The sequence below is a fragment of the Chiloscyllium plagiosum genome, unplaced genomic scaffold, assembly GCF_037043375.1.
Source record: "Chiloscyllium plagiosum isolate Xiang-an unplaced genomic scaffold, Cpla_swu_hap1 HiC_scaffold_2, whole genome shotgun sequence".
Lineage (NCBI taxonomy): Eukaryota > Metazoa > Chordata > Chondrichthyes > Orectolobiformes > Hemiscylliidae > Chiloscyllium > Chiloscyllium plagiosum.
In genome coordinates, this window is record NW_028270140.1 from 144,430,698 (window position 1) to 144,502,786 (window position 72,089).

General features: G+C 43.8%; 1 protein-coding gene across 2 annotated transcripts; it reads right to left on the bottom strand.

The window, feature by feature from the left end:
- Positions 1-7,028: 7,028 nt before the first annotated feature.
- Positions 7,029-53,159, bottom strand: LOC122565260 (microfibrillar-associated protein 3-like). Of its 2 annotated transcripts, none has more exons than XM_087973973.1 (3): positions 52,815-53,159; positions 50,890-51,235; positions 7,029-23,949 (listed from the first exon to the last, which is right to left on the bottom strand). In XM_087973973.1, exons 2-3 carry the CDS (start codon positions 50,963-50,965, stop codon positions 22,997-22,999), a joined length of 1,029 nt encoding a protein of 342 aa, XP_087830099.1. In that variant the 5' UTR covers positions 50,966-51,235; positions 52,815-53,159; the 3' UTR covers positions 7,029-22,996. The 2 variants fall into 2 exon arrangements, with proteins under 2 accessions (XP_087830099.1, XP_043576972.1); XM_043721037.2 differs by having other exon boundaries at positions 50,820-51,235.
- Positions 53,160-72,089: the final 18,930 nt, after the last annotated feature.

Genomic DNA, 72,089 nt, shown 5'->3' on the forward strand with positions numbered 1-72,089 from the left:
ATTGGAACCAACGACATTGGAAGGGAAAAGGTTGAGACTCTGAAGGGAGATTACAGAGAGTTAGGCACAAATTAAAAAGGAGGTCCTCACGGGTAGTAATATCTGGATTACTCCTGGTGCTACCAGCTAGTGAGGGCAGGAATAGGAGGATAGAGCAGATGAATGCATGGCTGAGGAGCTGGTGTATGGGAGAAGGATTCACATTTTTGGATCATTGGAATCTCTTTTGGGATAGAAGTGACCTCTACAAGAAGGATAGATCGAAGGGGACTAATATACTGGCAGGGAAATTTGCTAGAACTGCTTGGGGGGATTTAAACTAGTAAGGGGGGGGGGGGTGGGACCCAGGGAGAGACTGAGGAAAGAGATCGATCTGAGACTGGTACAGCTGAGAACAGATGTGAGTCAAACAGTCAGGGCAGGCAGGGACAAGGTAGGACTAATAAATTAAACTGCATTTATTTCAATGCAAGGGGCCTAACAGGGAAGGCAGATGAACTCATGGCATGGTTAGGAACATGAGACTGGGATATTATAGCAGTTACAGAAGCATGGCTCAGGGATGGGCAGGACTGGCAGCTTAATGTTCCAGGATACAAATGCTACAGGAAGGATAGAAAGGGAGGCAAGTGAGGAGGGGGAGTGACATTTTTGATAAGGGATAGCATTACAGCTGTGCTGAGGGAGGATATTCCTGGAAACACATCCAGGGAAGTTATTTGAGTGGAACTGAGAAATAAGAAAGGGATGATCACATTATTGGGATTGTATTATAGACCCCCCCCCCCAATAGTCAGAGGGAAATTGAGAAACAAACTTGTCAGGAGATCTCAGCTATCTGTAAGAATAATAGGGTAGTTATGGTTGGGGATTTTAACTTTCCAAACATCAACTGGGACTGTCATAGTGTTAAAGGTTTAGATGGAGAGGAATTTCTTAAGTGTATACAAGACAATTTTCTGACTCAGTATGTGGATGTACCTACTAGAGAAGGTGCAAAACTTGACCTACTCTTGGGAAATAAGGCAGGGCAGGTGACTGAGGTGTCAGTGGGGGGGCACTTTGGGGCCAGCGACCATAATTCCATTTGTTTTAAAATAGTGATGGAAAAGGATAGACCAGATCTAAAAGTTGAAGTTCTAAATTGGAGAAAGGCCAATTTTGACTGTATTAGGCAAGAACTTTCAAAAGCTGATTGGAGGCAGATGTTCGCAGGTAAAGGGATGGCTGGAAAATGGGAAGCCTTCAGAAATGAGATAACAAGAATCCAGAGAAAGTATATTCTTGTCAGGGTGAAAGGGAAGGCTGGTAGGTATAGGGAATGCTGGATGACTAAAGAAATTGAGGGTTTGGCTAAGAAAAAGAAGGAAGCATATGTCAGGTATAGACAGGATAGATCGAGTGAATCCTTAGAAGAGTATAAAGAAAGTACGAGTATACTTAAGAGGGAAATCAGGAGGGCAAAACGGGGACATGAGATAGCTTTGGCAAATAGAATTAAGGAGAATCCAAAGGGTTTTTACAAATATATTAAGGACAAAAGGGTAACTAGGGAGAGAATAGAGCCCCTCAAAGATCAGCAAGGCAGCCTTTGTGTGGAGCCACAGAAAATGGGGGAGATACTAAATGAATATTTTGCATCAGTATTTACTGTGGAAAAGGATATGGAAGATATAGACTGTAGGGAAATCGATGGTGACATCTTGCAAAACGTCCAGATTACAGAGGAGGAAGTGCTGGATGTCTTGAAACGGCTAAAGGTGGATAAATCCCCAGGACCTGATCAGGTGTACCCAAGAACTCTGTGGGAAGCTAGAGAAGTGATTGCTGGGCCTCTTGCTGAGAGATTTGTATCATCGATAGTCACAGGTGAGGTGCCGGAAGACTGGAGGTTGGCAAACATGGTGCCACTGTTTAAGAAGGGCGGTAAAGACAAGCCAGAGAACTATAGACCGGTGAGCCTGACCTCAGTGGTGGGCAAGTTGTTGGAGGGAATCCTGAGGGACAGGATGTACATGTATTTGGAAAGGCAAGGACTGATTAGGGATAGTCAACATGGCTTTGTGCGTGGGAAATCATGTCTCACAAACTTGATTGAGTTTTTTGAAGAAGTAACAAAGAAGATTGATGAGGGCAGAGCAGTAGATGTGATCTATATGGACTTCAGTAAGGTGTTCGACAAGGTTCCCCATGGGAGACTGATTAGCAAGGTTAGATCTCATGGAATACAGGGAGAACTAGCCATTTGGTTACAGAACTGGCTCAAAGGTAGAAGACAGAGGGTGGTGGTGGTGGAGGGTTGTTTTTCAGACTGGAGGCCTGTGATCAGTGGAGTGCCACAAAGATTGGTGCTGGGTCCTCTACCTTTTGTCATTTACATAAATGATTTGGATGCGAGCATAAGAAGTACAATTAGTAAGTTTGCAGATGACACCAAAATTGGAGGCGTAGTGAACAGCGAAGAGGGTTACCTCAGATTACAGCAGGATCTGGACCAGATGGGCCAATGAGCTGAGAAGTGGCAGATGGAGTTTAGATTAGATTAGATTACTTTTAGATTACTTACACTGTGGAAACAGGCCCTTTGGCCCAACAAGTCCACACCGACCCGCCAATTCAGATAAATGCGAGGTGCTGCATTTTGGGAAAGCAAATCTTCGCAGGACTTATACACTTAATGGTAAGGTCCTAGGAAGTGTTGCTGAACAAAGAGACCTTGGAGTGCAGGTTAATAACTCCTTGAAAGTGGAGTCGCAGGTAGATAGGATAGTGAAGAAGGCGTTTGGTATGCTTTCCTTTATTAGAGTATTGAGTACAGGAGTTAGGAGGTCATGTTGCGGCTGTACAGGACATTGGTTAGGCCACTGTTGGAATATTGCATGCAATTCTGGTCTCCTTCCTATCGGAAAGATGTTGTGAAACTTGAAAGAGTTCAGAAAAGATTTACAAGGATGTTGCCAGGGTTGGAGGATTTGAGCTATAGGGAGAGGCTGGGGCAGTTTTCCCTGGAGCATCGGAGGCTGAGGGGTGAGATTATAGAGGTTTACAAAATTATGAGGGGCATGGATAGGATAAATAGACAAAGTCTTTTCCCTGGGATCGGGGAGTCCAGAACTAGAGGGCATAGGTTTAGGGTGAAGGGGAAAGATATAAAAGAGACCTCAGGGGCAACTTTTTCATGCAGAGGGTGGTACGTGTATGTAATGAGCTGCCAGAGGAAGTGGTGGAGGCTGGTATAATTGCAACATTTAAAAGGCATTTGGATGGGTATATGAATAGGAAGGGTTTGGAGGGATATGGGCCGGGTACTGGCAGGTGGGACTAGATTGGGTTGGGATATCTGGTCGGCATGGACAGGTTGGACCAAAGGGTCTGTTTCCATGCTGTACATGTCTATGACTCTATGACTCTACGAACAAGGTGCAAATTTAAGACTGAGATGAGCAGCTTTGTGGCTCAGTGGCTAGCACTGCTACCTGACAGCGCCAGGGACCTGGGTTTGATTCCAGCCTCGGGCGACTGTCTGTGTGAAGTTTGCACATTCTCCCTATGTTTGTTCCAGTTTCTTCCCACAGTCCAAAGATGTGCAGGTTTGATAGAGTGTCCAGGATGTGAAAACTAGGTGGAGTAGCCAGGAGGAATATGGAGATACGGTAGGGAATGTGGGTCTGGTTGGGATGATCTTCAGAGGGTCAGTATGATCTTGATGGGCCAAATGGCCTGCTTCCACACTATAAGGATTCTACGAGGAGGATTTCTTTTCTCTCAGAGAGTAATTACAGACAAACCATAAACATTGGTCTTTCCAGAGATGACCACATCCCATGAATAAACAAAACCGACTGGGCTGGTGCAGCCTTGGTACAGAATCATACCTAAAGGAGAACATGAGCAGCAATCTCTTACTACTGAGCTAGCATGTTCACCAAGGCCCAATTGTCTACAATGTTCTGCCCAATAGACATGACATCTACCAAGTTAAGTCAAGCTGAGACAATAGCAATTTGGCTTGATTCATGGGATGTGGACCTAGCTGACTGGGCCAGTAATTATTGTCCATCCTTCATTGCCTGGCAGAAGATGGTGGTGAGCTGTCTCCTTGGAAAGCTGAAGTCCTTGGGATGTGGGAACACCTCCAATGCCATTGAGGAGTTCCAACTACACTGAAGGAACAGTTCCAAGACCAGATAACGTGTAGCTTTGAGGTGAATATGCAATTAGTGCAGGTGCCTGCTGCCTTTGCTCTTCTATGTGACAGAGTTTGCAAGGTTCTATCAAAGTAATCTTAACCAGATGCTATGGTGCATCTTTTGAATGGTACACATTGTGCATCAATGGTGAAGGGAGTTAATGTTTAAGATAGTGGATGTGGTGCCAATCAACCTGGCTGCTTTGTCCTGGATGGGGTCAAGCTTCTTGAGCGTTGTTGGAGCTGCACCCATCCAGGCAATTAGTGGTGCACTCTGTCACACTCCTGACTTGTCTCTCCCAGACAGGTTTTGGAGAGTCAGGAGGTGAAATATTTGCCTCATAATTCCTAGTTTCAGGCCTGTTCTTGTACTGACAGGAATTATATAGCTGGTCTAGTTTATTCAAACTTATGAATAAACATAGAAAACGGGACCAGAAGTAGGCCATTCAGCCCATTGAGCCTGCTCCACCATTCATTATGTTCCTGCATTTCCCCCATATCCTTTGCTCCCTTGAGCCCGAAGAGCTATATCCAACTCCTTCTTGGAATAATGCAAAGAGACAACAGTAGGCCACTCGGCCCTTCAGGCCTGCTTCTCCATTCAATAAGATTTAATAAGGCGCATTGAGTACAAGAGTCAGAAAGTAACATTGCAATTTTATGAAACTTTGATTAGGTCGCACTTAAAGTAAGGGGGGTAGATCTGGCTGGGAAGTCCTTCAGAGGGTCACTGTGGAGTCGATGGACTGCATTCAGTTCTGGTCCCACATTACAAGGAAGGATGTGGAAACTTCAGAGAGGATGCAGAAGAGGTTTACCAGGATGCTGCCTGAATTAGAAGGTGTGAGCTATAGGGAGAGGCCAGAAAAACTCAGGCTGTTTTCTCTGGAGTAGCAGAAGCTGAGGGGAGACTTGATAAAATTATGAGATGCACAGATAAGGTTGTCAGTCAGAGTCTTGTTCCCAGAGTTGAAATGTCTAATATGGGGGCACGCTTTAAGGTAAAAGGAGAAAAGTTCAAAGGAAATATGAGGTGCAAGTCTTTCACATAGAGAGTGGTAGGTGCCTGAAGAATGCTGTCAGGAGTGGTGGAGGTAGATACAACAGGGAGGATTAGGAGGCTTTTAGATAAGCACATGAATATGTAAGAATGGAGGGATATGGACCAAGCATAGGTAAGGGGATTTGTTTAATTTCGGCACACCATTGTGTTCCAAGATCATGACTGATCTGATTTTAACCAAAGGTAAAAACAATGACTGCAGATGCTGGAAACCAGATTCTGGATTAGTGGTGCTGGAAGAGCACAGCAGTTCAGGCAGCATCCGAGGAGCAGTAAAATCGACATTTCGGGCAAAAGCCCTTCATCAGGAATAAAGGTAGAGAGCCTGAAGCGTGGAGAGATAAGCTAGAGGAGGGTGGGGGTGGGGAGAAAGTAGCATAGAGTACAATAGGTGAGTGGGGGAGGGGATGAAGGTGATAGGTCAGTGGCGGGGGGAGGGTGGAGTGGATAGGTGGAAAAGAAGATAGGCAGGTAGGACAAGTCATGGGGACAGTGCTGAGCTGGAAGTTTGGAACTAGGGTGAAGTGGGGGAAGGGGAAATGAGGAAATTGTTGAAGTCCACATTGATGCCCTGGAGTTGAAGTGTTCCAAGGCGGAAGATGAGGCGTTCTTCCTCCAGGCATCTGGCAGTGAGGGAGCAGCGGTGAAGGAGGCCCAGGACCTCCATGTCCTCGGCAGAGTGGGAGGAGGAGTTGAAATGTTGGGCCACGGGGCGGTGTGGCTGATTGGTGCGGGTGTCCCGGAGATGTTCCCTAAAGCGCTCTGCTCGGAGGCGTCCAGTCTCCCCAAAGTAGAAGAGACCGCATCGGGAACAACGGATACAATAAATGATATTAGTGGATTGTGCAGGTAAAACTTTGATGGATGTGGAAGGCTTCTTTAGGGCCTTGGATGGAGGTGAGGGAGGAGGTGTGGGCGCAGGTTTTACAGTTCCTGTGGTGGCAGGGGAAGGTGCCAGGATGGGAGGGTGGGTTGTAGGGGGGCGTGGACCTGACCAGATAGTCATGGAGGGAACGGTCTTTGCGGAAGGCGGAAAGGGGTGGGGAGGGAAATATATTCCTGGTGGTGGGGTCTTTTTGGAGGTGGCAGAAATGTCGGCAGATGATTTGGCTTATGCGAAGGTTGGTAGGGTGGAAGGTGAGCACCAGGAGCGTTCTGTCCTTGTTACGGTTGGAGGGGTGGGGTCTGAGGGCAGAGGTGCGGGATTTTAACCTAAACCCTACAGCTGAGGTTCAGTTTCTCACAATGTTGATAGTGGGGGATTTAGTGATGGTAATGCTGATGGAGATGGTTAATGATCAGTGAATATCACTTTCTAATGATCAGCAACTGTGTGCAGGTGTGTCTGGCTTTGGGATCAAAGGAGTTACAAAGAAATCGGAGCACAATGGTAATTCATAATTATACAACTTTCTTAATGTCATAAGTGACTGAAAGTGGTTCACAGGAGCATTATAAATATTTACATTCATGTATGAAGAAATGGCTTTTAGCAGTGCCTTTAGAAAGGTAGAGAGGTGGAGGAAGGGTATTGTCGAACGTAGCACCTAGATAACTGAAGGTGCAGCCACCCAATAGTGAAACGATAAAAACTGGAGATGCTCAAGAGGCCAGGAATAGAGATGGTAAATCTCTCTGAGAATTGTGGGCTGGAGGATCCCACAGGGATCGGGTAGGATGAAAGTATGGAGGGATTTGAAGTAAGGAGGCGAATTTTATAACCAGGATAATGCTGAGTAAGACTGAAGACAAATGAACAAAACCCACAAGGAGCACAGGGTAAATAGTGTTTATTTCAATACAAGTTGATTCTTTTCCAGTACACCTCAGCTGTCAGCCAACTCTCGGTCACACCAGTATATAGACTGCAGTCAATTTTTGCACCCCATCTGGCATATTAGCACAGCTATTTGTATGTCAGATAACAATTAGCGTGTCTGATAGAACAAATTACATTCATATCAAGTTGCATAGGTATTTGGTCAATCTTTTCTCGGGTGAGAATAACTTAGAGCAAGGCCAGCTTGCTATAGCTTCAACAAATAAAACTAGACATTTGTAGCCTGAAGCAGAAGGCCAGCAGAGATTAGAATTGCTCCAAATTGATATGACCCTGAAATGACACCAAGGGACAGTAAGGTACAAACACTTAATACCTTCCTTGGAAATAACTCTCTCTGCCAGAACAGCAAGCAGTGTTGCCAACCTTTTTACACTATTATTCCAGCCTGTTTTTGACCCTCTCAATTCTGATGTGGAGGCGTTCAGAACATGGGTGATGGAGCAGCCATGCATTAGTCATTTCTCTCCATTGAAAATAAAAGTCAACAGAAATTCATGATCATAAGATGTACCACCTCCTTGATGAGTGATCAGGAGATCATGAGTTGTATTCCCACCTTTTCCCATGTTGTTCCTTGTTTGTGGCTGATTTGTGCATCAGCAATGTTAAATCCCTGGTCCCAGTGAGATGGTCAACAAACTGATCAGAGGGAACGTTTACAAGTGAGCCAGCAACACAGCAACTCTTCTTCTCTCCCTCCAAAGACTTTACAGTAAGGCATTTTGAAACAGATGGGTAACATTAGCCTTGAACACTGTTGTTTTTCACTGCTACTTTTTTAGCACATCTGCTCCAAAGTACAATGAGCTCATTAATGTGTAGAATTATACCAAGGCTTAACCTAATTCCTATCTCCATTAGATTTTAGCTTTGCATACATCAAACGAAGAGAGGATCCGTTATTAAACAACTTCCCGGGTAAACTATGTGCTTGTCTCATATTAACTGAGAAAAATGTACTAAAGAAAATTATTCATGTAGATGTGAACAATTAATATTTGTAACCCTTTAAAGATCCCTGGAAGGTGATGCACCAGGAAAGGTATGGAATACACACTGGCCAATACATGCGAAAGGTTAAGATATCTGATTCTCAAGAAATATGGCAGGAATACACCGATAGCATGCCATGCCAGACTTAATACAGGAGAAAGTGCTGAGGGTCTTGATGGTTCACTGGGAACAGAAGCATAACATCCACAGGCATTTCTCTGCACACAAAACAATGGCCATTACTTCTGAGTAAACACTGCCACAGGCTTCTCTGAAAAGGCCTTTATAACTCAAGCTGAGTTTGTTAGAGGTTGCTGAAGCAATCTATGGGCACAGTGAAATCATGACAAGTGTCAAACCAGACTGAATAGCATGCAAATATATTTCTTTGCGTATTGCGGATTTGCATCCTACAATTGCCCCACCCCGCCATGCTTTTCTTAGAGAGAATTAGAGTTGCTCTCCCCTTTGAGAACTCCCCCACAGCACCGATGAATGGTCTAAAGCGAGGAGTATGCTCCCCCACAAAACAGTTCATAACACTTGAAGACATGGTAAAAGTGCTGAAAGTGATAACAATGCTGCTTAGCGGACAATGTTGCATTTATTTTTGCTTCAGTATTGCACTGGGGAACAGACATGGAACTGGAGTACAGTGAGATCACCAGGTACCTGCTGTGAACAGGTGAGATTCCAAACACAGACATCCCACTAGGCAAGGAAATGGCTCAAACAAAGGGCTCTACATTATGAAAATGGAAGGAACCTTCTACAGATGCTGGAAATCTGAAATAAGCGCAGAAAACGCCAGTGAAAATATCATCGTCAGTTGGCTACAATCCTCCAATGAAACTCAATGGAGACTGGAGGAACAGCACTTCACTTTCCAGCCCTCCAGCATCAACACTGGTTTCAACAACTTCAACACACGAACCCTGTCCTCCTATTTTAAATCTGAGTTTTTTTTGTGTCATGTGCCGGCTTGAATTTAAATTTTCCCATTTTAGCTCTCCGAGAGAGTTGGTTATTTTTCTGTCATTCAGATTCACTCTGGACAAACACTTAGAGTCATAAACATGTGCAGCACAGAAACAGACCCTTTGGCCCAACCCGTCCATGCCGACCAGGTATCCCAACCCAAACTAGTCCCACGTGCCAGCACCCGGCCCATATCCCTCCAAACTCTTCCTATTCATATACCCATCCAAATGCCTTTTAAATGTTGCAATTGTACTACCTCTTTCTTAATTAAAATTATTACTGCTCCCTTTGTCTTTTATTCCATGACTTTGCCATCATTTAAAATCTTTACCCCATTCCAGTCCTACCTCTTTTGTTCTTCCTACACCCGCACCCCCTTCAACATTATAAAATGCTTCCCATTCTCTCGAAGGGCTGAACGCCGTACTCCCATTGCTATTTTCTGGGCTTCTATTCCCACCCTCCTTCAGTGCCCAAGAAAAGTCTTATTCTAATCTCAACATTTTAAAAAATTATTCGTTTGCAGGACGTGGGAGTCGCTTACTGGGGCAGTAGGGAACTGCCGCCTTGAACCATCACAGTCCATGTGGCATGAGTACACCCACAGTTCTGTTAAGAAGCAAATGTATGGATTTTGACTGAGCGACAGTGAAGGAATAGCAGAGTTATTCCAAGTCAGGACAGTGTGTGGTTTGGAGGTATCTACTAATCTTGTCTTTGGAGACAGCATCTGTGATGAGAGACACTGTCAGATCCACTGAGCTTCTCAGTACCCTCATCTTTTATTACATAATAAGAGGCAATTCTGAGATGCATTCTTGGACACTAGTGAGACAGAATTGCCATTTGCATGTATTTGTTCTTGTGTTGCTCCATGATCTTTATTTCCTCTTCTGCTATTAGTTAGCAAAGCGACATTTGGGCAAATCAGCAGCACATTGCTTTGCTGTAGTAGGAAACCTGGGAAAAACCTTTTATAAAAGCACCACGGTGGCTCAATGGTTAGCACTGCTGCCTCATAGCACCAGGGACCTGGATTTGATTTAACCCTTGGGTGACTGTCTGTGTGCAGTTTGCACATTCTCCCTATGTCTGCATGGATTTGCTCTGGTTTCCTCCCACAATCCAAAGTTGTGCAAATTAGGTGGATTGGCCATGCCATATTACCCATAGTGTCCAGTGATGTGCAGGCTGGGTGCGTTAGCCATGGAAAATGCAGGGTTACAGGGACAGTGTGGGATGCTGTTTGGAGGGGCAGTGTGGACTCAATGGGCCGATTGGCTTGTCTCCACACAGTAGGGATGCTGTGATTCTAAAAAGAAGCTGAGAAGAATTGGAGTGATGCTGGTATTATCTTGAAAGACGATCCAAGCTACACCCAGTACCAACGGATCGTATAACTCCACTCACAGCATTTCAGGAGGGTGTGACCAGGAAATGTGACAGTGACAATACTGCAGGAGGTCAGCATGACATTTCCAGGAATTGAGAGTGTCTTACGTTGGCAGTGAAGTAGAGATAGAGAGTGTGGGTTGGACAGTGTCTTTGGACCAAGGTAATGCAAGTCTCAGTTTCTAAGGAGAAAATATGAGAGATTTATCTTGACAGAGAAAAAGGGACACATTGCTGAACACTTCATTCCATAATAAATCAAATGAAATTAAATCATCAGGATGAATGCAAGAATGCCAAATTTCAAATGACCACAACAATTTATACACCAGGAGAAAAGAACCATCACTCTTTTCTCCTGCTGTATAAACTGTTATCGTTATTTGAAATTTGGCATTCTTGCATTCATCCTGATGATTTAAATTGATTTGATTTATTATGTCAAGTGCACCAAGATATAGTGAAAAGGGTTGTTTTGTGTGCTATACAGGCAAATCATACTATACAAAATGCATCAGGGTAGCAGAACAGAGGGCAGAATACAGAGTTACAGCAACAGAGAAGGTACAGAGAGAAAGAGAGAGAGAGAAAGTGAGATATTAACATTAACATTTGTATGGTCTGTTCAAACAGCTTTGGCAGGGTGTCTCTCTCTTTACAGTAGTATTTAAAGTTCCACACTACCTGGTGACATCTTCGCTTTGTGATTCAAGATTCAGATAAAGAAGCAGAAAACAGAGCTGTTTCAGCATCAAGATTTCTCTGTCACCCAGACAGAGCAGCTGGGAGAAAAACAAAACTGAGACATTTCATTACTGCCACTTCAGGAGAGGAATAATTACAACATGATAAAACAGCCATTACAAATAGAGACATCAGAAATTAATGGGGTAGTGAGAGCAGAAATGACACACAGCCTAAAGATTTTAAATATATCATAATTAGATGACTGATGCTTAAAATAGTTAATTAAAAGGTGCTGCGTAAATTTAAATTCTTGTTCTTCCCTTCCTTGAACCACTAATCATACTCATTCAGTCTTTTCCAGTAGTTTGCCCATCAGATTGTGAGAATAAGCTGTGACCAGGCCATTGAACCTGGGGAGGCGGCATTAGCTGCCCAGTCTGCCTTTGTCCTCATCCACTGTCCATATTAGCACACTGTTCAACAATGGACTGAGACCCTGGTTTTGATATTTCTCTCTGCACCATCTTGGGCATGCCTAAGGCTCTGCCAGAGCCTGTGAAGTGATCGCTACTCACCTGTTGAAATCCCTATGGACAAAACCTTGCAACCTCTGAGGTTTGCGTTAACCCCACAGACATTCAACACTGACAGAAATGAAGGGGCTGGCTGATCTTTCACACCAGGATCCCATGTACAGCACGGAAACAGACCCTTCGGTCCAACTTGTCCATGCTGACCAGATATCCCAACCCAATCTAGTCCCATTTGCCAGAATTTGAACCATATCCCTCTAAACCCTTCCTGTTCATATACCCATCTAGATGCATTTTAAATGTTGTAATTGTACCAGGCTCCACCACTACCTGGTGCAGCTCATTGCACACACACACCATCCTCTGCATTAAAAGGTTGCCCCCTAAGGCCCCCTTTAAATCTTTCCCCCTCACCTTAAACCTATGCCCTTTAGTTTTGGACTCCCCCACCCTGGGAAAAAGACCTTGGCTATTGACCCTATCCATGCCCCTCATGATTTTATAAACCTCTATAAGGTCACCCCTCAGCCTCCGATGCTCCAGGGAAAACAGCCCCAGCCTGTCCAACCTCTCCATCTCTGGCCACTTCCTTTTCTGAACCCAATCAAGTTTAACAACATCTTTCCCATCGCAGGGAAACCAGAAATGAATGCAGTATTCCAAAACTGGTCTAACCAATGTCCTGTACAGCCGCAACATAACATCCCAACTCCTGTATTCAATACACTGAGCAATAAGAGGAAGCATTCCTTCTTGCTAATCAAGGGGGTGAAAAGATATCAGGTATAGGTGCAAAGGTGGAGTAATCAGGTTATTAAGCAAACTCAAAAGGCATATTCCTGCTCGAAATTGATATGTTCTTATGTAAGCTCCATCTCAAATTTTAACTTATCTTTATCTTACCTGATCCCTAGCCCTCAACCGGCATCACCAGCTGTTTCACTCTCTCTGTTCTACCGAATCCTATAATCAGAGGATAGTACAGTGTAGAGGGAAGCCAAATAAAAGCAAAAGGCTGCAGACACTGGAAATGTGAAACAAAAACAGAAAATGCTGGAAAACACTCGGCAGAATCTGTGGAGAGAGAAGCAGAGTTTAGTGAGGAGGTGATGGACTAGTGGTATTTACTGCCAATCCAATAGACCCATGTAATGTTCTGGGGAGCCTGGTTCGAATCCCATCACAGCAGATGGCGATATTTGAATTCAATAACAAAATTCTGGAATTAGGAGTCTAAGGATGGCTGTGAATTGTTGGAAAAATCCATCTAGTTCACAAATGCCCTTTAGGGAAGGGAACTGCCATCCTTACCTGGGCTGGACTACATGTGACTCCAGATTCACAGGACTGCTCTTAATTGCCCTATGGATAACTAGGGATAAATGCTGGCCTAGCCCAGTGATGCCCTCATCCTGTGACTGAATTTTTAAAAAGTTAATGCTTTGAGTCTAAAACGAAGCAGGGGCACGGTGAGGAGAATACCTTTTTATCCAGCGAGTAGTTAGGCTCTGGAGTGAGCTGCCAGGTAATGTGGTGGAGGCAGGTTCGGTCAAGAGGGCATTGGATGGTTATTTGGATAGAAATAATGTGCAAGGGTATGGGGGTGGGGGGGGGGGGAAGCAACAAGTTGGCACAAGGTAATGATGCTTTTTTCAACAGCCAGTTAGGCATGAGGAGGGCGGGGGGATGAATGGCCTCCTTCTGCACTGTAACATTCCATGACTCTTCATCAGAATGGGAGGGTGGCCATTTGTCCCATCAACTCTGGGCTGGCTCTTTTGAAGAGGAATCCTGTTTGCCCCGCACGCCCACTCTTTTCCCGCAAACATTAAATGCCTCGACTGGATAAGCCTTGTAAATTCCACAAAGGAGCTCAAAAACTAAATCAATGTAACCATCCCCCTTCCTCAGTCCATAATTTAAGCGGTTTTTCTCACGGATGACTTTTTTTTGTGGGAACCTGCCCTAAGGTGCAGCGCTTACAATGGAATGCAACACATAAACGAATACTTCCAACTGGATGCCTTTTTATACAAAAGTACATACTGGGCACGATTCCAGATCCGAAACAGCATTAGCTTTCATTAATTAACACAAAAAACAGGCTGCGTGTGTCAGAGCGGAGGCAATGTGATGTTCCCCCTCTGCATAAAAAAAAACAAGCCTGTTCACAAACGACATAGCAGCGTCTCTGAAAACCTGTGCTTTGTTTAACTGGCGTTGTCTGTAGCCTTCTGCAGTCCACCTGCATCCTTCCTCAAGCCCAGATCATCCCCAACACCATCCCCACAACACCGCCGGTCAGTGTAGCTCGGCATCTGAGGGTTTAATCTGTTATGGAGTCATAGAGATGCACAGCACAGAGAGAGACCCTTCCATCCAACTCAACCATGCTGATCAAATAGCCTGAAAATTACCCTGGGACAAAGATGTTAACTCAGCAGGTCTGGCAGCATTTGTGGAGAGAAAGCAGAGTTTGTCCCATTATTTCTGCTCAAAAAAGAAAGTTGCAAGCTAAAGGCAGCTTTCCCCCAAATTGAGAATTATAATCTGCAGCACTGGCTGAATCGGAACCTTTCAGTGTATAGGAGTCACAGGTAAAGCTGATGCCAAAATAGACCCTTCACACTTGAAGGGCACGTAGCCAACTTTCAGCACAGTCTCCTGATGTATGCACAGCTCCTCTTTCCCGTCGAAACAAAGGAACCATTTTATTTGTCGCAGCTTTCCGATCGTGCGGGAAAAGCAAAGCCTAAAGCAGCAAAGGTAATCACTGCTTGGAAACTCTTCAATGCAACCCTTCACAAAAGTAGGCAGCTATGTTTACTGCAGTGTTGTGGAGGAAAATTCACTTTATTTATACCTCGCTTCGCCATCAGGGGCTCATTCAGAACCGTCTTCTCGGTGGGTGGCCCCGGGACAGTGCTGAGGTGGCAAAGCAATATCTGAGGGAAGGCAAGGCAAGACCCTGTCTCAGGTCGAGGCAAAAAGCTTCCACGGAAAGGAGTGAACGCCTCTCCATCACCAGGGAGCAATCAGCTCCTTGTCAACTTCGCTGCCCGTGGGGAGGCTGCCGTGCACAAACCGGTCGCCCCAGAACACGCCGACGGTTTCAGAGCAGCGTGAGACATCCCCAGGGGAAGAGTTGTGGGAGGCGCTATGCAAATGAAACTCGGCCCGTTGGTTGTGAGCCCTCCTCATCCTCTGGCAGGCTGGGTCAGGGTGAGCTGAATTCTTTCCCTCTCCCTGGTGAAGGGGAAATCATGCTTGACTAATCTTCTGGAATTTTTTGAGGATGTAACTCTGAAGATGGACGAGGGAGATTCAGTAGATGTAGAGTACCTGGACTTTCAGAAAGCTTTTGATAAAGTCCCACACAGGAGGTTAGTGAGTAAAATTAGGACGCATGGTATTGGGGGCAAAGTACTAGATTGGATTGAAAATTGCTTGGCTAATAGGAAACAAAGGGTAGTGATAAACGGCTCCATTTCGGAATGGCAGGCAGTGACCAGTGGGGTACCGCAGGGATCCGTGCTGGGACCGCAGCTTTTTACAATATATGTTAATGATGTAGAAGATGGTATCAGCAATAACATTAGCAAATTTGCTGATGATACAAAGTTGGGTGGCAGGGTGAAAAGTGATGAGGATGTTAGGAGATTACAGGGTGACCTGGACAAGTTAGGTGAGTGGGCAGATGCATGGCAGATGCAGTTTAATGTGGATAAATGTATGGTTATCCACTTTGGTGGCAAGAACAGGAAAGCAGATTACTACCTCAATGGAATCAGTTTAGATAAAGGGGCAGTACAGAGAGATCTGGGTGTTCTTGTACACCAGTCAATGAAGGCAAGCATGCAGGTACAGCAGGTAGTGAAGAAGGCTAATAGCATGCTGGCCATCATAACAAGAGGAATTGAGTATAGAAGCAAAGAGGTGCTTCTTCAACTGTACAGGGCCCTGGTGAGACCACACCTGGAGTACTGTGTGCAGTTCTGGTCTCCAAATTTGAGGAAAGACATTCTGGCTATTGAGGGAGTGCAGCGTAGGTTCATGAGGTCAATTCCTGGAATGGCGGGATTACCTTACACTGAAAGACTGAAGCGACTGGGCTTGTATACCCTTGAGTTTAGAAGACTGAGAGGGGATCTGATTGAGACGTATAAGATTATGAAAGGATTGGACACTCTGGCAGCAGGAAACATGTTTCCGCTGATGGGTGAGTGCCGAACCAGAGGACACAGCTTAAAAATACGGGGTAGACCATTTAGGACAGAGCTCAGGAGAAACTTCTTCACCCAGAGAGTGGTGGCTGTGCGGAATGCTCTGCCCCAGAGGGCAGTGGAGCCCCAGTCTCTGGATTCATTTAAGAAAGAGTTGGATAGAGCTCTCAAAGATAGTGGAATCAAGGGTTATGGAGATAAGGCAGGAACCGGATACTGATTAGGAATGATCAGCCATGATCATGTTGAATGGCGGTGCAGGCTCGAAGGGCTGAATGGCCTACTCCTGCAACTATTGTCTATAATACCCCTGCGGCATCAGCAGTAATTAAAACTCTCCTTTCCCAACCCCCAAACCTTTCCAATCGAGTCGGCAGGGGAAGTTCATTTTATTTGCAAAGGGGCGATGTTAATTATATAAACAGCACCATATGCCAATAAAGGTTACGTGACACCCAGGATCCAGAAATACGGTTTGGGCAATTGAGAGTCTGAATCCTCCCTCTATCAAAAGGAAAATTGAAGGTTTCACACACGAGACAGCTAGATTCACAGATAACTCTAGGTTCTGCAGCTATCCCTGATCATCCCTTCACTGTCTGTGATCCCAAAATACATCAGACTGAAGAAAAGGCCATGACATAAATATCTCATCACCAAAAAAAAATGCTTCTCAGGTTAGGCACTCACTAATGTAGCAGACAGTGTAACAACCTTAAATCAGCATTCATTACAGGGATTATGTTGAGGTTGTACAGGATATCGATGTGTCCAGTTCTGGTCTCCCTGTTATAAGAAGAATGTTATTAAGGTGGAGACAGTTCAGAAGAGATTTACCAGGATGTTGCGAGGAACGGAGAGCTGCACTTATAAGGAGAGGCTGGACCGGCCAGCACTTTTTTCACTGACCTGGTAGAAGTTTATAAAATCATGAGGGGCATGGATAAGGTTAACAGCAGGTGTCTTTTCCCGAGGGTAGGGGAGTTCAAGATTGGGAAGGCATATTTTTAAGGTAAGAGGAGAAAGATTAAAAAAAAACATGATGAGCAATTTATTTAGACAGAGAGTGGTTTGTGTGCAGAATGAACTGCCAGAGGAAGTGGTAGATGCAGGTACAGTTACAACATTTGGATAGATACATGAATATGAAAGCTTTGGAGGGATATGGGCCAAGCCCAGGCAGTTGGGACTAGTTTAGTGTGGGACTATGGTCAGCCTGAACTGGTTGGCCGAAGGGTATGTTTCCATGCTGTATGGCTCTAAGATAAAACTCTTAAGGTTACACACCATTTTAGCAAAACAACCAGAAACTTTCCATTCCAGCTTCACTCAGCCCTCTCCTCTCTCTCCAGTGGTCTGAGATATTTTCCTAATCAATCTGTTCAGAGATGTTAATATGCACCTCTGGAGCAGGTGGAACTTAAACCCAGCCTCCTAACTCAGAGGTAGGGACACGACCACTGCACCTCAAGAGCCCAACCTTTGGAGTCCTGCATTGCCTCAACAAGTATTGCAGATAAATTGATGACTTGGAAAACATGGATAATTTGCTGGTGGTGGTTAATACATGAGGAAAAACTCTCACTCTGGTGACAGGGACACAACATGTGCAGTTTTTATAATTAGATTAGATTCCCCACAGTGTGGAAACAGGCCCTTCAACCCAACAAGTCCACATCAACCCTCCAAAGAGTAACCCACCCAGACCCATTCCCCGACATTTACCTCTGACTATGGGCAATTCAGCACAGCCAGTTCACCTGACCTGCACATCTTTGTGACTGTGGGAGGAAACCAGAGCACCCGGAGGAAACTCACACAGATGCAGGGGGAATGTGCAAACTCCACACAGACAGTTGCCTGAGGCAGGAATCGAACCTAGGACCCTGCTACTGCAAGGCAGCAGTGCTAACCACTGAGCTGCCCGACAGCACATTGTGCAACAGCACTCTGTATAGATTTTTAAAAATGGAAAATGAAATCAGAAACCAACTCAAACAGTCAACTGTTGGCTACCCAGAGAGAAAAGAGCTGACTTTTCAGTTCACTAACCTTTCATCAGGACTTAGAGAGTAACTTTTAATCAAACGCAGGAAAAAGCAGCAAAGAGGGTGAAGAGAGTGGACAGGCAGGAGTCATTAAATAAGTAAAGGGGTTGAGTGTGAGAAAGGGAAAAAAGATGAGATAGTGGAACAAATAAATGAACGCAGTGTGGAGGGACAACCTTTCAGAACCGAGATGAGGAGGAATCTCTTCAGGTAGAAGGTGTTGAATCTGTGGAACTCATCGTCACTAAGGGCTGTGGAGGCCAAGTCTTTTATGACAGAGATAGACAGTGTCTTGATTATTAGGGGAATCACAGGTTAAAGGGAGAAGGCAGGAGAATGGGGTTGAGAAACATATTGCCCATGATTAAATAGTGGAGCAGACTCGATGGGCCAAATGGCCTAATTCTGCTCCTATAACACTATGATCTAAAAGGTGAGTGCAGAGGATGGCAGCAGCAGAAACATCCAAACAGTTCTGAAGATGGGTTAACTCTGTTTTTATCTCCCCAGATGCTGCCAGGCCTGCTGAGTTTCTCCAGCATTCTCTGTGATTGTTTCGGAATATCAAAGGGAGTTGGGACAAGGCAGCAAACCGTGCAAAGCTCCTGTGACCAGGCAGATTGACAGAGAAAAAAAGAGTTGGCCGCAAGGGTGCAGATCTGACCCAGCAGCCAGGCCACAAGACGGATAGTCAATCCCACCATCCACCAACCCTTACTGGCACCTGCTCCTAGAGAAAGAAAGAGCAAGAGAGAGCGAGAGAGAGCGAGAGAGAGCGATAACATTTCAAGCCCAATATTATTATTCTTCATTCTCAACATTTACAAACTTGATGGGTTCTGCACAGGGATACATGGGCTGTTCATCAATACTTGGTTGATCCTTTTAGAACAATGATTTCAAGCAGCTAAGGACCCATTTACACCTTTTGAATTACTGGTTAACTCTCTCACATTATGTGGCTTTCGCTGGCAAGGCCTGCAATTATTGACCACCCCAAACTAACCCGGAGACCTTTCCAGGCCTTGGGAGACTAGAATAGAATCTTCACAAGAAGCAAATTCCATTCCATTCCATTCCCCCAGTTCCTCTGTCCCCATCGCATGTGCTCTGATGATGCCAACTTTGACAAGGGGGCCTCCGAGATGTCCACCTTCTTCCTCAACCGAGGACTCCCCCACACCGTAGTTGCCAGGACCCTCAGCCGGGTCCAACACATCTCCCGCATTCCAGTCCTCACACCCTCTCTTCCCTCCCACAACAGTGATAGGGCTCAGTGGATAGCACTGCTGTCTCACAGCACCAGAGCCCCAGGTTTGATTCCAACCTCGGGCGACTGTCTGCGTGGAGTTTGCACATTCTGCCTGTGCCTGTGTGCATTTCCTCTGGGTGCTTCGGGGGGTCGAAGTAGAGTTGATGGGCGAATGGCCTGCTTCCATATTGTAGGGATTCTATGACAGCTCATAGTACTACTGGAAAATTACCAAATACTGATGGCCCCTTTTACAACAATATTTCAACAACCTCAAAATTGGAAACGTCAAAATGGAGAGTATGTTTAACTGAATGGTTCTGTGACAAGGGTACATTTGCATCATTGTCAGAGGTCATTGGTTCAGCATGATTTTACTGCCTCTTTGAACGAGCTGTTGAATTAACCCACTGCCCGACACACCATCTCCACCATCCCAATATCAGACAATGCTACTTAGCAACCTTTCGCGTATACTCAAAACCAATGGGAGTCTCCTGGCCTCTGCTGGATAATGAGGAATTGGTGAATGATGGGGGACAGCCATAATTCAATCAAATGGAATGCCATGCCAGTAAGTGAAGATGAATTTGATTTTGGGTTAACCTATTGATTAATGGCAAAATGTTTTGGTTTCACCACCTTGTGCAAGCAGGTGACTCAGATTCTGATGGAGAACGGAGATTCCAATGATCAGGACTAGAATTTGCATCTTCAAGCTTTTAGGTTCCTGGTCCAAGATCTCATTCTGTGGCTCAGTGTCAATCGTTGTTTCCTCTTTACTGTCTTGGGATGTTTTGTTACATTAAGGGCGCTATGTAAATGCAAAGTGGTCACTGTGGATGACATGACTCCCAGGTTCCTTGGCATTACAAAGGAGAGAGACTGGATGAAGTTAGTGCATTGAACAATATTTTATAACATCCCCTGAAGGACGTGGCAATTCTCACGTGGCAGGACCTTTAGAACTTCAATTGACAACAACGGAGATTAAATTATCAATTTGGGCTAGAAATTGCTGATGTTTCAGCTCATGGCTGTAGTTATGATCAAGAATCATCACAAGTCATTGACCAAAGTAGGGCTAAAGTGCCCTTTGCGAAGTTTTTTTAAAAATTCATCTTCAAACATTCCATCAGCAATAATTACTCATCCTTAGCTGCTTTTGACCAGGGCTACCCCAACTGTCCTTTGAGGTGAGATTTGAACATTCTATGGAACTTGAGCTGAAAGCTAAGTGCTATGGAGTATCTTTAAATTCTTACTTTTTGTTATTAGTGGGTGCGGCCTAATGGACTGACGCCTGGGACGCAATTGTTGCTGCAGAAAAAAAGCCAGTGGGTTTGGTTTGTTCTTCCATCACCACTCCATCAATATACCCATTTTGAACTTGCAAACACATCTGCTCACCCCATTGTAACAGCAAGAACTCGCTCTCTATCTCCTCGCCTCCCCACTTCATAAAGCCTCCCCCCCCCCCCATCCCGTAGTAACTGGAATCAAGTTGACCTCATTGACTGTGTTGATCGGGGTTGTTAACCTGACTAATAAAACCGGGAGATTACAGCCAGTGTTGCTGTGGGCTTTTGTTTTTGGTGTTATTTGTTTGTGGGGAACTGGCTGTGACACATTTTTCACTCTGGAGTCACCTGAACTCTGAGGTTGCGAGGCATTAAAGTGAGGTCAGAAAGTTAAGAAAGGATTTCTTTCGATGAACAGCTTGCTAGGTCACACTAGACGGGCAGAGTGGAGGTAAACAGGGTGGCACAGGACTAGTGTCACACTCATGAGAATTGGTCAACATGACCTGTTCCATGTGCATCCAGTTAGGTTTTTAACTACAATCAGATTGTGCGTTTTGAAAATTTACTCTGAAGGTTCAGCACTTCTACCAGCCCTTTTAGCTTGCACATGTTGGTGACAACTGATAATACATCACTGGAGTCACTTTTACTGACGACAAACTCTTAATAACTGGAGTTATTTTTCTTTAACTCAAATGAGTTCAAATTCTCAGACTAACAGGATGGGGCTTGAAAGCCAAAACATATCTTCGGCATTTTTGCTCTTTTGTTTTCCCATTGCCTTGTGGGCTGCGATTCAGGGATTAGAGACTGAATCTCTAATAATAAAACTGCAGATGCAAAAGGAGACAAACAGGAGGCTGGAAGAACGCAGCAAGCCAGGCAGCATCAGGAAGTGGAGAAGTCAATGTTTTGGGTGTAGCCCTTTTTCATACACCTGAAAACATTGACTTCTCCACCTCCAGATGCGGCCTGGCTTGCTGTGTTCTTCCAACCCCCTGTTTGTCTACCATGATTCAGGGCTAGCACTATTAGTGCACAGAACTTGATCCAGCCGCCAAGCCTATTACTTGAGGAGTGCTGCCCCATTGTCAGATGAGACGGTCAACTCAGGTCCAGCCTTGCTTCTCGGGTAGCTTTTCAAATGGGAGACAGTCACCCTCTGTCACCAAAACAATAGGCTGGAGGCTCAGACCCTCAGGATTTGTGATTCACCAATCTATCATTGACACATTGAGTGAAATTTGAATTTAATTAATAAAATCTGAAATTGAAATCTAGTCTTGGTAATGGTGGCCACATCAATTATGATCAGTTTCTTGCTGAAAATCCCACCCAATCTACTCACATTCTTTCACCTAGAAAGGATCATATAGAATTTCCCTACAGTGCAGAAACAGGTCATTCCACCCAATGAGTGCGCATCAACCCTCCAAAAGGTATCCCACTGCCCCCTACCCTATCCCTGGAATCCTGCATTTCCACGGCTAACCTACCTAAGCCTGCATATCCGTGGATACTAGGGAGTGAAATCTGCTGTCCTTACACAGTCTGGCCTACACGTGACTCCAGACCTACTTAACTGTCCTCTGAAATGGCCCGGCAAGCCCACTCAGGTGATGAGGGATGGGCAATAAATGCTGGTCTTACTGGCAGTGCCCAAATCCCATGAAAAAGGATCCAGAGTTTTTTAAAAACTCTGTAAAAGCAAGAGAATTCTGCTTCACTGATATTCACCCCTGAATCAAACGGCCGAATTGGATTGATCATTGTGGCAGCACATTGTGTATGAACTAGCTGCTTGAGTTATTGACCAGCGGCTACACTTCAATAGTGTGTAAAATGCTTCAAAGAGGTTTTGAGGTGTTGAAAGCTTGTGTTTCAAGTTTTCTTTTCTTCTTTATCTGTAAAAATGCATTCTCAGGCTTCTAATTCAAGAAAGCAATCTCCATCTAAAAATCTGCCTGTCTGACCGATTAGCTGTGCATCTCTAGTCATTTATACCTGATATGTTTTCCCCCTTGTCCCTCTTTAAAATCAAAAATCATTCTCTTGCGCATGAATATTCATTGTGTTTCTGGAAATTTACTCTGAAGATTACAGAATTTCTATTAGCTCAACTACATTTTAGCATGAAGAATGTATCTGATCACTATGTGTGACAACAGCCATGTGCAAGGCAGTGAGCTAAATTGTTCAATGGACAATGACCTTTACCCAAAAGGATCTCGGAGAGGAATTTAGAAGTGGAAGTTAACTTTTTGTTTCAAAACAAAAACTCAAAGTAATTTATTTTCCCCAAATGTCAACCACCTAAATACGATGTCAGTGATAACCTAATCCGACAGAATTTGAACAGAAATCCATGCATTATCATAATTATTTGCTCTTCTGCAATGATTGGCTTCTGGTTAAGGCTAATTTTATTCATCGGAGATCCCATCACATGGTAGCCCAAAAGGGGTGAACTGCAGTTTTGTGTCAGCTACACATGGCTCTCATATATGACCCGGGGAGTTTTCCCAATCACCACTGGTGTCACAGAATTGGTGTTCTCTACTAAGACAGCCGTAGTGTAGTTGGCCCTTTCAGTCACTGCTGTCACAACCTTGCCATCATTCTCTGTCACCGTCAACCCAACATGGGGGCTACTTTCAATCACCGCTTGCGCTGTCTCCACCTCCTTGGCCTCTTGCTCTGGTTGGCGGGCACCATCTGGTTGGCAGGCACCACCTGGTTGGCGCTGCCCCTCCAACGTATCCCCCGCCATTAAAGGATGCACCGATACCTTGATCGCAATTTGCTGGGGCTGCTCGTGCAAAGACGATTCGTCCGAGTCCCCTGCAGATGAGTTGGTGCGCTTTAAAGAATTTGGTATCGTGTACACCTCGTCTCGAGTCTCTTGACTCGCTGGTCCAGCTCCCACGTAGATATGGCTTGGCTCCTCCATGCCCACGACTTCCATGATCTCTTCCACAAACATCTTGCAGTTCATGATGAGAGGGGGCAGCGGGACACTCCTGGCAAGCTCCTCGATGTACCGGGCAAACTCCATCGTCTTAAACTGGGTGACTTTGGCCAGTTCCAGAGTCTTGGCGGAGGTGATGATCGGGATGCGCTTGGCAATCTCAAAGGCCTTCTGCAGTTTCTCTGCTCCCTCGGTTCTGAAGAACTCATTGATGGCTTTCTCTGTCTTCTTGAGGTGGCTGCTCATCATGCACAGTCGGGTGATGTTCAGGACCATCACGATGGTGAATGCAACGAGGCAAACTATCATATAATAGACACCCATATCCCCCGAGGTGAAGATGACTCTCAGAGTCACCGTGTAATTAACACTGCCATAATGGTTCGAGGCTACACAAGTATACTTGCCTCGGTCACCAAACGAAACTGTGGTGATGTTTAACAGTCCACTGTCCGAAATCCAACAATTGTCTGGTGAAACAATAAAGAAAAATCTTTTAAATTAATCGATCATGAAAGTGATTACTAATTTTTTTTTTCCAAACATAAACTATCCCACATTTATGGTTTCCTCATGGCCTCTACCATCTAGAAGGACAAGGGAACATCAGAAGTTCCCGTCTAAGCCACTCACCATTCTGACTTGGAAATATTCCTTCAATGTCGCTGGGTCAAAATCCTGGAATTCCCTCCCTAAGAGTATTGTGGGTCTATCTACAGCAGTTCAAGGGGGCAACTCACCCCCACCTTCTCAAGGGGCAATTAGGGACAGGCAATAAATGCTGACCTAGCCAGTGATTCCCACATTTTGTCAATAAGTTTTTTTTTTTTAAATCCTCTCCTTCCAAAATTCACATTTTAAAAGGAGAGAGTGACATTGACTTTGAGAGAATGTCATTCATTGGATTTGCAATCCAAAGGCACATTTGCAAAAATTCAACTTTCTGGGCAGACGGGTTCAAATTCCACCCAGTGGAGGAGTTTAAATCAGGAATTCATAGACCATGAAATTGATTTTTGTAACATCTAATTCAGGGAAGGAAATCTGCCGTCCTGAACTGGTTGGCCGACGTGTGACTCCAGACCTACTGCAAAGGGATTGAGTCTGACCTGCTCTCAGGGATAATTAGAGATGGGCATGAAATACAAGCCTTAATAGTGACAGCCATACCCACGAAAGAACAACAAACATTTTTGCAGCTGAACAAAACACTCCTGTGTGAAGCACTTTGCATTTCTCTACATTTGCCACCTTTCTGCCCAATCTACTGGTGGGTTCATGTAAAACTCCATTCACATTACTTTTTACATGTTGCACTTTAGAGTTGATCATATTGATGAGCTTTGTACCATTGGCAATCCAGCCACCCCAACTGCGACTCCTCCCTCCAGGTCATCTATTAAGGAAGACTATTAAAGGAAAGCAACCTCTGTCAACACTCACAAACAATACTCTTCAGTGGGGAGAAACCACCAGACTCTGCCAATGTCCGCTTCTAAATATATTTACCGATTCCCACTTCCTTCATTTTCAGTTAACAATATTTTTTAAAATTGTGTCGTAGCCAGGTTTCTGAATTATAATGACTTATTGGGCCTGGGATTGTTGCCAAGCTGGCCACAGGCCACTGCAGGATATAGAATTTTGAAATAATTTTCAGTATCCTTTGGCCTTACCAAAAAGGTGTACCTCCCAAGTTTGCTTCTATTACCAACCGCACTCAGTACTTAGAACAGTCAACAAATAACCCATAAGAAAATTCCATATAATAGTAGGAACAAGTTACATGGTCTCTTCGGTCTGGTCTAGAGTTTCATGAGATCACAGCTTCTCTTTCTTCTTAACTCTATTTCTCCCTGTTGTTCCTGAGATTCCCTAATTCCAAGAGGTTGTGTTCAAATCTATCCCACATTAAGTTGTAACAATAAATGAGATCAGGTAACCAGTACAGCAGATCATACCATACAAAGTGCATGAGGGGAACAGGACAGAGTAAGGAATACAATGTTACAGCTGCAGAGAAGGTCCACAGAGCGCAAGATCCACATTTGAGAGGACCATTCAGAAGTCTAATACCAGCGGGGAATAAGCTGCTTTTGAATCTGCTCATATCAATTTTTATATCTTCTGCCCAACTGAAGAGGGTGTGAGAGAGAGAGTATAACTGGGGTAGAAGGGGTCTTTAATGATCTTGTTTTGCCAAGGCAGCTGGAAGTATAGATGGAGTCAAGAGTTTAGGGCCCGTACAGTTACAGACAAATGGTGAGGTGGAGGAATTGGAAGAGGGTAGGGGGCTGTAATATCGGAGGCGGGATGAAAGGAAGAAGGCTAAAGTCGGAATTCTAAAAATCGAGGCACTTCTGTTGTTATGGTAGCTCAAAAATGGCCTTTTTTTGGCACCTTTACTTCTCTGATGAGCAAATCATCAAGCAAAGTGTTTACCTCTGTCATATTTACAAATCAATTGGTGCAATTAATAGAAGTTATGAGAATTTAATAATTGATGGATTAGAATGAATGGAGTAAAGATGCATTAATATAGCAACCTTTGGGTGTCCCAAAGCACTTTGTAACCAATTAAGTATTTCTGAAACACAGCCACGGTTGCAATGCAATTTAATGGCAGTGGATTGGCACACAGCAAGCACTCAACAGTGATAACACTAAACGAACAAGCAATCTATTTCAGTGATTCAGACAGAAATATAGAAACATAGGAGTAGTAATAGGCCATTCAGCCCTTTCAGCCTGCTCTATTATCCATTACAATTGTAGTCTGTTCCTGCCTTTCCCCCACTTCCTTTCAGCCCTTTAGCCTCAAGTGCTATATCCAACTCTTTCTTGAAATCATACAATATTTTAGACTCAACAGCTTTCTGTGGTAGTAAATTCCATAGGCTCACCACTCCCTGGGAGAAAATAAAATGGCTTCTCATCTCAGTCCCAAATGGTTTACCCCATAACTTTAGACTGGTGCCCTACTTGTGGAATGCCCTGTCATTGGGAACATCCTTCCTGCACTTACGCTGTCTCGTCCTGTTGGAATATTACAATTTTCTGAGACACCCCTCCACATGCTTCATCCTTTTGAACTCCAGTGAATATAACCTAATTAGTGTAACTGATTTAACCTCTCCTCTTATATTTGATTTCTGTGATGGCAGGACTCGATCTGGTAAACCTCTGCTGAATTCCCTCTCTAGCAAGAGCAGCCTTCCTCAGATAAGGAGACCAAAACTGCATACAATATTCCAGGTGTACTCTCACCCTGTAAAATTGTAACAAGACATCCTGCTCCAATATTCAAATCCTTTCGCTATGAACTCAACACATCATTTACCTTTTGTCTGCCTGCTGCACCTGCATGCTTACCTTCAGTGACTGGTGCACGAGGACACCCAGGTGTCAATGCACGTGTCTCTCTCAATTTATAGCCATTCTGTTTTCCGACAACCTCAAATTTATCCATGTTATACTGCATCTGCTACGCATTTGCCCACTCACTCAACTTGTCACATGGAAGCATCTCAGCATGCTCCTCACAGCTCACCCACCACGCCCCCCAGCTTTGACTAAGACACTGGGGAAGCTCTGATTTTCCCCAAATATTACTATGGGATCTTTTCTATCCACTTGAAAGCACTTTAGTTACAAACATCATCTAAAGATAGAACATCTGACAGCATCTATCAAACAACAATAGTTAAAAGCAAAGGTAAAGACATAATTCACAATATGTAGGAAGTGAACAGATCTTACAGAATGTGAAATGATAATTATCTGTTTGAGGCCATTTTATATAATATTTAGGATTAGATGGCAATTTAGAATTAACCACATTGCTGTAGGTCTAAAGTCACATATAGGTGCGTAGTTTCCTTCTCTGAAGGACATTAGTAACCCAGATGTACTTGTCCAACAAGTGACAACAGCTTCAGGATCACTGTCAGTTTCTGAATTCCAGATTATTGATTAAGTTCAAATTCCATTATCCACCATGGTCAAATTCGAACCTGTAGCTCAGAACATTAATTGGGTCTCTGGGTTAACAATGCAGTGCCACTGCCACTAGGCCATCATCTTCCCTGGGGAATAAATAAGGACCAGCCAAGCCCTGACTTGGGACCTTTCCCCCACTGAGGAAGGTTCTCTTGACCCGAAATGTTAACCGTGATTTCTCTCCACAGATACTGCCAGACCTGCAGAGCCATTCTAGTAGTTTCTGTTTTTATTTCCCACATTGAGGCTGTTTATGGAACCAGGTTGTATCCTGATCAACTATTTTAAGGATCTGTCACCTTCAGAGCCCCCTGTCCAGCACAAAACTCATTGGGATTCTCATTCTCATTGTTAGAATTAATGCATTCAACTGCACGTCACAGTGTCAGAGATTGCACTTTTGCCCAGTCACATTTCTCCTTTGCCCTGATGAATAACAATCCCAGGAAAGCAATTGACGGGAATGCATAATGTTTAACAGGCTTCACATTCACATTCCTAGAACCTCTTTAGGTTTGCTAAAAATAAGCCTAGGTAAAGTGCCACAAGGTGTTTCTGGAAAGTCCTAGTTTATAGCAATAGTTCTTGCAATCTTGAGGAGGGGGCAGCTGGGGTTACTGAGCTACTCACACAGCAACTGGAGTGAAATGACACCTTCAGATTCCAGTTCCCAACAGCAACCCACCAAAGCCCTGTCTTCCCCATCCACCTGGCGATCATGTTCAGTCCTGATAATAGTGAAATAAGAGTGCTTCCCTTCTCCAGCACTGGATCTATTTGAGGTTAGCCTTTCTTCCATTTCTGATTTTCAAAGATAATTAAGATAAACTCTAGCCAAAAGATGACAGAGTGATTCACATTTACAACTAGCCTCTCAGACCATCGCATAGCTTACAAGCAATGAAGTACTTTATTGCCAGAAATGCAGCACCAAATTTGTGCACTGCAAGATCACACAAACAACGATGGGTTAATGACCAGATAAGAACATAAAATCTAGGAGCGGGAGTAGGCCATCTGGCTCGTGGAGCTTGCTCCATCATTGAAGATGGCTTATCTTTTCCTGGCCTCAGCTCCACTTACCCTCCCACTCACCATAACCCTTAATTCCTTTACTGTTCAAAAATCTATCTTTGCCTTAAAAGCATTCAACAAGGTAGCCTCAACTGCTGCACCTGGCAAGGAATTCCAGATTCATAACTCTTTGGGTGAAGAAGTTTCTCCTCAACTCAGTCCTAAATCTGCTGTGGTTTTCTTTTAATTGGATGAGGGATAAAGGGAGAGAGAATGAACGTGAACATATGAATTAGGAATAGGAGTAGGCCACTTGACTCTTCAAGCCTGTTCAACTATTCAATAAGTTCATGGGCTGACCTGATGAGCCCACATTCTTGCCAACCCATAATAACCTGTCTCTCCTTATCAAGAATCTACCTCTATTTTTAATAGTCAAAGACTGTGCTTCCACTGCCTTTTCAGAAAGCGATGTTTCAGACTCACAAGCATTGGAAAGGAAAAAAAAATCCCTGTTTTAAATGGGCAACCCGTTGTTTTTAAACTATGTCCCCTAGTTCCAGATTCTCCCACAAGAAACATCCTCTCCACATCCACCCAGTCAAAACCCCTCAGGATCTTACATGTTTCAATCAAGTCAGGTACACATATCCTTGATTGAACATCTCACCCGCAGCAGCTGCAACAGTGCAGCACTCTCTCAGCACTGCATCATTGAACCCTTATGGTGTGGAAGCATGCCATTCAGCCCATCAAGCCAGCAACGACGCTCAAAACAGCATCCCTGCCACCACACTATCGCAGATACTGTGATTTCCCATGACTAGTCTGGACACTATATACAGTTTAGCATGACCCCCTGATCTGCACATCTTTGGACTGTGGGAGGAAACCGGAGCACCCGGAGGAAACCCACACAGACAGGGGGAGAATATGCAAACTCCACACAGGCAATTGCCCAAGGATGGAATCGAACCCGGGTCCCTGGAGCTGTGAGGCAGCGGTGCTAAATGCTGAGCCACCGTATTGCCCTGTGCTGGCAATAAGCCTGAACTTTGTACTCTAGAGTGGACCCACAACCAGAATCCACAGATTTATGATTCCACAACATGAACACTACCCGGCTGACTTGTACCATTTCAAAATGGTACGAAATGAACTTTATACTCCATTTACAGTTGCTTATTGTGAACGTATGTAGTTCTTTCCTCTTGTAAATAAAACCTGAAGCCCCAAGTTGTGCAAAGGGAAGTTGAAGTGAAATATTGCATGATATTTTTGAACTTTATTTGTTTCCTTTAAGATGCAGTTTCATCTCTGGAGCCTACAATCTTTGTAATAAGACAAGCTAGATTTTTAGTATCGGAAAATTGAAAACATTTTCAGACAGATGCTTTTCACCTTTCTGATATATTAAACTATCATTTCTTTTTGGATAGAGTCATAGAGATGTACAGCATGGAAACAGACCCTTCGGTCCAACACGTCCACGTTGACTAGATATCCCAAACCCAATCTAGTCCCACCTGCCAGCACCTGGTCCATATCCCTCCAAACCCTTCCTATTCATATACCCATTCAGATGCCTATTAAATGTAACGTCATGATGAAATATTCCTGCAGTTAAACAGAGAACTGCAGATGCTGGAGATCTGAAACCAAAATGGAAATTGCTGGGGAAACTCAGCAGGTTTGGCAGCATCTGTAGAGAGAAACACAGTTTACATTTCAGGTTCAGTGACCCTTCGTCACAGCAGAACATTCCTAACGTGGTCTCTGTCTTCCAGTGATTTTTTTTCTTATTTTTGTTGTTTCTTATTTAACGTCATAGAGCCAGAGTTATGCAGGACAGAAACAGATCCTTCAGTTCAACCAGTTCATGCTGAACATAATCCCAAACTAAGCTAGTCCCCCCCGGCTGCTCCTGGCCTATATTCCTCCAAACCTTCCCTATTCATGTACTTATCCAAATGCCTTTTAAATGTTGTGATTGTGCCCACATCCACCACTTCCTCTGGAAGTTCATTCCACACGTGAACCACCCTCTGTGTAAACTATTTGTCCTTCATGTCTTTTTTTAAAGCTTTCTCCTCTCCATCTTAAATATGTGCCCTGTAGTCTTGAAATGCCTAAACCTAGGGAAAAGACACACACCATTAAACTTTATATATAGCCCTTATGATTTTATAAACTTCTATCAGGTCACCTCTCAACCTCCTACACTCCAGTGAAAAACGTCCCAGCCTATCCAACCTTTGTTTATAATTCAAATCTTCCTTACCTAGCAACATCCTGGTAAAGGAGAAAGTGAGGTCTGCAGATGCTGGAGATCAAAGTTGAAACTTTATTGCTGGAACAGCACAGCAGGTCAGGCAGCATCCTGAAGAAGGGCCTGTGCCCGAAACGTCGAATCTCCTGTTCCCTGGATGCTGCCTGACCTGCTGTGCTGTTCCAGCAATAAAGTTTCAACCAACATCCTGGTAAATCCCTTCTGAACAATGGATAACACCTACAATCTCTGGGTCACTGGATTTCGAGTGCAAGTCCCACTCCAGGAACTTGTACATAAAATTAGCATCAATACCTCCAGCACAGTAGGTTAGAACTATACAATCCCTACAGTGTGGAAGCAAGCTATTCAGTCCACCACACGTACACCGACCCTTCAAAGAGCAGCCCACCCAGACTCACCCCCCCCTCCCTATAACCCTGCATTCCCCACAGCCAATCCACTTAGCCTGCCAATCCCTGGGCAATTTAGCATGGCCAATCTACCTAACCTGAACTTCTGCGGACTGTGGGAGGAAACTGGAGCACCCAGAGGAAACTCACAGACACACAGGACAAATGTGCATACTCCACGCAATCGCCCAAGGCTGGAATCGAACCCAGGACCCTTACGCTGTAAGGCGGTGGTGCTAACCACTGAGCCACCGTCCCACCCAACTGAAAAAGCACTTCAGATGAAATTTTAAACCAAAGCCCCCACACGTGGATGCGAAGCACAGGAAAAAAAAAACCTTGACCCACTGAATCTGTGCCAATCAAAAACAATCACCTAACTTTTCTAGTGCCATTTTCCTGCACAATTATAGCTTTAGATTCCTTGGCATTGCAAGTGCAGGTCTAAATTCTTCTTAAACGTAATGAGGATTTCTGCCTTTCCCACCCTTATTAACAGTAAGTTCCAGATTCCCACCATCCCAGGACAATATTTCCAACAAGACCAGGGAACATCTCTCCAATGTCCTGACCAATATGCTACATGGCTGAGGGATACATAAAACAGTTTGTCATTATCTTCTGTCTGTGGTGTTCTGATGCAGGTATGATGCTTGGATGCTGCCTTTCCAACAGTACAACAATAACTACACTTGAAAGCATTGCCTAACTGCCTGGAAAGTGCTCTAAAGTTGTGAAAGATACTGTTTCCGCCCTAAGTGTTTCAAGTCTCTTTGCACACACACACAGAGCCTGAAGTGATCTGGCAACATTTGAATATCTGCGAATCAGCCAACAAGGATTATAAAGCCCAAGGAAAGCTACACAGGGCTAACTTTAGAAACAGAAGTGTGCACTTCACTGAATCAAATCTTCCACTTACGCTCCCCGTACACGCTTCCTTCAATCCTTGTACTCTTACCAGGATACGAACAAATTAAAAGTGCCAGTGGGTGGCAGGACAAATTGCTCAGATTGACACACAGTGTAAAGAAACAGTTTGGGGGGGGGGGGTGGAGGGGGTCTACAGTTACACTTACACACACACACACACACCTCCTGCTTGATGTAGGGCCACATGGAAAGCAGCCAAGCAGTGTGGAGTGGAGACATTTTATCACCAGCGAAGGGAGAAATGAATTTGCAAATGCATACAAAAGTCCATTTCACATCCTCAGGATATCCTAAAGTACACAGGAACCAATTTTAAAAGTTCTCACTGTCGCTACATGGCTAATTAGACAAACCAGGGTGGAGCAAGCACCAACTTGGAAGAACAACCTCTCAACCTGCATCTTTTTTAATGAAACGGTGTTGACCTCGGAAGGACAGCTGACCACCACGGGTTCTCAATTCTTTTTCCATCAGCATCACAGGATCATTGACATCATCTGAAAGACAGCACCGCCGACAATGCAGCACTCACTCCGCTATGCAAGGTATCCCTGCGTGTAGTGTACGTAACTCAGGTCTCAGAGTGGGACTCAAAACTCCGACCTCCTGGCTTGGGGAGGTCAGAATGCTGCTGACTTGAGCCGAGCCACATTATTCATGTCACTGTCATACAACAAATCAGCCCCTTTAATGGTGAGGAGGCTGAGGAAGTGAGACAATTTTGACAGCTCTTTCAAATTTGACAGCTGAGTGGCCCCCTTCATGGCTGTAAGGCATGATAAATATGATAAAGAACTGGAGATTCAAAGTAAGAAAATATCCTTCCAAATGTCTCAATTTCAATTGAAAGCTGAAGATATCCTTGAATTGGCTCAGGTAGAAAAATAAAACACAACAACATCACCTGAAGAACTCCCATTTACTACAGTTTCAAGAGATAGATATCCCTTCTGTGGGAAAGGACAGGGTTAGAATGGACAGCTCCAATACAAAGCAAATACTAACACAGACCAGGTCAGAAAGGAAAGCAACACTTCAGAAAGGGTGCAGAGGAGACATACAAGAAGATGTCAGTGCTGAGGGACTCCAGTTACATGGAGGGACAAGAGAAACTGGGTTCAATCTCCTTAGAACACAGACGTTTAAAGGGAAAACTGTGTTGGCGATGTTCAAAATCATGAGGCATTTGGCAGGGGACACTTGAAGAAGTGGTTTCCACTGGCAGATAGTGCAGTAAGTTGAAACTTTATTGCTGGAACAGCACAGCAGGTCAGGCAGCATCCAGGGAACAGGAGATTCGACGTTTCGGGCACAGGCCCTTCTTCAGGAATGACAGTGCAGTAACCAGAGGGCACAGATCATTGATTTTTAAGAAAAGATGAGACAAAGGAATTTTTTTCTTGAAATAGGGTGCATTTTAGATTATAGCTCCAAGCAGACTTAATGGTAACATTTGTACAGCAATTAGAATGTGAATGGTTCAAGAGGGCCATTAAGTTCATGCTGGTTCTCTACCAGCTGGCCTCACACCCTTTCTCAACGCAATCACGCAATTATCCCCTTCCAAATTTATTTCAAAAGCCTCTATTGAATCTGCTTGCACCATCCCTCTCAGGCAGTGCAGTCCTGATAGTAACCTCACAGCATCTTTGCTTCATTTGCCAATCGTCTTAAACCAATGTGTTTTGCTTCTCAACCTTCCTGCCAAAGGGAACAGTTTCTCATCTGCTCTGTCCAGACCCTTCATGATATTGAAAACCTCGTTCAGATATCCTCCCCAAACTTCTTGTCTGAACGAAGACAACTTTATCTTTACCGATCTGGTCTTGCAAACGAAGACCCTCATCCATTCTTGCAAATCATTAGAAGTCATAGAGATTTTACAGCACAGAGAGAGGCCCTTCGGCCCACTGTGTCCACTCTGGGCACCTAGCATCAATTGACTCATCTCATTTTCCATTGCATGGATTGTATGCTGCTATGTTTCAAATGGTCATCTAAAAACTTCTTAAGTACGTTGAGGATTGCTACCTCTCTCATCTGTTCACGCAGTGAGTTCCAGGCATCATCACCTCTGCATGAAAATTTGTCAGATTAGATTAGATTCCCTACAGCGTGGAAACAGCACCTTCGGCCCAACAAGTCCACACCAACCCACCGAAGAGCAACCCACCCAGACCCATTCCCCTACATATACCCTGCCTAATGCACCTAACACTACGGGCAATTTAGCATGGCCAATTCACCTAACCTGCACATCTTTGGACTGTGGGGGGAAACCAGAGCACCTGGAGCAAACCCACGCAGACACAGGGAGAATGTGCAAACTCCACACAGACAGTTGCCCAAGGCAGGAATTGAACCCGGGTCTCTGGCACTGTGAGGCACCGTGAAAATTGTTTTCCTCAATTAAGACTGTACCCTGCTAAATTAGGGAGAAAGGTCTTTCCATATCTGCTCTATCCATGGCCCTCATAGCGTTGTATATCTCAATCATGTCCTTCCTCAGTCTGCTCCACTCCGAGGAAAACAACACCAACCGATCTAGTCTCTCTCCGCAGTTGAATTGCTCCAGCCCAGGTAACATCCTGGTGAATTTCCTCTACACCCCTTCTAGTGCAATCACATCCTTCCTACAGGGCAGGGACCAGAACCGCAGACAGTACTCCAGCCGGCCATCGTCATATAGAGTTCCATCATATCCACCTTGCTCGTGTTTTCAATACACCCTCACCAAAGCACTCGCAATTGAATCATTGCTTAAAAAGGGAAAATTTCACTTCTTTGAAAAAGGAGCAGGGTAATGAGACCAACTGCTCTTTCACAATATTGGCACTGGTACAACAGGCCAAATATATTTCAACTGCTTAAGGAGAGGCAATGGCTGGTCTGTAATCCAAAGAACAAAGTAAATTTCTGGGGACCTGGGTTTGGATCCCGCCACGACAGATAGTAGCATTTGAATTCAACAAAAATCTGGGATTAAGCGTCTAATGATGACCAATTGCTGATTGTCGGGAAAAATACCCATCTGGTTCACTAATGTCCTTTAGGGAAGGAAACTGCCATCCTTACCTGGTCTAGACAGGCAGGAGGCTGGAAAAACACGACAAGCCACGCAACATCAGGAGGTGGAGAAGTTAACATTTCAGATATAACCCTTCTTCAGGGCCACCCTCTTTATCTTCAGCTCCCCCCGCCACACCCACCCCCAGTCCTGAAGGGTTACACCTGAAACATCGACTTCTCCACCTCCTGATGCTGCCTGGCTTGTGGTGTTCTTCCGGTCTCCTGCCTGCCTATTTTGGATTCCAGCAGCTGCTGTTTTTTTTTTTGTCTCCATCCTTGCCTGGTCTGGCCTACATGCAACTCCAGACCCACAGCAATGCGGTTCACTCTTCACTGCCCTCTGGGCAATTAGGGATGGGCAATAAGTGCTGGCCTAGCCAGCGACTCCCTCATTCTGTGAATTAATTCTCTAAAAAGTAAAATCAGTTAAACTGCCAATTCACTGCTTCGAGCTACAATGCTATCACAGAGGCAGTGCCAACATGGCTAACTATACAAGGGTTTCATTTAGAGCCAAAAGTCAACATGACATTTCTAAATCAACCACCATGGTTGAATGAACACCAGTCTGGTTTCAGCCTACTCCTGAATAGTCGCATGTGGAAAGTTGGGAAATGCTAACAGAAACCTATTCACATTTCCTTAAGAAAAGGCCAGAAAATGTTGGAAGTACTCAGCGGGTTCGACGGTATCTGTGGAGAAAGAAACAGTTTTTCAGCTCAGGAATCTTTCAGGAGAACTGGAAATGGTACACCGTTTTAACAGAGGTGGTGTAAATTGAGGCATGACCTTTGCACCTACCTGCCTCTGAATCACAGGATTGTTATGGCACCATGCCCACACCAGCCCTTCAAATAAACATCATTACCATTCCAGTACCAGTCTCACGCTCCAGTGATCATATTCTTGAATTGTCTTCCCTTAGGACAAGACGGAGTTCCTACCCTCTGCATCAGACGTTATGGCTTCAGCTCCCATGATAGGGCGTGTTGGACATGGAAGAGTCATAGATTCACACAGCACGGAAACTGACCCTTCAGCCCAAGTCGCCCATGCTGACCACATTTCCTAAACTGAACTGGTCCCATTTCTCTCTAAACACTTCCTATCCATGTACCTGTCCAAATATCTTTTAAATGTTGCAATTGTACACACCTCGCCTACTTCCTCTGGCAGTTTGTTCTATACATGCATCACCTCTGAAAATGATACCTATTGAGTCCCTTTTAAAAAAAAATACAATATACAATACTATGCAGCACAGAAACAGACCCTTCAGCCCACCATGCCTGTGCCGATTCCTGGTCCTCATTATTCCTCTGTTCACCTTACATTCATGTGTCTATCAAGATAAATCATAAATGTTGCTAACATGCCTGCTACCACCACCTGCACTGGCAGTGCGCTCCAGGCACCCATCACACTCTGAAAAACTTTCCCCACATTTCTCTCCTGAACTCACCCACCCCCACCTGGCCTGTGACCTCTTGCAGTTGACCTTTCCACCTGGGAAAAAGCCTCCGACTATCCACCCTCTCATAATCCTGTAGACCTGATCAGGTCGCCCCTCAGCTTCTGTTTTTCCAGTGAAAACTATCCGGATTTATTCAATCTCTCCTCATAACTAAAACCCTCCAGATCAGACAACATTCTGCTAAGCCTTCTCTGTACCCTCTCCAGAGCACCCATGTCCTTCGGAGACTGTGGCAACCAGAACTGCACAGAATATTCCAAAAGCGGCCTAACTAAAGTTTTGTGCAAATGTAGACTGTACAGCGCAAATCTTTCCCATCTCACCTTAAACCTGCGCCCTCTAGTTTTGGAATCCCCAACACTGGGGAGAAATGACTTTGGCTATTCACCTAATCTATGGTCCTCATGATTTTATAAACCATGATAAGGTCAAACAGCATCCAGGACGCAGTTTAATGGGCTGATAAAAAGATGGCCAATCCTCCCAATACCTCCTCACTCTCTCACAAGAGATTAGGAAAGTGGGTGAGAAAATATGCTAAAAAGAACTTCCCCCCGATGTCATCAATGTACACCAGGAACTGGAAGGTGGGGCATGTCTTGCCCACAGCCACATGAGCAGTGCCATTGGTGCCTGCACACCTGAGGAATGCTCGCACCACATTTTGCAGCCTGGTGTCTACCCTGTTCTAGTTCTTGCTGCGCTGTAAAAGTGCAAACAACAGGAGCTGGAGTAGGCCATCCGGCCCTGCTCCACCGTTCACTTTGTTCAAGGCCAATTGTTCAACTCGGTACACTGTTCCTGCTTTCTCCCCACACCCTTTCGTCCCTTTAGGCCCCTAAGAACGGTATCCAACTCCATCTCGAAAACATTTAACGTTTTGGCCTCAACTGCATTTCTGTGGCAGAGAGTGTTCCACAGGCTCACCACTCTCTGAGTGAAGTAATTTCATCTTCATCTCTGCTCTAAATGGCCTACCTCAAATCCTGAGACTGTAACCCCCCTGGTCCTGGAGTATGGTACTCCACCTCCTGTGGGGAGAAAGTGAGGTCTGCAGATGCTGGAGATCAAAGTTGAAACTTTATTGCTGGAACAGCACAGCAGGTCAGGCAGCATCCAGGGAACAGGAGATTCGACGTTTCGGGCACAGGCCCTTCTTCAGGAATGAGCAGAGAGTGTTCAGCAGGAGAAGATAAAAGGTAGGGAGGAGGGACTTGGAGGAGGGGCGTTGGAAATGTGATAGGTGGAAAGAGGTCAAGGTGAGGGTGATAGGTCGGAGTAGGATGGAGGCGGAGAGGTCAAGAAGAAGACTGCAGGTCAGGAAGGCGGTGCCGGGCTGGAGGGATCCGGCTGAGACAAGGTGGGGGGAGGGGGGATGAAGAAACTGGTGAAGTCCAAGTTCATCCCCTGTGGTTGGAGGGTTCCCAGTCGGAAGATGAGACGCTCCTCCTCCGACCGTCGGGTTGTTGTGGTTTGGCGGTGGATGAGTCCAATGACCTGCATATCCTCGGTGGAGTGGGAGGGGGAGTTGAAATGCTGTGCTACAGGTTGGTTGGGTTGGTTCGTCCGGGTGGCCCAGAGGTGCTCTCTGAATCGCTCCGCAAGTAGGCGGCCTGTTTCCCCAATATAGAGGAGGCCACACCGGCTGCAGCGGATGCAGTAGATGATGTGGGTGGAGGTGCAGGTGAATCTGTGGCGGATATGCAAGTTTCCTTTGGGGCCTTGGAGAGAAGTGAGGGGGGAGGTGTGGGCGCAAGTGTTGCACCTCCTGCGGTTGCAAGGGAAGGTGCCGGGAGTGGAGGTTGGGTCGGTGGGGGGTGTGGATCTGACAAGGGAGTCGCGGAGGGAGTGGTCTCTACGGAAAGCTGATAGGGGAGGGGAGGGAAATATATCCTTGGTGCTGGGGTCTGTTTGGAGGTGGCGGAAGTGACGGCGGATGATGCGCTGTACATGGAGATTGGTGGGGTGGTAGGTGAGGACCAGTGGGGTTCTGTCCTGGTGGCTACCTCGTGCTCCCACGAGGAGGTTGAACAGTTCATCCACTACACTAACACCTTCCACCCCGACCTCAAATTCACCTGGACAGTCTCGGACTCCTCCCTCCCCTTCCTAGACCTTTCTGTTTCTATCTCAGGCGACCGAATCAACACGGACATCTACTACAAACCAACCGACTCCCACAGCTACCTGGACTACACCTCTTCCCATCCTGCCCCCTGTAAAAACGCCATCCCATTCTCCCAATTCCTTCGTCTCCGCCGCATCTGCTCCCAGGAGGACAAGTTCAAAATACGTACAACACAGATGGCCTCCTTCTTCAAGGACCGCAATTTCCCCCCCGACGTGGTCGACGGTGCCCTCCACCGCATCTCCTCCACTTCCCGCTCCTCCGCCCTTGAGCCCCGCCCCTCCAACCGCCACCAGGACAGAACCCCACTGGTCCTCACCTACCACCCCACCAATCTCCATGTACAGCGCATCATCCGCCGTCACTTCCGCCACCTCCAAACAGACCCCAGCACCAAGGATATATTTCCCTCCCCTCCCCTATCAGCTTTCCGTAGAGACCACTCCCTCCGCGACTCCCTTGTCAGATCCACACCCCCCACCGACCCAACCTCCACTCCCGGCACCTTCCCTTGCAACCGCAGGAGGTGCAACACTTGCGCCCACACCTCCCCCCTCACTTCTCTCCAAGGCCCCAAAGGAAACTTCCATATCCGCCACAGATTCACCTGCACCTCCACCCACATCATCTACTGCATCCGCTGCAGCCGGTGTGGCCTCCTCTATATTGGGGAAACAGGCCGCCTACTTGCGGAGCGATTCAGAGAGCACCTCTGGGCCACCCGGACAAACCAACCCAACCAACCTGTAGCACAGCATTTCAACTCCCCCTCCCACTCCACCGAGGATATGCAGGTCATTGGACTCATCCACCGCCAAACCACAACAACCCGACGGTCGGAGGAGGAGCGTCTTATCTTCCGACTGGGAACCCTCCAACCGCAGGGGATGAACTTGGACTTCACCAGTTTCTTCATCCCCCCTCCCCCCACCTTGTCTCAGCCGGATCCCTCCAGCCCGGCACCGCCTTCCTGACCTGCAGTCTTCTTCTTGACCTCTCCGCCTCCATCCTACTCCGACCTATCACCCTCACCTTGACCTCTTTCCACCTATCACATTTCCAACGCCCCTCCTCCAAGTCCCTCCTCCCTACCTTTTATCTTCTCCTGCTGAACACTCTCTGCTCATTCCTGAAGAAGGGCCTGTGCCTGAAACGTCGAATCTCCTGTTCCCTGGATGCTGCCTGACCTGCTGTGCTGTTCCAGCAATAAAGTTTCAACTCCACCTCCTGTGCTGATCCCCACTTCATTCAGGGAATGATACACAGTGATGGAACAGGACCGTGAGTCAGAGGGAAGGGGACAGTTATTCAGGACCAGGCAGTCAAGTATTGGAAGCAGAGCTGAGTGAATGGTGCGATCCCAATTGCAATTGTAGGCTACCATTCGAGTCAGGATGGTAATTTCCTTCCCTAAAGGATATAGTGAACCAGATGGGATTTTCTCCAACAATTGGCAATGATTTTATGGTCATCCTTAATTCCAGCCTTCTTTTCATACTTAATTCAAATTCTACCATTTGCTACTACAGGATGTGAGCTCGGATGCCCAGGGGACAGTAACTGCAGCTCTAGATTAATAGCCTAGCAATAATAACACTAGGCCATCACTTTTCTTGTGGAATCTGAAGACTTCTTTACCAGAGAGAGCTGTCAAGGCTGAGTCATTAAGTAAATTCAAGGCTGCAATAAACGGATCTTTAATCAGCAAGGGAATCATGGGTTGTGGGAAATACCAGAAGTATGGAGTTGAGGATTATCAAATCAGCCATGATTTCAATGAATGGCAGAGCAACTCAGTGGGCTACATGGCCCATTTTTTGCTACTGCACCTTGTGCTTTGCCTCATGTCTCCACTCATCACTCTGCCCGTAAATCTATGTCCAACACCTACCCGATTCCATAACCCCCTCATCCCACGCCCACCCCCAAAGAGATGGCACTTTGGATTTACTGAAAACATATGTACTACACAGTGTTGTGAGAAGGCAGCTCAACACCACCTTCTCCAGACAACTAGGGATGGGGAAGATGTGCTGACCCAGCCAATGACAGCTGCATGTAATGAATGAATAAAAACATCAGTGAGTATAGAGCCTGCTTGATTCCCACTGGTCTTTCCTGACCATCAACAGTATATGGTCACAATTTGAGCTCCTTAAAGGCTTTTACATTTTCAGCTCCATGGCCTGATCTTTCCTTATTCCTATAAATTCTTCCGGCTCCACAATTCCTGGGATAGCTAACCTCCTGCAACTTCAGCCTTTTGACCACCCTGCTCCACTCCGTCAGTGATTGCACCTGGGTCCTCTGCTCTGAAATTCCCTCCCTAAACTTCCTTGCCTGTCTCTCTCTCTCTCTCTCTCTCTCTCTTTCAGGCGCTCCTTAAAACCAATGTCTCCAATGAAAGCTTTTTACCAACTTCCTACTGACCTGGTGTCTAAATTTTCTTAATAAAACATTAACCATATAAATAGATAGTGCTGTGGTAATGAAATGTGTTTGTATACACGAGTTACAATATTGAACAGCGTCTTTCACCATGAATACTAACATATCAACCAAATCGCCATTAGTCCACTTCCTTCCCTATTCCTTCAACCTCTTCCCCTTCAAATAATATAATCATGATTGTTGAGTTAGTTTAAACTTTGTTTCCAGTCATGGGAGGTGGTGGCAGACATGAAATGGAGCTCTCTTAAGTTCTTAATTTTTTTTAATAGAAAGTGATAACCTTCATTTTCAACCTCTCAACTGCAGAGACCAGTTTCAATCAATCATTGCATTCCTTCCTAATTCTAAAAACCCTTATCAAATTACCCTGCAATCTGCAATGTTTGAAATATAAAAATGCCACTTCACAACTTTTTCTTCATGCTCGAGTTCCTCACACTAGTGGCGTCCAAATCCTTTACATTTTTTCTTTGCTAAACCTTCAAGGTTTTGAGCTTTTACAATTTGGAGAAGAAAACTGCCCTATTTAGGTGTCAGACAGGTTTAATAGAGGCATCTGAAATCATTAATGCTTAAAATAGAGTAAATAAGGAGAAAAATATTTCTACTGGTAGGTGGGCCAATAACTAGAGAATACAGGCCTAAGTTAATTTAAAAGGTCAAAAAGTTAGTGTTGGGGAAAGAGTAGAACTTTTCTTAAATGCAGTTATGTTGTTCTGAATAAGAATATGTTGCTTGGAAAATGACAGAATCAAATCCAATATAAATTCCAATTGTGTAGTTCCTTTAAACGATAAACATTTACAGGGCCATATAGAAAGGGTAAAGACATCAAACCAATTGAACTCACTAAATGGATTCAGAGTTCTGAAGAAAGGTCACTGGACTCGAAGTGTTAACCGTTCTTCTCTCCACAGATGCTGCCACACCTGCTGAGTTTCTCCAGCAATTTTTGTTTTATTTCAGATTTTCAGTGTCCGTAGTTCTTTGTTTTAATCAGACACAATGGACTGAATGTTTGTGCTCGTCTCATTGCTGCTTTGACTTTTTAAAATTCATTCACAGGATGAGGGTGTTGCTGTCAAGGCCAGCACTTATTGTCCGTCCCCAGTTGCCTGAAGGGCAGTTAAGAGTCAACCACATTGCTGTGGGCCTGGAGTCACATGAAGGCCAGACCAGGTAAGCATGGGTGTTTCCTCCCCTAAACCAGATAGGTTTTTTCCGAAAACCAACAATGGATTCATGATCTTAATCCCAGATTTTTTTAGATTCAAATTCTACCATCTGCTGTGGTGCGATTCAAACCTGGATACCCAAAGCGTTACATGGGTCACTGGGATAACAATCAAGTGACAGTACCACTAGGCCACAGCCTCCCCATTGGACTTTTAGAGTCCAAATTTCCAATCATAAAATCTAGAATTATATTAACTTTTTCTTAGAGTCTTATCAACTTAAAATGCTGCCTTTTGAAGTCATGTGAATCCGCATGTGCAAATTCTTCAGCTTTCTGACAGTACAAAGGCTATTTCTATTCAAAGTATAATCACCTGGGAGTCTTTTGTTAAGCATAATGCATAATCTCATGTTTACTGACACCAAATTTCAGCTACCAATTGTAAGCCTACTATCCTGATATCTCAAGGGCTTTTCCCCGAAACATCGACTCTCCTGCTCCTCGGATGCTGCCTGACCAGCTGTGCTTTTCCAGCACCACACTCTCTACTCTAAACTCCAGCATCCGCAATCCTCACTTTTGTCTAGGTGACCTCAATGCTGTAGCCTGTCCTGATTTTATAAAACTGCAGCTAACTTATGAGCTCGGACTTTTTTCATTGGAGAAAAGGAGGAGGAGAGGGGACCTAATTGAAGTATACAAGATAATAAGAGGCATAGATAGAGTCGATAGCCAGAGACTATTTCCCAGGGCAGAAATGACTAACATGAGGGATCATAGTTTTAAGCGGGTTGGAGGAAAGTATAGAGGGGATGTCAGAGGCGGGTTCTTTACACAGAGAGTTGAGAGAGCATGGAATGCGTTGCCAGCAGCAGTTGTGGAAGCAAGGTCATTGGGGACATTTAAGAGACTACTGGACATGCATATGGTCACAGAAATTTGAGGGTGCATACATGAGGATCAGTGGTTGGCACAACATCGTGGGCTGAAGGGCCTGTTCTGTGCTGTACTGTTCTATGTTCTAACTTACCATTTTTTTGTAACAAGTTCCAACACCAGTCACCAAAACTTTGTACAAATCACTAAATGACACATGGAATAGAAACTGCCTCAGACCAGAAAACCTGGAATGTTAGCCACTTCCAGCAGTATGCTGAAACTTCCCATAACTCCAACTCTGTGTTCTTCCTGCTAGCCAATTTGTAATGCAGTTAGCTACTCTCTCTAATTTCTGAACTGTTAATCTCACTCCTATCTCGATGATACCTTTTTGAAAGATTTCATGAAGTCCAAACAGATACATGTACTGCACCTACCATCTCCAACCCCTTATGAACTCAGAGGTTTGTTCAACATAGTCTTCACTTTGCAAACTATGTTGGCCAGTTCTAATTAGCTTATCTGAATGAGTGGTCATTAAAACTTTAATTAGAGATTCTGCAACTTGCCAACCACAAATTTCAAATGAAGTGGTCTTTAATTTCCCAAATAATTACTGGCTCTTTCTATAAAATAGACATTACAGTGAAGACATATTTGTTCTGTGGCACACCTAATAATGTCCCAAAACTTAATTACTTGGCCTCAGCAGTATCCTGTCTCTCTTTCCTGAATCAAGACTGTAGGATGTATTTTGAGGAGAAAGTGAGGTCTGCAGATGCTGGAGATCAGAGCTGAAAATGTGTTGCTGGAAAAGCGCAGCAGGTCAGGCAGCATCCAGGGAACAGGAGAATTGACGTTTCAGGCATAAGCCCTTCTTCAGGGCAAAGGCTTATGCCCGAAACGTCGATTCTCCTGTTCCCTGGATGCTGCCTGACCTGCTGCGCTTTTCCAGCAACACATTTTCAGTGTAGGATGTATTTTGTCTTTCTTGGGGCCCACTAACTTATTCACCATTTTCCTTTTCTCTATCATAAACTCACTTCCAATCCCTTCCACATCTTTCTCTTTAGACATGATTAGACACATCATAAATGGAAGCATTCTATCTTTTAGATGATTGGTAAAATTCCAAATACATTGCTGTCCCCAAAGTTTCTTTTGATTAGAATTCTATCACTCGGCAGATTACACCTTTAACTGTAACATAAGTTTTCATTCTGAGGAGTTTCCATAGTTACCTTTACAATTTCTTGTGCTCATCTAAAGCTCTGATGTCCACCAAATCCTGTTCGCCTCTCGTCTCTTTGCTAGTTGACCTACATTGTCTCCTCATCCAGCAATGCCTCAATTTAAAAAAATCTAATCCTTTTATTTCAATCCCTCCATGCCCTCACCTGTCCTTAACTCTCTGATGCTCTCAAACTTGACAACGCATTCCTCTTTCCCCACCCTCAAGATCTCTGTACCCCTTCAATTTTTAATCACTCCTTGAATGTCATTCATTGAGCTTCCAAGCCCTAGCATCCTTTATTACCTTCTAAACCTCAATCTCTTTCCTCCTTTTAGACAGTCTTTGAAACTAACCTCTTTCACCAAGCTTTAGGTCACTTGCTTTAATAGCTTCTATAGCGAAACGATATTTAACAATTCCTCCGCTCAACATAGTAAAACTCCCATGTGTTAAGGGCACTACATAAATGCATGTTGCTGTTTTTATGCAGCCAGGTACAATAGAATCCCTGCAGTGCAGGTAGAGGCGATTTGGCCCATCGGGTCCGCACCGACCCTCCAAAGAACATTCCACCCATAACCCCACATTTCACATGACTAATTCTCCTAGTCTACACGTCCCTGGACACTGTGCAATTTAGTATGACTAATCCACCTAACCTCCATATTTTTGGACTGTGGGAGGAAACCGGAGCACCCAGAGAAAACCACGCAGACATGGGGAGAATGTGCAAACTCCACACAGACAGTTGCCCGAGGCTGGAATCACACCCAGGGCCCTGGTGCTGTGAGGCAGCAGTGCTAACCAGTAGACCACCATGCTGCCCTGATCAATGTGATCTACAGTCCGATTTAGAAGATCTACCTATGGCCAAAATGTGAAGCGACTCTGTAAAAATCTTAGTCCTCGTGGAATATCCAGATCAGAGGTGTTCGGGCCCAATTACTATGTAAATACAGCAATGTCCTAAACTAAGTTGTTAGAGACTCTAAGTGCACAGAGAAAGACTTAGGGCTGATATCCACCAGACTCTTCTCACCACTTGAAAAAATTCCACCATATGACCAAAGACATGAGCAGTAGTAGACCATTCAGCCCATCGAGTCCGATTGATCACACACAAGGAAAACAACTTCTCAGCATCTTCCTGTCAAGCCCCTCATGAATCCTTTTGTGCTGCAGCTTTCTGCAGATCTTCTCCACTTAAACAATATTCATCTCTTCTATTCTTCCTGTCAAAGTACATCACCAATACTGCTCTCTCCAACATAAAAGTATTAGGTTCTCCAATTCGAAATCCTATACCAACAAGTCATAGTACTATTTGGGTGGGAAAGCTGGTCAACTTTCTTCGTTATTCCTAATGCCTTTTGTTTTAAAACATCTTAGGGATTTAGACTCTTCATTGGACGTCAGTTTAGCTCGGTCACCCCTAATTTGGAGGGCTGATGTTTCAAGCCCAGGACTGGAGCACACAATGTAAACTGGCAATTACAGTGCAGCTGGAAGATTGGTGCTGCACTAGACTGTCAGCCTAGAATCCATACTTTAACAACCTGATGACTCAAAGACACAAATGTTATATCTGAATCACTACAGTAATAGGAGCAGGGGTAGCCTATTCAGCCCTTTGAGCCTTCTCCACCAGTCAATATGATCATGGATGGTCATCCAACTCAGTCCCTGATCCCACTTTCTCCTGATACACTTTGATCCCTTTAATCTGGAAAACCATAGCTAGCTCCATCTTGGGTGCCATAGTGGCTCAGTGGTTAGCACCACTACCTCACAGCACTAGGGACTTAGGATTGATTTCACCCTCGGATGACCTCAGAGTACATTGGGATCTTAATCAGATGGAAATGTGTTGCTGGAAAAGCGCAGCAGGTCAGGCAGCATCTAGGGAACAGGAGAATCGACGTTTCGGGCATTAGCCCTTCTTCTTAATCAGATGGGCCAATGGGCCGAGGAGTGACAGATGGAGTTTGATTTAGATATATAGGAAGTGCTGCATTTTGGAAAGGCAAATTAGGGCAGAACTTGTCGACTTAATGATAAGGTCCTGGAGATTGTTGCTGAACAAAGAGACCTTGGAGTGCAGGTTCATAGTTCCTTGAAAGTGGAGCCGCAGGTAGATAGGATAGTGAAGAAGGCATTTGGTATGCTTTCTTTTATTGGTCAGAGCATTGAGTATAGGAGTCAGGTGGTCATGGTGTGGCTGTGTAGGACATTGGTGAGGCCATTTTTGGAATACTGTATGCAATTCTAGTCTCCCTCCTATAGGAAGGATATTGTGAAACTTGAAAGAGTTCAAAAAATAATTACAAGGAAGTTGCCAGGGTTGGAGAATTTGAACTACAGGGAGAGGCTGAACAGGCTGAGGCTGTGTTTCCTGGGGTGTCAGAAGTTGAGGGGTGACCTATAGAGGTTTATAAAATAATGAGGGGCATGGATAGGGTGAATAGACAAGGTGGGGGAGTCCATAACTAAAGGACAGATTTAGGGCGAGGGGAAAAGATTTAAAAGAAACCCAAGGGGAAACTTTTTCATGCAGAGGCTGGAGGGTGTAAGGAATGAGCAAGTCATGGAAGCTGGGACAATTGCAACATTTAAAAGGGCATTTGGATGGGTATATGAATAGAAAGGGTTTATGGGGATACGGGCCAAGTGCTGGCAAATGGAACTAGATTAATTGAGGGTATCTGGTTGGCATGGATGAGTTGGACTGAAGGGTCTGTTTCTGTACTAAACATCTCTGTGACTATCTGTGTGGAGTTTGCACATTCTCCCTGTGTCTATGTGGGTTTCCTCCAGGTGCTCTGTTGACCTCCCACAGTTCAAAGATGTGCAGGCTAGGTGGATTAGTTTTGAGGGAATATGCAGGATTTGGGGAATTGGGGAGTGGGGGAGGGGCTGCTCTTTGGAGGGTTAGTGTAGACTCGATGGCTTGATTCCTCACTTTAGGAATTCTATGATTCAGGTCAGCACTATGGGACTGCTGCATTCTCAATCATTCTGAATGAGAAATTGAACAGGGTCTGTCCTCTCAGATGGGCTTAAAGAATCTCAGAAATATTTCTAAAGGAGAGCAGGACAGTTTTCCCTTAAGTCTTGGCCAATATTTATCCCTCAACCAGCACGTCTAAAAAAAATTATAACATTGCTCCCCCTGTATGAATTAGCAATGACATTTCCATTCCATTAGTGACTGAATTTCAAAAAGTATTTAATTTAGGGCATCTCAAAGTCGTGAAATGAAAGTTTTGTTTCATTGCGTCAGGCTCTATAGATGGAATTGCTGATTATTAACAATTTTAATTGTCTAATCTGACCTTTTGTACTATGGAATTCTACCTTGACATTAATAGACTGCAAAAGTCCATTCGCTGCAAAGAAAATAGATTTTCAATTGGGAACCAAAGGATGACAATTGAAGACAATTGGCCAGCTAAGCAAAAGAAGAGAATATGTTTCAGGCAGTGAGTTGTTATGATCTGCAATGCATTGCCTGAAAGAATGCTTAGAATTTGGCTCAGTAACAAACTTGCAAAGGGGAGAATGATAAATACGTAAAAATTCAAAGATTGCAGGTTAATGGGGAAAGTGCAGGGGAACTGGGTTAATTCCAAAGTCCCTTCTGAGTATAGTGGGGTCAAATGTCCTTCCTCTTTGCTCCACACTAAATATTTGCATATCTTCTTGGAGACACAATAGGGGCAGTAACACATTGCAATCGTCTCCACAAATGAGGCAGTTCTGCTAATTAAACAGCTGTGAGCAACTTTGCATTGTCTCATCTCGACACCAGCACACAAAACCAGTTCTTCCAGATAAACACGCCCCACACAAAACTTCAACTGATACTAGGTTCAATTGGTGTTCACAAGAGCAACACACTGGCATAGCAGAGTGAATGGCCTGTGCTCATAAACACACTGATATTAATCAGCTCATCCTCAGTAGCGTTGCTCACAGGTTGCCAGGAGTCCATCTTTTGGACTGCGTAGTTTTGATGGAACTACACTCAAGCAGCTTAAAAACTGATCAGACTGATCTAGCTTGGCATACAGTGGGGTCAACCAGAGATGAGGTGCTAAGGGAAGGTTCTGAAGATTTTCAGTTGCTCACACAACCCTGGTCCTGCTTTCTGCGCGGGAAAGCAACCAACCAAAATAACAATCAGTGATTGGTTTTCTTTACATATTTCTGCCATTTTAAAGTGGATAATCCAAACAATTAAGTGTAGCAATGTAATAACTTGGAGTGAGTACCAGTGAGATAAAGCTTTTTTTGTGGATTTTATAACTTTAAAGATTGTTCGCCACTGAGCAGAGGTGGTCATGCGAAGATTTAGGAAAGGTATTTCGAGTATTGCACTTTGGTAATAGAAACAGGAACAGGACTTATCCAATTAATGGTAGGGCCCTGTGTAGTGTTGTAGAACAGAGAGAGACCCAAGGGTTCAGGTACATAATTCTTTGAAATTTGCGTCATAGTAGACAGGGTGGTTAAGAAGGTGTTTAGCAACCTTGCTTTCATTGTCCAGACCATTGAGTGTAGGAGTTGGGACATCATGTTGAGGTTATACAGGATGTTGGTGATGTCACTTTTATGTGCAGCTCTGGTTGCCCTTTTATGAGAAGGAGATTATTCAATTGAAGAGGATTCAAAAAAATATTTACCAAGGTATTGTCAGGATGGAGGTTTTGAGATATCAAAATTGACTGGAAATGCTGGGTCTTTTTTCACTGGAACATAGGAGGTTAAGGGGTGACTTTATTGAGGTTTACAAAACCATAACGGGCATAGATAATGTGAATGACAAGGTTATTTTCCCTAGGTGGGGGAGAAAACTAGATGGTATATTTTCAATGTGAGAGGTGGAACCTTTAAAAAAGGATGAGATGGGCAACGTTTTATTTTTACAGAGAGTAGTTTGTGTGCAAAATGAACTTCCAGAGAAAGTGGTGGGTGTAGGTACATTTGGATAGGTTCACGAATAGGAAAGATTTGGAGGAATGTGGGCCAAACACAGGTAGGTGGAACTAGTTGAGTTTGGGAACATGGGCCAGCATGGGCCAACTGGACCGAAGGGTCTGTTTCCGTGTGTATGACTTTATGACTCATAAATACAAGGGATGTTGACAGTCTCTTCCTGACAAATGTGAATTATCAATTGCCCATTAGCAGGAGGGTGAGTAACTAGAGGACACAGATTTTAAAAAGACTGGCAAAAGAACCAGAGAAATGAAATAAGGAGAATGCATTTTTTGAAGCAAAGTGACACTAATGATTTAGAACTCACTGACTGAATTTAAACAGATTCAACAGGAACTTTTGAAAGGAAAATACTCAAAAAAGGAAACAATTGCAGGAGTAAAGGCATAGAAACATAGAAAATAGGATAAGCCACTCAGTCCTTTGAGCCTTCTCCACCATTCAATATGGTTGTGGCTGATCTTCCAACTCAGCCCCCTGTTCCCATTTTCTCCCCATCCTTTGACCCATTTTGCCCAAAAAACTATATCTAACTCCTTTAAAACATTTAATGTTTTGACTTCAATCGTTTCCTGTGGCAGAGAATTCCACAGACTCACCGCTCTCTGGGTGAAGAAATTTTTCCTCATCTCAGTCCTAAATGACCTACACAATATCCTGAGACTACAACCTCCAAGTCTGAAGTCGCTGGTCATTGGGAATTTACCGCCCAGTCCTGTTAGAGTTTTATAAGTTTCTAAGAGGTTCCCCTCACCATCCTCATCCTTTTCCTCAACTCCAGTGAATATAGTCCTAATTGATCCAATTGCTCTTACATCAGTTCCTCCAGCACAGGAATCACTGCAGTACCATGGGGATAAACAGGGAGAGTGGGTCTAATCAGATAACTCCATTAAAGGCCAATGATTGACCGGATGCATAAAGTTCTGCATTGTTTGATGATAAACCAGTTGAGATTGTCTTGTAAACACAGCCCTTGTAAACCTGCAAGTATTATTACCACCCTCCAAGTTAACCATCATCCTGACTTGGAACTATACCCTTCTCTGTCACTGAGTCAAAACCGTGGAACTCCCTCCCTTAAAGCACTAGGGCGGTCCCTATGCCCCATGCACTGCAGCAACTGAAGGCCACCACCTTCTCCGGGGTAATTAGGGATAGGAAGAGCCAGTCCAGCCAGGAACACCTACAAACCAAGAATGTACAAAGGGGGAATTGGAAGGATCGTTCCACTTTGTGACTTTTAAGCTGTGCTTTCTGACTTTTTGTTTCACCTCAGAGGGGAGTCCTGTTCCAACTTACCAGTGTCCTGGTTCAGCAAGCGGCCATTGGAGTTGTACCACTGAATCTGCGGCTCAGGGTTGCCACTTACATTGCAGTTCATCGTCACACTGACTCCCTCTTTCACGATGATGTGATCCAGTCGCGAGGTGATGAAAGGCACCCATCCAGCCTCCTGCCCCGTCACATTTCCGTCACTACCATTTCTGTGCTGGGCAAGGGCACACAACCAGCAGCTGATGGTCAGCAGGAAGAAACTGCCATGCAGGCTAATCAGCACAGACATCTTCCCACCAGGTTCTTACTTGGCCCTTCTTGCCATTAAACGTGTGTGTAAGGGATACCTTTTCCCCATGTTAAGACGCACGCTGCGTTTCCACTTAGTTACAGGCTATGGCTTGTAAATTTTAATAAGCCACACTCAAAATCGATGCAACCTAGAAATTTAAAAAAAAATGTTCAAGCGGGTACAGGAACAGAGAAGCATACTATGCACAAATATTTGAAGGTGGCATGACAGGTGAACATAACAGTGACAAAGCCTATGGGATCCTGGGCTTTATAAATAGATGCATAGAATACAAAAGTCAGGATGCTGCATAGAAGATAGGTTCATAACATCATACAGAAGAGGCCCATTAAGTCTACACCAATTACAACAACTACTCTAACCTAGTCCCACTTTCTAGCACTTGACCCATAGAGTTGAGTGTTAAACCTAAATTAAACACCCGCTTGGCCCCAACTAGAGAATTGGGTCTTAATTCAGGTGCCATGCTTAAACAAAGACATGAAGAATTTGGAGAACTTACAGATGTGACTTGCCAGAATGGTTCCAGGGATAAGGGACTGTAGTTATGTGGACAAACAGGGAAGTCTGGATTGTTCGTCTGAAGCAGATAAAAGGAGGAGGAGCTGAAGGAGATTGGACAGAGGCTTTTATAAAATAATGAAGAGTTTAGGCAGAGTAAAAACAAAAGAGAAACTCTTTCCAGTAAGTGATATGTAGACATCAAGAGGGCACAGATTGAAGTGATTAGCAAAACAGCCAAATACAACACAAGGGAAATAAATCTACTTGCAAAACATATAATAAGGTGTTGTAACACAATGTCTAATTCAATGTTGCAGGGCAGTATAATGATAGGTTACAAAAAGGGAATACTTAAAGGGGAAAAAACATTAAAGTAACATGTGGGGGAAACACTGCACTTGTTCTTTAAAATAGCCAGTGTAGACTCAATGGAGCTGAATGGCTTTGCTCTATTCCGAACAATTTTAAGATATATACAAACATCTCATAACTGGGATAGCATTAAACCGAATCTGATTTCTTTCTACAGTACATGTGCCAAACTCTGAATAATTACTGTAAGTCTCTCACCAAAGATGCATAGAAGATGCTTCAGATTTATTACAGAAGTTTGTTTTGATCTAACGCAACTACAAAAAGAACCTCTGCACATACAACCAAATATGTAAAGACAAAAAAAAAGCTGTATTACAGATGTACTGGTACAAAAAAAAGCTGTCAGTATATTATATAGCTAACGTATGCAATGACCTATACTAGATATTGACTACATCAAAGGACATATACAATTAGAAACATTGAAAGAAACGACATATAAACAGAGGACATTCGGTTCCTTGCATCTGTGCTAGACAAAAAGAACTACCCAGTCTAATTCCACTTCTCAGCTCTTGATCTATAACCTTGTAGGTTACACAGAACGTGTCCAAATATTAGGTGGCACACAGAATAAATTAGGTATGCAACCAAATATGATAAATATGTCCCTTTGAGAAGCATATGGTGACACTGCATTATCAAAGGGGCTATGAAAAATGCGGATACATATAAAGCATATATGATGATATTTATAAAGATTGTTTACATGTGTCGTATGAACCTGTGGTCATAAACACAGGCTTGAGGTGTTAAACAGGCTATTCCTTACTCTCTGTACAATGGGAAGCAGGTAGCGTTAGCTGACAGTAAAGCATGTTACTCACCAGCTGATCCCTGTCCTCTACAACGGCAGTACTTTGTCCTCGTTCTCCTCTGCATGCACCAAGCTTCGGAAAAGCAACTCCCACCCCCACTTCAGCCTCTCATTGCACTCATTCTATAATCATTGCTCATGCATTTAGTAAGCATTTTGTAAAAATAGAATTAAAAGAGGTGAATTCTCTGATTTAATCCGAGGCTGTGTCTCTACCTGTGATTAACTTGTTGCAATTTTGCTTTCTGCACTGAGCAGTCATCCCCTCCCCTTTTCCCTTTAACTGGAGGAGGCGATACCCCTAGACTGGGGCTTTTTTGTAGTGACTGAGATGCAGCTCAGCTCTGCTTCTGCCTCCGCTACACTCACTCACTGACTGACGGCACAGTCAGCCCTGCCGCCCGGGACGCTGGATACAAACATCAGCGCCCAACCACTAGCGACAGTGCAAGGGCCCGCCCCGTAACCTGAATGACCCGCATCCTCACTGCGCGCAGAGCACCGCCCCCACCCGGGAATCTGAATGATCAAATGCGCACACTCCTTCCCACCCTCGCCCTGGCAGCTGTGTATTGAAGAATGCCTTCCCAACATTTTTGTTGGTGCTGCACAGCTGATCGATTGCTACCAGGGGTCTCCGAATCCTTAATCCCATAATAAAGGAATTGCATTATTATAGCGCCTCAGGACCTCGCAAAGCACCCAGGAAAGTACTTTTAAGTGCAGTCCCTCTTGTGGTAGCCAATTCGCGCACAGAAAGCTCCCCTGATGGCCACGAGAAACCACTCAGTTAATTCGCATTTCTTCAGGGATATTGCTGAAGGACTTTTTCATGTGACTTGTGATGTGGGCTTTTATGCTGGGCCAACATTTATTGTGGTTAAACAGAAAGTAGAAAAGCCTTACACTATAGAATGATGTTAGACAGACCAGTCAAATGGACTGAACAATGACAAATGGAACTTAATCCTGAAAAGAGTGAATTGATGCACTTTGAAAGAACTCCAATGGAGTACATGTCAAATGCTAGGACCCTATGAAGTAGAGAGGATCAGCAGGACCCTGTGTACATCTCCACAGATCCTTGGAGGCAGCAGGACAGGTAGATAGGTGGTTAAGAAGGCATATGACATAATTGCCTTTATTAATCAATGCATTAAATACAACAGCAGGGAGCTTATGATGACCTGCATCACACATTAGTTAGGAGACAGCTGGAGAACAGTATGCAGTTCTGGTCACCACACTACAGGAAAGATGTGATTGTACTGAAGAAGATGCAGAGGACATTCACCAGAATATTGCTTGGGCTGGATCAATTCAGCAACGAAGAAAGACTAGATAGGCTGTGATTGTTTTCCTTACACTAGGGAAGGCTCAAGGGGTGACCCGATTGAGATGTGCTAAGATATGAGGGCATAGATAGGGAAAACATTTCCCCCTTGTAGAGGGCAATACTGGGGGGATTTTAAGGAGCAGGAGGTTTAGAGGGGACTTGAGGGCTTTTGGAATCTGGAACTCACTGCCTAAAAGGAAGTAGAGACAGAAACCCTCAAGACATTTAAGAATTGTTTAGATGAGCACTTGAAATGCATAGCATACAAGGCTACAGTCCAAGTGCTAGAAAATGGGATTAGAATAAATAGATGTTTGATGACTGGTATTGGCATAATAACCTGAAGGGCCTTTTACCATGCTATTAAATCTCTATGACTCTATTCCTAATTACACTTTGGCTTCCTAAGGCTATTTCAGAAGGTTAACTACATGTCTGGGATCACATGTATCGTACTCAGAGATCAAAATTGTACAAACTGAGCCATGCTAACTGACCCCTTAGGACTAATAATGATTCAAATGGGAGGTAGCCCCTTCCAGGCTATCCTAACATTTGGGAAGATCATTGTTATTCTGTATCAAGAGTCGATTTGCCTACCTTAACACACTGGTGCACTACTGATGGAGCACTGCACTTCCAGAGGTGCTGCTTTTCAAATGGGCATTAAACTGAAGTCTCTTGTACCCTGTCAAGGGGATATAAAAGATCCCACATTATTACTTGAAAGAAATGCTTTCTTTGGCCAAATTTATTCTAAAATCCAGCTTAGCAAAAACAGACAGCAATTGTTACATTACTGTTTGGAGAGATAGCTGTGAGCAAATTGGTTGCAACATTTTATACATTGCAATGGGGTGACACTACAAAAATACTTCCTTGTCTGTTGGATGGGGTTGTGAAATTGAAATATAAATGCAAGTCTTTCTTCAGTCCATATGCCTTGATGCCTTCACCAAACAAAAATCCAGTCTTGAAAAAAAATCAGATCCAAAACATAAGAGCTGTTTTTATTGGTTTGTGAGTCTAGCACTAGTGGGGGGGGGGGGGGCACAGACTTAAAATTACAGCCAACTTTCTCCAGTGCACAATTCAGAAACACATGAAGGGTGTTAGATGTTTGGAACTGTCTTCTGCAAATAGCAGTTGTTGTTAAACCTGAGGTTGGTACTTTTATGTTAACCTAAAATTTTCAGGCATTTGGGGTAAAGATGGATTTGGGTTAGAGATTAGTCATAATCACATTAAATTGCAGAATTTGCTCAAGGGCTAAATGGTTTCCTCTTGTTCAGGATGTAGTTTCCTGGTCAGAAGGTTTACAATTTTCAAGACAAGAAATAGAAAGTGGTGGAGAAACTCATCAGGTCTGGTAACAAAATAAAACTGTTTTTCTCTCTCTACAGATGCTGCCAGACCTGCTGTTTTTAGTTTCTGTTTTTAGTTCAGACTTCCAGCATCCGCAATTCTTTGTTTTAATGTGATTTTCAAGATCTTTTTGAAGGAGACAAGACAACCGCTCTCAAGATTGCTTTTGATGGAACAGTGAGAGATGGATCTACCATTGTGAACATACAAGTAGGATGGACCCAGCTGAGTAATATGTAGCTTCTTTCCCAGCCCACTCAAAACATCAGAAAGTACTTCACAGACAATAAAGTACTTTAAAATTATTAAACTATTTTAATACAGGGAAACACAGCAGCCAATTTAAACTCTGCAAACTTGTAGAAGGAAAACACAAAGACATAAATGATGAACTACTATGTTAATTGTGGGTTAAATGTTTATCAGGATAAGGAGGAGAACTCCCTGCCCTCTCTAGATGGGCATTATGCAAACTTTTTACACGCAGCTGATTGGGCGAATAGAGCTTCGGATTAATGTCTTTTCTGAAATACGGAGCCCCGAACAATGAAAGGACCCAAAGAAAGGTGAGCATTTAAATAGCACCTTTCACCAGCTCAACTCATTCCAGATGCTCATTGTTGTAATGTGGGATAATGCAGACCCCTTCAGCCGACTTATTTGAAACCGCAACATTTTTGAGTCAGAAGTAAGACTATCGCTGACTGAACATGGCTGATACTAACTGGAAATGCAAGACAATTTCAAATGTAAATTAATGTGATTCTTGTGATAGACTACAAGACATGGCTTGTGAAAGGGAGTATTCTTCAGCTTGTCAACCGAGGAATTTAGCTTCAGGCATTTTAGCTTCTCCCAGAATGCTTTTTTATTTGCAGTAGCAAAATAGTAGGGAGTTGCCTGTCTACCTACCTTGGAGAAAGGAAGTTGAATGGCAGAAAATGGTATTGATGTAGTGTCATTTAAGAGTTCAGAATACACCAAAGTAAATCTATAGTTAAAAAGATACATTTGAAGGATTGTAATACAGGAAACAAAGCAGCCAATTTATGCACAGTAAGCTCTTCCAAAGAACAATTCTGTTTGTTTGAGGGCTATGTAATAACCAGAGAATTGTTGTTGGAAAAGAAATTGTCTCGTAATTGGGGCATGAGTAGGTTAAGAGAGATGGGGTGAGGAGAAATGATAGAACAAAAGCCAAGCAAGAGAAATGAACTTCACGGGGAAATGTGTCACAAAATGAATAGTGGTTCAGCTTTAAGATCACATACTTTGCACAGCTCTCCCACGGCCTCACAGTTGATAGTCATGTTCGCGTGTCCCAGCCACTGTGAGTTTGTTGTATTAACTATGCCTGTTCTAGGGCTGCTGCAGGTCAGATAGTTTGTGGTGCTCATAGTTAGCTGCATATAAAATTAGGTCATGTTGCCACTCTACATGCATTGGCCCCAGCCATTTGGAACTTTGTGCCAAATTGAGGGGCTTTGGCAATGCTGAGCATAAAAAGGAGAAGAAAAAGGTAACGTCAATCAGGCCTTAACTTTCTCCAGTTGGATTTAACACTTGAAGGGCTACGTTAACACATCAGCACTGTTACATACAGGAGAGTACGATACTAAAAAACAAAGCATACACAATTAATACGCTTTATTCATTTCTTGTCAAGTATTTGGGACTGTGGTCCTCAGTGCATTGATATCATTCCTGCAGAATCTTCTTCATAAGCCAACACTGCAATGCTGTCACTGCAGTGCTGTGTAGGTGCATTTTGCTGCAGTATTTGCTTAACATGAGGATCACAGTAAGTAAAGTCAAAAACATAATAGCTTATATTTACATGAAGCCTCTGGTTTCACAAAGCAGCTCATAAAAAAAGGTTTATTGATGATAACAATAAGTACAACTACATTTGGTCAGGGATAGTGACTAGTCTCTTAATTTTAATTTCAGTCATGGGATTTGCTAGACCTGCCTTTATTGATGGTGGTGCAATTAAGAGTTAACCACATTGATATAGAACTGCAGTCACATGTAGACCTGACCAGTTAAGAATAACAGATTTCTTTACTCAAAAACACTGGTGAAAGTAAATGTTTCTTTCACTGCAATCAACAAGCCTATCTTGTGTCACTGAACCCAAAACGTTAACTCTGATTTCTTTCCACTGATGCTGCCAGACCTGCTGAGCTTTTCCGGCAATTTCTGTTTTTGTTTCAGATTTACAGCATCTGCAGTTTTTTTTGGTTTTTAGCATCGGTTCTGCATCGCAAACTCAGTGACATGACCGCTATGCCACCATCTCCTCCCTTCAAAGGTTGGAGTGGAGCTCCCTGACTCCACCCACATGTTATGTGTGATATCAGTACAATAGGTGGAGCTGACATAATATGAACATTAACCATTACTTTATCCAACAAATAAGGACAGTCAGTGATGCAAAGCAAGATCCAGAAGGCAGAAGCAGTAAGTTTGTTTATGTTGGTTAGAGGAACAACATTAAGCCACACAACACAACAGCATCTTCAAAATGAGCACCCTTCCATCTGCCTGGAGCTGTCGAGGGCTGTAGTTTAAGATGTTGACAGCACCACCGATGCTGTGTTTGGCCAGTGCATGCATTGCGAAGGATGGGACTGGCCTTGTTGCTACAGAACTCTCCAAGCAGTTGGACCATTCCGTATCACCTGTCCTTCATGGAGAAATTTACAAAACAGAAACACCTTTGACCGCAGGTACATCAGAAAGTGGTCAGCACGTAGCGTCCTCGAGACCCTGTGGGAAAAGGAGAGGGTGGATCGTAACAGTTAGTTCCCTGAGCAGACTCTAGATTAGAGTGGTGCTGGAAAAGCACAGCCGGTCAGGCAGCATCCGAGGAGCAGGAAAATTGACGTTTCAGGCAAAAGCCCTTCACCAGGACTGACTGAGTCAGTCACTCCTGATGAAGGGCTTTTGCCCGAAATATCGATTTTCCTGCTCCTCGAATGCTGCCTGACCAGCTGTGCTTTTCCAGCACCACTCTAATCTAGACTCTGATTTCCAGCATTTGCAGTCCTCACTTTTGCCTCCCTGAGCAGACTGTCAAAGTCATTTGGCAGGATGCCTCATTGCCAGAACCTTTCAAGAAGTACCAAGACATCGCTTGACTGGTGGTGAGAAGGACACTGTCTGTGAGATCCTCATGTACATCACATGCTGCCCTCAATGACTGTCCCCCATCTCCTGCTTTGTAAATGAAGGCTGGAGAAAGAAGCAGTGGTTTTGGTTGAGGTTCATCCCAAGCTTCACGACATGGGACTCTGTGCTCTACAGTCTGTTCCCTGGGACACATACCGAGACAAACATCAACTGCACCAAGATGGTGAGGACCATCAACTCGGTGCAAGACGGTCTTTGGTCTGTCCGAAACATGTTGGTCTTCCACAACAAGGACTTGACCTCAACCGTGTGTTGCAGATCGGCACATTCCAAGGTCCTGGATTATGTGCTAAAGGACGCACTAAAGCTTGGAGCAGCTTGGACCACTCTCTAAGTTCTCTCTGCCAAAGTTAAATGGGGATCTGTTCAGTTATCGGACCCTCCTGGTGCCTTAATCATATGTAAATATAACCTTGCACAAGAAAGAGATGTCTTTGGTTTGTTGTTGGATAGTGTCTAACTCTAATATTTGTTTCTTCATATGTTATTCTACAGAACCGAACGGCATTTGTGACTACAGGTGAAATTAAAAAAAAGTGTTTGGCCAGAGATGCACTTGTGTGTGAGCCCCGATATACGTGCTCAGATCCTGAAGCAGATCTTGGAAGCCACACGTATTTGGTCATAAGACAGAGCAGAAGCAGGCCATTCTGCCCACTGAGTCTGCTCCACCATTCAATGAGGTCATGATTGATTTGATAAGCCTAAGTCTCCACTTTTCTGCTTAACCCTTGAATGCCCTAGTGATAAAAAAAATCTATCTCAGCCTTGAGTATACTTAATGTCAGAGAGAGAGGATCAGCATGGACATGCTTCTTTGACCAGCAGCCTCAAAAAACAGACTGCTTGCTAAAACCAAACCAAACCAAACCAGAGAAAAGCTGAGCTGGGAGAACAGACCACTCCCCTTTTATTGGACAAGTGTTTTTTAAATCTTGAAAGCCTTTTTCCTGAGGCAGTATCTATTAACTATAATCAAATGGCCCTAAAACCCATCCAAACCAGACGCATTGGAACCTATGCGTTTATGACCTCTCTGAAACCAAAACCAAGGACAACTTAGCCTTGTTAAAGGAACAGCATCATCACATTCGAACCAGGCAGCTGAAGGCATAGATGTTGATGTTGGTTGGACAATAAGATCACAAGACATTCGAGCAGAATGTAGGCCATTCAGCCCATTCTCATGGACCTCCTCTGAACCCACTCCAGGGCCAGTACATCCTTCCTGAGATATGGGGCCTAAAACTGCACACAATACTCCAAATGTGGTCTGACCAGAGCCTTAAAAAGCTTCAGAAGTACATTCCCGCTTTTATATTCAAGTCCTCTCAAAATAAATGCCAACATTGCATTTGCCTTCCTAACTACTGACTCAACCTGCAAGTTTACCTAGTTAGGGATGCTCAAAAGGCAAGGATTAAACAAGCACAGTTTTCTCCAAGGACTATGGGGAAGAAAAGATTCCTGACATAGAGAGGAGTGAGGCAGTAAAGAGATTTGGAAACAAAGATGAGAGTTTTTAAAATCAGAAGTTCATGTATCTCAAGAGCACAGGGGTGATAGGTGAACTGGAATTGCTGTGAATCATGGCACTCCCTACCTAAATGCACTGGAAATGACCCTACACAGCATAGACTTCAGCAATCTGTGAAGGTGGCTCACCACCATCTCTCAAGGGCAGTTAGGGATGGGCAATAAATGCTGGCCAACACAGTGTCCATTCCTCAGAACCCTTCTACCATATCCTCTCCTGTACATTTCTTATAACTTACTCCTTCATCTCTTTCTTTCATGATTTCTTTCAGCATTAACTGGGGAAGATAGGGGATTAGCTTTAGGTGCTGTGTACATTTGGTGACCCATTACAGAACAAACAGGCCAAATCGCTTCCTTTTGTGTTGTCACAGTTCTGTGATTCATGCCGAAATGCAATTCCCTGAGAATCAGCTGAATTACCTTTAAAAAGTGTTACAGAGGTGGAATTGGTTGGTCTTAGTTATGCCACAAATCAATTATTGGAAGCTCATGTCAGGGTCAAATATGACACCAAGGTTGCAAAACATCTGGTTTGGACCCCTATGGCTGTCAAGGAATGGGATTAAAATGCTAGCTAGCAAATGGAAGTTTGAGCAGTGACATGAAAACAATGCTTCAGTCCTCCCAATTTTGAGTTTGAGCAAATTTCATCCAGTGCAGCGTGATGAATAATTGAGCAAGAGCATTGGAAACTAGAGATGCAATGGTGAGGTCGAGCTGGGTTTCGTCAGCATATTTGTGAATGCTAATGCTTGCTTTCAAATTTTGTGTCAGCCTTTGAACAACAAAGGAAAGAGAAAACAATGTGGGCTGATATCAGAAAGGATATTAAAAGTTCTAGTTTACCTCTCTCATAATCTTAGAACCTAGCATTGATGAAAAAGAGACTTGGAAAAAACACAGGCCACTGAGAAATCAAAATTATGTGTAAGCTTTGAAATATCATGAATATGAATAGGAATAGGTATATGAATAGAAAAGGTTTAGAGGGATATGGGCCAAATGCTGGCAAATGGGACTGGATTAATTTAGGATACCTGGTCGGCATGGATGAGTTGTTTCCGTGTTGTATGACTCGGTATCTCTGTACCAGGGAAGCAGGAGACCTGCTAAACGTTTGTGACTCACCTTTCACTCTCACTATTCAAGAATTCAAAAAAACATTAAACTGCAAATGTCTTTACCTTCCTATTTGTATAGACATCCTTTTAAGCTTTATTATCTCTGTTTGTGTGTCTATGTTTGATGTCTTCTTATATTTCTCAGGTTTAATAGATCATAAAGTTCCAATCTCTTTCACTGAAAAAAAAACCTTGGAATTGACTGTCATTCATTTTCGGGGCAGAAGTGGGTACTGCAGATGCTGGAGATTAGAGTCTAGATTAGAGCGGTGCTTGAAAAGCACAGCAGGTCAGGCAGCATCTGAGGAGCAGGAAAATCGACGTTTCGGGCAAAAGCCTTTCATCAGGAATGGCTTTTGCCCGAAATGTTGATTTTCCTGCTCCTCAGATGCTGCCTGACCTGCTGTGCTTTTCCAGCACTACAATCTATCATTCTTTTTCGGTCTGGTAAAATAAGTTTGATTGGAAGTTGACAGCTACATGTTAAAAAGTAAATAAAAATATTTGTTGTGATGATTTAAAAGGGGAGGGAAGCTGATCATTCCTTCTCACTCGGTTGTAACAAGTGTTATAAAGAGTCATCTGCTTGAGGGGCTTTTTCACAATGAAGATCTAAGACTCCTCTTCCTCTTCATGCCCCCATACCAGGCTATGCCCAAGCCCCATGGCCCTGTATGACCCCAGTGCTAGGCTATGGCACTTCTTTGCCCATTCATCATTGTAAACCATGTAAAGGCAATTAACTATATATTAATCATTTAAAAAACTTTCAAAAATTTGTTGCTTTTCACTTGTTACAAATTAGTCTTAATGTCACCCATTTAGACCTTTTAAAGTAACAATAGCAGAAACTGGAAACACTTGAAACTGTTTAACCTTGCAGAAGTAAACACTGTGCAAAAGCGCCCTCTTGTGGCACAATGGTGGTGTCCCTCCCCCTGGACTGGGAGGCCCACGTTTGAGTCTCACCTGCTCCTGAGGTGTGGAATAACACCTCTGAACAAATGAATGAGGAAAAATAGATTAATGAAAAAATTAAATATTCTTCAATTGACAAAAGAGATCAAGAAAGCCAGAGCTGTCAATTGAGAAAGCTTTTCCTGTGGCCCATCTGTTCCAACAAATTAATGGATGTCTCAGTTCTCAACCCAGGGTCTATAATAGATCATCCTGGAATACTGGACAGTTTTAGCTTATGACAGTAGGATCCCATAATGTTTATGTGATCTAACCAGGTCAATCCATGTTTCAAAGTTTGAACATAAGGGAGTGGAGAGAGGACCAGAGACTATAATATGGGCAAAGGAGGTTTTAGGGGAAGCTAGACCTTCCAAAGTGTGGGTGACAATGTGATGGAGCAATTTGAAGCACTAAGAACATAGAACATGAACAGGAACAGACCATTCAATCCATCATATCTGTGCCGAACATGATACCATTCTAAACTAATCCCATCTGCCTACACATGGTCCATAACCTATTCTCAGCCTGTTTGTGTGTTTGTCCAAATGCCACTTAAGTGTTGCTATCATACCAATTTCCATCACCTCCTCTGGCAGGCATGTCCCAGACACCTCCCACCTTCTGTGTAAAAAAACTTGCCTTGCACATCTCCTTTAAACTTTTCCCACACACCTTAAGCCTAATGGTACTTGACATTTACACCATGGGAAAAAATTCCAACTATCCACTCTAGCCATGCCTCTCATAACTTTACATATTTCTATTAAACCTCTCAGCCGCTGTAGCTCTAGTGAAAACAATCCAAGTTTGTCCAACCTCTCCTTATAGCTAATATACTCCAACATCCTGGTAAACTTATTTTGCATTCTCTCCAAAGCCTCCACATCTTTTCTACACTGTGGCTACCAGAATGACACATAACGTTCCAAATGCGGCTAACTAAAGTTCATACAGCTGCAACATGATTTGCCATCTGTTATACTCAATTCCCCGACCATTGAAGGCAAACATGCTATATGCCTACCTTACCACCTTATCCAATTGTGTTGTCGCTTTCAGGGAGTTATGGCCTTGGACCCCAAGATCCCTCTGGATGTCAACGTTCCTAATGGTCCAGCCATTTACTGCATACTTTCCTCTTACATTTGGCCTCCCAAAATGCTTCACCTCACTCTTGACTGGATGAAAGTCCATCTGCCATTTCTCTGCCCAAACTTCCAACTGATCTATGTCCTGCTGTATCTTTGACCACCTTCCTCACTATTCACAACTCCACCAATTTTTGCGTCAGACCACCTACATTTTCTTCCATTATATCTATTACAAACAATAGAGGTTCCAGCACTGATCCTCGCAGAGCACGATTGGTCACGGACCTCAAGTCAAAAAACATCCCTCTGTCTTCTGTGGCCAAGCCAAATTTGTATCTAATTTGCCAACTCACTGTGGATCCCATGTGGCTTAATCTTCAGGACCAGTCTACAAAGAAGGACCTTGTCAAATGCTTTAGTAAAGTGCATCTAGACAACATCCATTGCCCTACTCTCATTAATCATTTTCATCACTTTCTCAAAAAACTCAATTAAATTTATGACATAAAATCTCCCACTCACAAAGTCATGTCGACTATCCCTAACAAGTCAATTATTTTCCAAATGTGAGTAAATCCTGTCTCTAAGAACCTTCTCCAATAATTTCCATACTACTGATGTAAGGTTTACCAGGCTATCATTTCCTGGATTATACCTTTTTCCCTTTTTAAACAAAGGAACAACATTGACTGTTCTTCAGTCTTCTCACACGTGGCTAAAGAAAATTCAAATATCTCTGTCAAGGCCCAGCAACCTCCTCTGTTGCCTTCATCAGTATCCTGGGATTAATCCCATCAGATCCTGAGGACTTATTCAAACTAACATTTTTCAAAATACTTCTTCTTAATATCAACACAGCCCAGAATATCAAAATACCCCCTCCCTAATCTTATCATCATCCACGTCCTTAACCTAAGGACCTCACCCATTATGTCTGGCTCCATGCATAAATTCCCTCCTTTGTCCTTGAGTGAACCTGTCCTTTCCCTGGTGATCCTCTTGCTCCTAATATAAAATGCCTTGGGATTCTCTTTGATACTACTTGCCAATGACAGTTCATGGAACCTTTTAGACCCTCCTAATTCCTTGTTTAAGCTATTTCCTGCTTCTTTTATATTCCTCAATGACCTTGTCTGATTTCAGCTTCCTAAACCTTACATTGGCCTCCTTTTCATTTTTAACGAAACTTTCAATATCGCTTGTCATCCACGGGTCCTGAATTTCGCCATCCTTATCTTTCATTTTCATAGGGACATGTTGGTCCAGAATTCTGATCAACTGGCCTTTAAAAGACACCCAGAAATCAGATGTGGATTTATCCTGAAATAGCCATCCTCAATCTAATTTCTCCAGTTTCTTGTCTAATATTGTTGTAATTAGCCTTCCCCCCCCCCCCCATTTTAGCACATATACCCAGTCTTATCCTTATTCATTACTATTCTAAAATTTATGAAATTATGATCACTATTTCCAAAATGCTTCCCTACTGAAACTCTCCCCTATTTGGACTTTTTATACATTGTTTCAAGAAACCCTCCTGGATGCACCTAACAAACTCTGCCCCATCTAAGCCCCTGGCACTAAGGGAGTCCCAGTCAATATTGGGGAAGATAAAAATCACCCACTACTACAACCCAAATGGAGTGAAGTGTAAGTGAGAGACACAAGAGGAACATTATGGGAGTTTGCATTATGGCAGCATATTTTTGAATGAAACAGTACCCTCGTCCTAAATTGTGGTCAAGTCAGACTATTTGCTAAGCTTCTTAAAGAGTGCCACTCCTCCCAAGTCACTTTCTCAACTTACAGCAGATGGTATTTTCTTGGGCAGTTGTGCAAAGTGGAAAAGGAGAGATTTCCCAAAACAAATAGTGTTAGTAAGGCTCAGTTGAGGTGAAAACACTGGGAAAACACAGCTGAACCTTGAAACAGATCAAATAACCTCTGCTCATTGTCCTTTACATTTTCAGCCTCTGTCAGTTGTACCTTAGACGAACACCAATCAACCTGTTTAAACACACTAACTGCAGGTGTGGCAATTGTTGATTAATAAGCCACAATATAATTTTATCTGGAAGCTATTTGCTTTAGATAATGTGAATGAAATTGTGTTCCTTATTTCATTTATGGTTTCAACTCAGCTGTTTGCCAGTCACAATTTCTGAGTTTCCCTGAAATTCACAACTGACTGACACAGCAGGACCCTTCACAAGTTGTAATTATTTGTATTTGTCAGAGCCTTGGGTTTTTTTTTTCTTATTCAAACAAGTATTTGATCGGTAGAATAAAACTTTAGAGACCATCCCCAACTTTCCTCGAGAAGGTGAAGCTGAGTCACTGCCTTGAAGACAACTCAATGGATTCCTGGGCCAATTCAGAGCAAATTTAGAGGGAACCACATTGCTGTGGGTCTGGAGTCACATGCAGGGCAGACTAAGCATGAATGGCATATTCATTTTCCTAAATTGTGACCGTCAAAGGTTTATAGCGACAATGTAGTAATTTAATTGGCAATACTTCAGTAAGGCGTTCAACAAGGTTCCCCATGGGAGACTGATTAGCAAGGTTAGACCTCAGGGAATACAGGGAGAACTAGCCATTTGGATACCGAACTGGCTCAAAGGTAGAATACAGAGGGTGGTGGTGGAGGGTTGTTTTCCAGACTGGAGGCCTGTGACCAGTGGAGTGCCACGAGGATCGGTGCTGGGTCCTCTACTTTTTGTCATTTACATAAATGATTTGGATGCGAGCATAAGAGGTACAGATAGTATGTTTGCAGATGATACCAAAATTGGAGGTGTAGTGGACAGAGAAAAGGGTTACCTCAGATTACAACAGGATCTGGACCAGGTGGGCCAATGGGCTGAGAAATGGCAGATGGAGTTTAATTCAGATAAATGCAAGGTGCTGCATTTTGGGAAAGCAAATCAGAGCAGGACTTATACACTTAATGGTAAGGTCCTAGGGCGTGTTGCTGAACAAAGAGACCTTGGAGTGTAGGTTCATAGCTCCTTGAAAGTGGAGTCGCAGGTAGATAGGATAGTGAAGAAGGCATTTGGTATGCTTTCCTTTATTGGTCAGAGAATTGAGTACAGGAGTTGGGAGGGTGCCCGAAACGTCGAAGATTCCTGAAGAAGGGCATGTGCCCGAAACGTCGAATCTTCTGTTCCCTGGATGCTGCCTGGCCTGCTGTGCTGTTCCAGCAATAAAGTTTCAGCTTTGATCTCCAGCATCTGCAGACCTCACTTTCTCCTACGGCTGTACAGGACATTGGTTTGGCCACTGTTGGAATATTGCGTGCAATTCTGGTCTCCTTCTTATCGGAAAGATGTTGTGAAACTTGAAAGGGTTCAGAAAAGATTTACAAGGATGTTGCCAGGGTTGGAGGATTTGAGCTATAGGGAGAGGCTGAACAGGCTGGGGCGTCGGAGGCTGAGGGGTGAGATTATAGAGGTTTACAAAATTATGAGGGGCATGGATAGGATAAATAGACAAAGTCTTTTCCCTGGGGTCAGGGAGTCCAGAACAAGAGGGCATAGTTTAGGGTGAGAGGGGAAAGATATAAAAGAGACCTCAGGGACAACTTTTTCACGCAGAGGGTGTTACGTGTATAGAATGAGCTGCCAGAGAAAGTGGTGGAGGCTGGTACAATTGCAACATTTAAGAGGCATTTGGATGGGTATATGAATAGGAAGGGTTTGGAGGGATATGGACTGGTTGCTGGCAGGTGGGACTAGATTGGGTTGGGATATCTGGTCGGCATGGATGGGTTGGACCGAAGAGTCTATTTCCAAGCTGTACATCTCTATGACTCTATGACTGTATAATACTGTAGTGCTAGCCTTTTAATTTCTTGAATGTTAACTGAATTTAACTTTAGTACAATCTCTATTCATTCACAGCATGTAGATGTTGCATTTCCTGCCCACACCTAATTGCCCAGAGGTTGATTCAGAGGCAGCCATTGTCTGGAGTCACATGTCCGCCAGACCAGGTAAGGATGGCAGATTTCCTTCCCTAAAGGGCATTAACAAACTAGATACAATTTTCTTGACAATTGGCAAAGGTTTTTTGGTCATCATTAGGCTCTTCATTTCAGATTTATTTTTAAAAACTGAATTCAAATTCAGGGCCAGATTCAAGCCCAGGTGACCAGGACATTACCTGAGTATCTGGACTAATACCACTAGGCCATCACCTCCCACCAGGCTTTGTTGCTTTCAAATGTGGGCTGCTTCAGTATCTGAGGAGTCACAAGTGGTGAACATTGGTGAACATCTCCACTTCGGACCTTATGAGGGAGGGAAGGTCATTGATGAAGCAGCTGAAGATGGTTGGGTCCAGGACACTAGCCTGAGGAACTCCTGCAGAGATGAGATGACTGACCTCCAACAACCATAACCATCTTCCTACGTTCCAGGTATGATTCTAACCAGGTGAAAGCCTTTCCTCTGATTTCCATTGACTCCTGTTTTAATAGAACGCCTTGATGTCACAGAAATGTAGCCTTCTGTCAAAGGCAGTCATTCTCATTTCCCTCGAATTCAGCTCTTTTATTTATATTTGGACAAAGACTGTAACTAGGCCAGAGGTTGAGTGGCCCTGGTGGAACTGAGCAAGTCATTGCTGAGCAGGTGCTGCTTGATAGCACTGTTGATGACCCCTTCTACCACTTTACAGATGATGAGGCAGTAATTGGCTGAGTTGAATTTGCTCTGATCTTTGTGCATAGGACATACCTGGGCACATTTCCACACTTCCTGGTTAATGCCAGTGCTGTTGCTGTACTGGCAGTTTGGCTCAGGGCACAGCTAGGTTCTCGGACACAAGTCTTCGGTACCATTGCTGGACTGTCGCCAGGGCCCATAGCCTTTGGAGTATCTTGGATGTTCAGCCTTATCTTAACATCATATGGGTGAATTAAATTGGATTAATACTGGCATCCGTGACTTTGGGACCTCCAGACGACACTGAAATAGATCTGGCTGCAGATTGTTGTGAATGCTGTGGGCTTATCTTTCGCACTGGACTGTCTTGTTATGCTTGAGCTAGATTCAGGACCACACGTGAAATGCCTGCTTTGATGTAGGAGAAAGTGAAAAGCAAAACTCGAAATATTGTAATGCTGAGCAGTTCAAGTGGAGTTCAACACGAGCATTATCATGGAAACACTTACTCAATCAGGAACAATTTATAAAATTCAAAACCTTTCTGCCAGCTCAAAAACATTGACTAACATAATTGTGATTTTCTCTGGGTGATATGAGTGGCTTATTAATGCAGAATGAGGTTAAAATAAATGCATTTTTTGAAAAAGGAAGTCTCTATGGTAGGAATCTGCTGCTACAGCATAGGAAAAGTTAAGTGTCTTTTCTTTAATTTATTTTTTCATGGGATGCAAATTGCATTTGTTACCCCATCTAAGTGGCTTGTTAGCCCACTTCAGAAGGTATTTAAAAGCCAAACACATTAATGTGTCTGCACACGAATGCCAGACCAGGTAAAGTCTGCAGACTTCCCTCCCAGAAGAACTTTAGTGTGTCAGAATGGTTTTTACAACAATCAGTGGTGTTTACACAAAACCAGTTTTCAATTCCATATTTGATTCCCATCCCTCAGCCTCTACTGAGCTTTTTATTCTTTTTGAAGCTCAGGTACCCCTCAATATTCAGGACCCAGTCATTGTCATCCTGCAGCTGTGACACTCTAATGGCACTGTCAATTTGTTGACTTTGTTGTGATTAACTGTTGGCATATATTTAGGTTTCCTTCTCTTTCTCTTGCTGCTATTCTCTGACCCTGATCTCCTCTATTGAAATGTGTGGCGCTGGAAAAGCGCAGCAGCTCAGGCAGCATCCAAGGAGCAGGAGAATCAATGTTTCAGGAAGGGCTTTTGCCCAAAACATCAACTGTCCTGCTCCTTGGATGCTGCCTGACCTGCTGTGCTTTTCCAGTGCCACACTTTCCGACTCTGGTCTCCAGCATCTGCAGTCCTCACTTTCCCCTCATCTCCTATGACTATTTTACCATTCTGAACAAAACAAAATTCTTTAGTTAATCCCCTGTGTCATTAGATTCCCCAAGAAAATTACAATTGTTGTGATGAAAATTCATAATGTATTGTTATTGTTCTGGGTTCTAACATGGAAAAATGTATGGCTTCAGCTTTGATTTGTGTTCCTGAATTGTTGGTACATGCATTTATTTGAGTGTTTGAGGTAAATAGTGCAATGCATTAGAAGGCAAAAACAAATCTGCTGTTGTCTTGCGAATCATAGAAAGTCTGAACTGTCCAGAAGGTCAGGCAGTAAGTGCAAGTTCCGTGAGAGCAAAAAAGTTGCTGTTGGTCTAGCAATCTCCAAAAAAAATCAGGGCTGGGGAAACAGTCCTCAGTGGCTCAGAAGAAAACTCCAAAATTAGAAAACTGCTTTAGGTATGAAACACCGAAGGGTTTGCCCCGAAGGATTTTATAAATCAGTATGAATTAAGCTCCAGAAACCAATAACAGCCATGCCAACCGATCAAGGAAATTTAAAATGGAGACATGGTGGGGGGACTAGATTGGGTTGGGATATCTGGTCGGCATGGACGAGTTGGACTGAAGGGTCTGTTTCCATGCTGTACATCTCTATGACTCTGTGACCCTATGATTGGGTATTCCATAAGGTTGTTGTTGAAGGATATCTGTAAGAAGGCTGTTTCAAACAGTTCTTAAATAGTGTAAAACATTCTTTGTGCTATTTAGTGTGTCATAAATATTAATATATCTTTGTTAAAATTACATCGGCTACCTCTGTGAATACGATCAGTCGGAGCATTCGGTACACTGCTCCTTCATCAGGGGTTAGCAGTGCTCCCAAAGCTGGTATTTTCAAATAAACCTGTTGGACTATAACCTGGTGGCGTGTGATTTTTGACCTTGTCCAACCCTCAGTCCAACACCAGCACCTCCACAATATGATCAGTGACTAACCACAATGGTAAACAAACTGCAAAAATAAAACATTTGGTATATCAAACCAGATCCCACTCTGGTGTCTGACTTATCCAGTATTACCATCAGGTGGGATCGTAACACTTGTTCTTATAAAGGCTGGCCCCGCCTTCACTGAACTAAATGCATCAATCATTTAGAGATGGGAAAGTACAGGAAAAGAGAAGATAGAATCAAAGAGTCATAGAGTCATACAGCACAGAGACAGACCCTTTCATCTAGCTCATCCATGCTGACCAAGTTTCCCAAACTAATCTAGTCACACTTGTCTGTGTTTGACCCATATCCCTCAAACCTTTCCTATTCATGTACCTGTCCAAATGTTTGTAAAATGTTTTGAATATTGTAATTGTACCTGCATCTACCACTCCCTCCAGCAATTCAATCCACACACGCACCACCTTTGGGGTGAAAACATTGCCCCTCAGGTCCCTTTTAAATATTTTCCCTCTCACCTTAAACCTGTATCCTCTAGTTTTGAAATCTCCTATCCTGGGGAAAGACCTTTTCTATTCACTTTATCTATGCTCCTCATGATTTTAGAAACCTCTAAAACCCCTCAACTTCCTATGCTGCAAGGAAAAAAGGCTGATCCAGCCTCTCTCGATTATTCTAGTCCTGGTAACATTCTTGTAAATCGTTTCTATACCCTTGACAATTTAATAATATTGTTCCTATAGCGACCAGAATTGTATGCAGTACTCCAAATATGGCGTTACCCATGTCCTGTACAGTCTCAACATGACATCCTAACTTCTATACTCAATGTTCTGACAAATAGAGTCATAGAGTGCAAGGTTTGTGGAGGTTTGTAGCTCAGGCTGAGGTTTAGGGTGTAGGTTTGCTCGCTGAGCTGTCGGTTTGATATCCAGATGTTTCATTACCTGGCTCGGTAACATCATCAGTGGCGACCTCCAAGTGAAGCGAAGCTGTTGCCTCCTGCTTTCTATTTATATCTTTCTCCTGGATGGGGTTCCTGGGGTTTGTGGTGATGTCATTTCCTGTTCGTTTTGTGAGGGGTTGATAGATGGCATCTAGATCTATGCATTTGTTTGTGGCATTGTGGTTGGAGTGCCAGGCCTCTAGGAATTCTCTGGCACGTCTTTGCTTAGCCTGTCCCAGGATAGGTGTGTTGTCCCAGTCAAAATGGTGGGGTTTTTTTCATCCATGTGTAGGGCTATGAGGGAGAGAGGGTTGTGTCTTTTTGTGGCTAGCTGGTGTTCGTGTATCCTGGTGGCTAACTTTCTTCCTGTTTGTCCTATGTAGTATGTGTGGCAGTCCTTGCATGGAAATTTGTAGATGATGTTGGTTTTGTCCATGGGCTGTACTGGGTCTTTTAAGTTTGTTAGTTTTTGTTTGAGAGTGTTGATGGGTTTGTGTGCTACTAGGATTCTGAGGGGTCTTAGTAGTCTGGCTGTCATTTCTGAAACTTCTTTGATGTATGGTAAGGTGGTTAGGGTTTCTGGCTGTGTTTGGTCTGCTTGTCGTGGTTTGTTCTTGAGGAATCTGCGCATTGTATGTTTTGAGTATCCGTTCTTATTGAATACGTTGTATAGGTGGTTCGCCTCTGTTTTCCGAAGTTCGTCTGTGCTGCAATGTGTGGTGACTCGTTGGAATAATGTTCTGATACAGCTTTGTTTGTGTGTGTTGGGATGGTTGCTGGTGTAGTTAAGTATTTGGT

What these genes read in the sequence shown, in the direction of transcription:
- LOC122565260 (XM_043721037.2), bottom strand. Translation starts at nt 51,084, where the DNA reads ATGTCTGTGCTGATTAGCCTGCATGGCAGTTTCTTCCTGCTGACCATC. An exon ending in CTTGCTGAACCAGGACACTG is followed by an intron (nt 23,950 to 50,819) that starts GTAAGTTGGAAC and finishes TTGTTTCACCAG; the next exon opens with ACAATTGTTGGATTTCGGAC.